This window comes from Pelobates fuscus, chromosome 5 (genome assembly GCF_036172605.1).
Source record: "Pelobates fuscus isolate aPelFus1 chromosome 5, aPelFus1.pri, whole genome shotgun sequence".
Taxonomy (NCBI): Eukaryota; Metazoa; Chordata; class Amphibia; order Anura; family Pelobatidae; genus Pelobates; species Pelobates fuscus.
This window is the reverse complement of record NC_086321.1, coordinates 150,610,665-150,671,469: the sequence shown is the minus strand read 5'-3', so window position 1 is coordinate 150,671,469 and position 60,805 is coordinate 150,610,665. Positions and strand designations below refer to the sequence as shown.

The following is a 60,805-nucleotide window of genomic DNA, read 5'->3' as shown; positions in this document are numbered from 1 at the left end:
CAGATAATTGCTCTATTAGTGTGAAGCAACCAATGTGCAGTCACAGAGCATAGAAAGAACCAAAGAAAATAATACATTTTTAATACCCCCATTAGGGGAACAAAGAAATGTAGTGGAGGTAATAGTGTATAGATAATAAAACTAGTAGTTAAAAGTAACGGCTAATTTGCAAAAAAGTAGTAAACTTGCTCAATGTCAAACTGCTATTTAGGGATAGTTAAGTATTAGTAGCATATTATAAAGTATCAATAGACTAGTGACAGAGAAATGATTACAAACCCAAGAAACAAAACTTGTTGTAAAAAAAGGAGATACAAAAGTATCTAATATGGATTAGGTATACAGATAGATACAACTCTGTAGTGATGCTTGGAGGGAATAGCTCCAGCATGTACCTATACTATATAGGGTTGGGAGACTCCCAGTTGCATAGAACAGAAATATGTTTTGAACTAGAAAGGTTAGACAAATAGATAGTTAACAGGAAACCCCATCGTAGTGTTTAGAATGTAGCCCTAGTTAGATACAGACTAGGGAAACAAAAAGTCCGGTCGGACAGAAAATAAAGAAAATAATAGAGATCCTATAAGTTACTAGATGTCAAAAACCTGCATATGACCTGCATATGGAATGGACTCCAGGCAGGAAAGCACACAGTGGTATGTTGACTTCTACGTGGCATCAAGTTTGCACGCCCACCAAGACCTAGAAATGCAGCCTTGTGGGATGTTGGCCTAGTTCTCCGACTTTTTGAAAATTGGCCAAAGAATGAAGACCTTTTGATCAAACAGCTCACGGCTAAATTGGTTACGCTGTTATGTCTAATCTCCAGTAAACATGTCTCGGATGTCCGAGCACTGGACCTCACGGCACGCTCATTTACACCAGAAGGCGTCTCCTTCGACATATCGAGACGTACAAAGACATCCATTACATCAGTCTTCTACCCAGCTTTTCCACATAACGTTAATCTATGTCCAGTACTCTGCCTCAAGGAATATGAAATAAGGACCGCCTCAATTCGTGATTCCCGGTATCCAGATCTGTTACTGGCACTCCGACAACCTTACCATACGGTTTCTACAGTTACCATATCTGGCTGGGTGAAATGGATCATGGAGTCGGCTGGCATTGATACCTCCACGTACGGAGCGCACTCTGTCAGGGGTGCTATGGCATCAAAAGCCTTTTCTCTGGGTTGTAGACTAGAAGACCTCCTCCGTGCAGCTGATTGGTCCAGCGAATCTACATTCCAGGAATTTTATTTCAGACCAATTTCTAATTTTTCCACTTCAGTGATCACGCAGCTTTGAACTAGCATAATAGGAGCCTCTGTGTCCTTTAATAAAATTACCAGATTTTACTAATTTCATGACGTAATGTCATGATTTTATAAAGGACACGGAGGCAAGTATTATCCCACCCAATCCAGGTAAATGGCGCCCTCCCTGTGAATAGCCTATCATATAATGGGCACGAGTCATGTAAAAATGTGATTTTGTTTTTCACCTGATGACTAGTACTGAACTGACAGATTACTGAACTGACAGATTGGTTTCTGGTAGCTAGGGTTGTAATATGATATGGAAACAATATCCAAGAACGTATTTTACAATTTTATTTCTTGTCTTAAAGCCTCCTAATTGGGTTGTCATTTTGGTCCATGCCTGCCCATGAAAGTTTCAATCAGAAGGCTGCCAGTTTTATTCGGAGCTCCGTTGCCTGAATTTCCCTGGGACTCCCGGTTCTGCACATCTATTGGTCACATCGTTTCTGTTTGAGGAAGTGTTCATCGACAACATCAAAAGAAAGAGGAGTGGCTTAAGGTCACATGGGACTCTATTATGCTGGGAACACTCTCATTGGTTAATAGGTTATATATGGTTAACCCTTTGGGGTAAATTGTTATTTTTAAAATTTTGTTGGATATTTACAGTATCTCTCTTTTGCTGCTGAGGAATAAAGAAAGAGAATAGCATAATACTCGCCTCCGTGTCCTTTATAAAATCATGACTTTACGTCATGAAATTAGTAAAATCTGGTAATTGTGTACCTTTGGTTTATGGCAGTATGCTTCAGACATATACAAGGACTGAAACAGGGAAGACCACAGCAACTAACTTTTGTTTTTCAAACACACAATTTTTCTTACAAGATGTAAATAGGGTTTGTTTGCAAAGCAGGTGTTATCCTTCTGCTATTTGAAGAACAGAGGGGGAGGGGGGGGAACCTGTGAGTGCTTTATGGTTTGTCAGAAAAATATATACATGCTGTTGTGGAACCAACCTCGCCACTGGACATTGGAGAAGCCTGTTTGCTCGCCTCCTGCCGCTGGACTATGGCCCCATGTTAAAAACTGGTATTCTCCCCTGCAGAAAGGCTTGTTCGTGCCTTTCTACCTGGGAGTTCGGTAGATTGAATCTACTGAACAAACAGACGAATGACCGACCACCTGGGAATGGAGTGTGCTGTCAATTGACCGCCCAGAAGCTGCGGTTAACCGCAGCTTAATGGACGAATGCTGGGTGGCCTTTGTTCGTTTGCCGAACACGTGGCAGCGGCCATTTTAAACTCCCGAATGGCCAGCGGTGTTCAGCTCCAAATCTATGGAACTCAAAACAGACACTATTTGCACAAACACCGCTGAGCCACCGACCTTCCTTCTCCTTCCATTCATGCGAACACCATCCGTTCGGTACTTTGACTTAGTGAACCATGCTACCCCAGATAGTTATGCCATGGAGCCCATTCATGTAACGAAAGACTTTGGCTCCATGGCAATTGGACTGTATGTATATGATCTGAGTGCCATTCGGTAATAATGTGCGCTCAGATCTAAGCTATCTGGGTATGTGTTGAATGTACAAGTTTTACGCAATGGCTGCACAGTTATATATTTTTGTGTAATTTTATGTATTTTTGTCACCATGTGGGTAATGGAGTTTTTCTACTCTCCTTGGAGATAATTGGATTACTTCCCAATTATCCCCAGGATAGAGAGTAGGAATTGTGATGTAATTGTGGGAGTGTTTAAAGGTGTATGTCCGTGATTGGTCAGTGTATATTTTGTGTCCCAGTCTTCCATCTGGTCCCCGAGGGGAGTGTCCACCAGGTGGGAGACCTGCATAAAAGCCGTGCAGGTAGCCCCAGTAAACCAGATTCTGCTTGACCCTTATCACGAAGTGTCGTGTCGTCTCGTTCTTGGGGGGAATTTGATTGTATGCTGTTACAGTTCGACTGCCAGGAGTGTAAGCTGTTCGTATGGTTTTTCCTGTTCGGCTGTTTACAGCATTCATGTGTTTCCTGTTCGGGAATTGGAGTATTCATGTGTTTGCAGTTCGGGAGATTGGTGCTTGCAGTAGCTGCTCATCTATCTGGAAGGGGAATATCACCTAAACGGATTTTACCCATTTTGTGCCTGGGGGATCCGTTACTCATGCATATTTAGAATTTTTACAAGACGATTTTAAGTACACAAAAGGACTACAAAGCGGAACAAAATTAGAATTTTAATGTTGGTCCTTATCCACATTCTTAAGACAGTCTGATATCCTGTTGCAAAATAGTTTACTTCCATATATACACACACACAAACATTATATTCTCTATCACAGTCACATTTTTAGTAAATTCCATCAACAAAACCAGATATATTCTTGTAGATCAAACATCTACATGAAGTCAAAATGCAGACAGTAAATATATAGTCAATTAAAGACTCAAGACACAATGCATCATAGACCAATCTTGATTAGTAGTCATAGGTAGTGTTGTAGCCAAGTATAGTACCTATTCTTGGTAGTGATATCCATGGGCTGCTCTGTATCCATTTTACTACTATTTGTGCAGTACTGGTCTTAACAATCATGGGCTCATCTACATCTAAATTATTGTTCCTGGTTCCATCAGTCTGTAGATGTGTTAAAGGGTTACTCCAAACACCATGATTACTTAACTGATATGAAGTAGTCATGGTGCCTGGACTCTATGTTGGTGTTAGACAGCCACCCCCATGGTGACTGGGAGAGACACCAGCACCAGAAGGTTGGGCTGCAGGAAGAAATCGTCCTCAGCACTGGAAAAGAGGTATGTTATAGCTATTTATGGTTTTGGTTTTGAAGGAGGAGGGGGTAGGGGATGACCGTTTAGAACGAATTACTTTAACCCCTTAAAGACATGACGTGTGACATGTCATGATTCCCTTTTATTCCAGAAGTTTGGTCCTTAAGGGGTTAAACAGTAATAATGTTTCCTTAAAACACTGTTTTGGTTAGAGTAACCATTTAAACAGAACTGAATACAGTATGTTTGCATAGCTTTGTCCAGCACCCTAATTCAATTTATTACTACTTTTTTCTCACGAACAGCAGAGCCAGCACTATTTACTGAAGCAGGTAAATGACTGCACACAGCAATATTTCAACATTACATAGTGATATATGATGTCGGGTACAAAACATGCTTTAAAATTAGTACACAGAGAGGGGCAAGGCTGCCTATAAATTTATTTTCCTGGCCTTTTCGATTTCCCAGATTCCTAAAAATAATGTATACATCCAATATGAAGAGTAAATCTAAACATTTCCTTCTTAATTGCCTTCCTAAATAAACAGAAAAGCAGTCAAGCAAGTCCTATTTTGTGGTGTCCGAAAGGCAAAATGATTTGTATTTTGAAGTTGAAGAATACAAGAAATGTACACTTGGTTTTGCTAATTAAAATGTAGATAAGCAAATATAAAAATATGTTGAAATTCTAAAACTGGTGAAGTATTCTAGACATTTGTTAAGGTTACTACGATATACTTTCCCCAAATATTTCTATAAAAATATATAAACTAAAAGCAAGCTTTTTATTTAGGCATTTTAGGTTATAAAAAATATATATGTACAATGTAAATAGATTACAACATAGAATTATGAAGATACAGAATGGGGAGTATTGAACGAACATTTGGTTTTGTGGGTCACTTTTTAATCTTCAAAAAGAATAGAACAAGTGAGAACTTGCATTGGCTCCATGCATGTTTTTTTTTTTTTTTAGCAAGTGCTAAAAGTGAGTATAGTTACATTTTGTTAGCTGGTCTGTGTACTAGTCTTCTGATTATATCTTTAGATTATTCTCTGTGAAAGATCCACTCAATTTCTGCACATTTTTTTCCCCCCATTTACAATTTTTTTCTCAGAAGAAGTCTGATGCTTTCCGTCGTTTCGGAAGATGTAGCAAATCATCTGTAATGGAGGTGGGATCAGGAACTACTGGGGTTTGGGAATCTGTTCTTGTGGTGGGTGTAATGTTTGGTGTGTTGCCAAGACCTCTAGGAGTTTTAAAGGATGGGGTGCCTGTGTGTGCAGGGGACGGTGTATAGCTGGCTCTCAGAGCCTTGTCAGTGTATATACTTGAAGTCCTGTTCACTAAGCGTTGCAATGCAGGTGATAATGATGGGTTGAGTCCTTTGGGTGTCAGGCTGTTAAAAAAAAAAAAAAAAAACATGAAATAAGGGAGTCATTCTGCACAAGATAACATTATCAAACTAAATTGTAAACACACTCTAATGAACCACTTTTAAGACAAATTAAATGACACAGTCTTACAAACCCTACACACCTTTTGCTAGTAATATTTATTTACACTTTAGACACTCACCACACCACAAACAGAGAGCAGAGAGCCATTTCAATCATCCAGGTTTCTAAAGCCCCATTAAGCATTCTGTACTGGCTTGCGCTTATTTTCAAATGATCAGAAATCTTGGTCCCTTCTTCTGACATACACATACAAAACATATAAACCAATAATTTGAAGAAAGAGATACACAATGCCAAGCACACAGTTGACATTATACACTGCTCCACCTAGATATACAGGGTTGTTCACTGCAGTGAGAATTGTTAAGAATCCAAAATGAGTGGCTACCTTGGTCTAGATATAAAAAAAGGCTTCGAAAAGAGGAACGATTATAACTGACATTTAACCTTGTGACACTAGTGCCAGATGACCAGAAGTAGTTGAGACATATATAGAAAGAAAGAAATATAATGAAACGTTTAACCCCTTAAGGACTGAGCCAAATGTACACGCGATCAAAACAAAACATAAACAGAACCTTGCGCTATATGTCTGTTCAGGTATAATTCATCTCTTTCATCTTATGTGCACCCACACTTATTAAGTGTTCTTGCATAGCAAGACCACTTAATGTTATCTCACATATATATTATTGTTATTATTATTATTATAGCCAAATTTTAAAATACAACCGTTTGAAGATGGCAACCGCAAAAATACTTTGACCTGTGCCAGGCTGCAGCAGCAATTGATGTCATAGACAGGGCCTTTTACACCTGCGAATGTTTTTATAACTGTATGTTTTAATGTAACTGTGAAGCACTTTGGGCAACAACGTTGCAATTAAATGTGCTATATAAATAATAACAGTTACTCCGCCCACTTCAGTTGTAGACTACTGGTGGAGGCAAGAACAATTCACACAATTTCCCCAGAAATTGTAGCTTTTCTAGTTCTTATTATTCTTATTATAGCCAAATTTGCCACCCTAACTCCTCCCACAGTTTTTATACTACATAGACAAAAATATACCAAAACGTGCAGATTGTTCCCGATCGGATTGCTATTACTTTGTGGAACGTTTTGGCGAATGGTTCTAGGAATATCATTGTTCTTGTGGCGAAATTTGTCCCATAGGAATGAATGGCAAAGCTACAGTGGGAGCTGGCAAAAGCTGAAAAATCAGGACATAATTTCTAAACTGCCATCACTCCCACATTTTCAGGCCCACCAACACAAATCTTATATCAAAACGTTCAGCTATCCCTGCTGCCACTAAAAATGTCCACAGCTAAGCCATAGTCCTGATAGTTTTCACAATATGACCATTTGTTTGCAACTTATGCCGTCCATTGACATTCATTGAAACTCCACTCTGCAAAGCTCACATTTGAAGGGCAATTTCTAAACTGCGATTGTGCCTTCATTGTTAATATTGCAGAGACATACTATGCATCAAAATGTAGGTCTGGGTATTGTGATTCTCACAATATAAAGCTCTTCGCTGTAGGATTTATAGTTTTTAAAATACGACTGTTTGAAGATGGCTACATCCAAAATACCCTGTGCCAGGCTGCAGCAGCAAGTGATGTCATAGACAGGGCCTTTTGTACACCTGCTAATGTTTTTATAAATGTATGTTTTAATGTAACTATGAAGGACTTTGGGCAACAACGTGGCAATTAAATGTGCTATATAAATAAATAATCACAGTTACTCCACCCACTCCAGTTGTAGACTACTGGTGGAGGCAAGAACACTTCACACAATTTCCCCAGAAATTGTAGCTTTTCTAGTTATATATCATTTTATTCAGGGGAAATAGGGCTTTCCTTTAACATCAAATATGAAACATAATTTAATATGATTAAAATATTTTTTTTAAATGGGAGAAAATAAGAATTTACATGTTTTCAAATTTTTTTTTAGTTCTATGTGACATTTTAACTGTAAATGTCGGTTTGCTTTTACTGCAATGAAAATTCACATATTTGTATTCAGCGATGTCTCACGTGTAAAACAGTACCCACTATGTACAGGTTTTATGGTGTTTTGGGATGTTACAGGGTCAAATATAGCATGTTACAGTTTTTCACATTGAAATTCGCCAGATTGGTTGCATTGCCTTTGAGACCGTATGATAGCCCAGGAATGAGAATTACCCCCATGATGGCATACCATTTGCAATCGTAGACAACCCAAGGAATTGCAAATGGAGTATGTCCAGTCTTTTTTAGTAGCCGCTTGGTCACAAACACTGGCCAAATTTAGTGTTAACATTTTTTTGTGTGTGAAAAATGCAAAAAACCTAATCTGAACCCGGCCCGGGGATGGAAGGTGGAAGTACCTCGCCCCCGGCGACCAGCCGCCTGTGTAACCACAACCAGAGCAACAAGCCGGGAACGGAACATAGAGCGAGAGGGCAGACTACGAGAAGCCCGCTATCAGATCACCTGGAGGACTGGTATCAGGCACCCTCATTGTACCTGGATTTTAAGTGGCATAGGTTGAACGCCATAAACGGACTCACACCAGACCCAGCATAACAAGGGTATCAGCCAGTTATATTTTCCATGATTTACCGTCTCTTTTTCTGTTTGTTATTATTTGCTTTAATATTAATTTATATATTGCCTATGTAGAAACTAGCAGTCTTACTAGGACCACCCTTAGGCGATTGAAATACTATCTTGATTATTAACGACGAACAGTAGAATCTTGTTTTACTAACTCCACATGAAGGCTATCATTTACTAGAGAGGGTGCAGCTTTTGAGTTCTAGGGGCAGAGGCTCAGACTTAATTGGAGGCTAAAAATCAGCTCCATGACTTCAGCTTGGATATTAGGAGAGTGGATTTATAGTTAGATGGGAGGCTTCTGCGTAGGATTCATTTTATTGCTCTCTTCGATGTTCTTGTTTCTGTTAGTTCCTTACATAATGTACAGACCTCTAAACTGCTATCATCTTACCCGCTTGCAGAATTTTTGACACAGTGGCCTACTATGCCTATCTAGCGCCTACCCATACCGCCTTTATGGCCTCGCATGTTTCGTACCAGAATGTTAATATCATATACATTGTTAAGCGTTTGATTTCCTTTATTAGTATTATAATAAGCCTGTCTCACAAGCCTGTTATTCATACAATTGCTATGCCTACTTGGCGCCTACCCATACCGCCTTTATGGCCTAGCATGTTTCGCACCAGAATGCTAATGTCACATATCTTGTTTAGCGTTTGATTTCCTTTATTAGTATTATAGTAAGCCTGTCTCACGAGCCTGTTATTCATAAGTATACAAGCAGATTTCTTATTTAGCTTGAACGTAACCGCCCTAGAATGTGCAGCAACTATTTTCTTCTACGGTCAAAGTTATCATTAAGCAAGCTTACTTTTCTAAGACAATTAACTATTTCATGCTAAAACTCAGATGCATGTCACACGATCTCCCTTTTGTCTCTCCTCTGATTCTCACTTTCTGACTTACAGGATATTCATTTAAGCGAGAATCTACTCTGTTATTAACCTTCATACATGTTCTACTTTTAAAAATGTGCAGTACCTCTTATGCCATGATATTGTATTCAACTGTTACTGTTATGAAGCTTGATATGGCTGTCGTGGCTACTCAAGTGTAATGTAATGCATGCACAACAAAAATAAAGAATTAAAAAAAAAAAAAAACTAATCTGAACGCCAATTTTGACTAAGTAGCTACTAAAAAAAAAAAATTAAATGTGAAAAAGCAAACGCAAGCTTTATATTTGACTGTAACTTTTGAAACCCCCCAAAAAACTGTACATGAGGGGTACTGTGATACTCGGGAGTCTTCGCTGAACACAAATATTAGTGTTTCAAAACAGTAAAACGTATCACAACAATTATATCGTCAGTGTAAGTGCCATTTGTGTGTGAAAAATGCAAAAAATTTCACTTTCACTGAGAATGTCATCGGTGTGATATGTTTTACTCTTTTGAAACACTAATATTTGTGTTCAGCGAAGTCTTCAGAGTAAAACAGTACCCCCCATGTACAGGTTTTATGGTGTCTTGGAAACTTACAGGGTTAAATATACTGCTAGCAAATTAAATTCCTTGGACTTTTGGCCTGGGTTGTCAGGCAGGTCCCGCAAAGTTTCTATATATATAATTTTGTATTGAGATTATATATATATATATATATATATATATATATATATATATATATATATAGAGAGAGAGAGAGAGAGAGAGAGAGAGAGAGAGAGAGAGAGAGAGAGAGATTATTTCGTTCTACGTGTATTTTGATATTAATATATATTAAAATACACTTAGATGGGGGCGGGGCCGGGTCCTGCCAAATACAAACAATTAAGCTAGAAATATAAGTTTTACAGCGATCATAGATACCTACCACTGCGACCCACGACGCACAAAGGCTACCAGATCCGAGGAGAGGCTGGCTCCTGTAGTTTCAGTCCCTCGGAGGTGAGATCTCCGCGATTCACAGCGGGAACTTAGCTGGCGGTGAGTGGGGTGGACGGCCGCCACCCCACTATCCTGCCTAACGGAGCTGGAACGGCGCTTCGTCTCACCGCGGACCCGGCCCTGGTACCTCCCCCCTCTGGACCGGGGGGGTGATCCCGGTCCTCGCCCCATAGCCGCACTCACAACGTGGCAGCGGAGATCCGGCAAAGACGCCCGGCCATCTCACAGGCTCAGGGCCCAAACCTAAGATGGCGGAGACCATGTGCGACATAGCTGATGCAGATGGAGACGGAGGAGGGGACACGCCAAATAAGCGGCGGCACCACAGTACCCATCACCAGCGACCAACCCAAAGTTGTCTGCCCGCACAATGGCCGCTGCGAACCAGCTCCAGCACCCACAGGGCCAACGATACTGCCCAACCCTGCACAGCAAACAGTGGTCTCAAGCACATGCCCGGAGAGGCAAACCTCCTTCTGAGCGGGGAGCCAGACAGGACCACAGCCAGTCCCACCGTCCACATACCTTGAGGGACTCCAAGAAACCGGAGCTCCAAAAGGCACACGGCCCCACCAAGCAGAGAGGAGCAACCCAAGGACCCGGGGCAGTGATCCCTGCACGAAGTGGGACAGGGGGATCTGATCGGTCATTGTACCACCGCAACAACCTTCCAAGATACCCGCTGGGGTTTGATCAACGACGGAACCCTGAACTGACAGGAGGATGCAGCGCGGAGACATCCCCAGCATGGCCCGCAAGAGGGGTCGGCTGACCGGCGCTGGAAGCAGCCGCTCGCAACGCGAGCAGAGTCCAGAGACACTCAGGACAAACACAAACCAAGACGCAGAGAGCAACCCCCAGAGAGATATGTACCTATGTTTGATTAATATGTGCCCATAATTGATATGTGCCAATGACTAATATGTGCCAATAATTACTAGGAGCCTACGATCGATATGAGCCTACAATTAACATGTTATCTACACCTGTTTTGGCACGATCCTAATGTTTAACTGTAAGGTTTCCCGTTCCAGTCTGCAATAGCTATCCTCTCCGTAAAAGTTAGCAACTCCTGTAAGCCAGACTCATGCAATACGCTCGCAGGAATATTAGCTGATGTTTATGTCTAGGCACCTCTCCCCACTAACAAGCTACCCACAACCTAAGGCTCAGATGTGCACGTACCTTTCATTCCAAGCAAAGGCAATACAAAGCTAAGCATTTGTTATTATTGACGGCAATTAATATCAGTGCCTAAGACATGAAATCGTTATAACAAAACTGGTTTCATTATCACTCCTACGCACTGTATAGTTTCCATCATTGTTTTTTCAAGCTATTTACAAAAAAGTGCTTTCATTATGCTAGTTATTTTAGCTAAATCCCACTGTGTCGGATTAAATGTTTAGCTAAGCTTAAAAAATGTAAAAATTGTGCGAATTATCACGCCACTGTCTAACCTATGTGAATCCTGAGATACGCTGTTGTGGCGTCTGTTGAAATGTCTGTAACCTCCCGCACAACAAAAATAAAGAATAAAAAAAAAATACACTTAGGCAGTGTATGTGTGTGTATATTATATTATATATATATATATATATATATATATATACACACACACACACACACACACATTTTTTATTATTTATTTTTTTACATATACTTAGATCATATATATAATAAATATATGATCTAAGTATTTATTTCATTTTAAACTGTGTTTTAACGTTTTATTTAACATTTTACAGGCAGCGGGGGGAGTACTGGCACTGCTGTGGATGGCTATGCCGTCCATGTGATCGTGAGGTCCTCGCGATTACATAGTTCAGTAGGGCCAGATCGGCAGCAGGTGGACTCCCTGGGATGCCAGGTGAGTCACCCCCACCGCAATCGTCGGCGTGGGATCGCAGGCGAGCGGGTAAGTAAATAGGATGGCGGGGAAGTGCTATGCCACCCGCCGGCATTTAGAGCAGGGTCCCCAAGTACGACATAGCCCACCCGCCGTCATTAAGGGGTTAATATTTTTTACGTTTGTTTTGTTCCTCTTCTTTTTTTTTTTTTTTGACAATCTTTATTTTTCTGTTTTTTCTTTTTCTTTTTCAAAGGGGGGGTACAGAAGAGATAAAAGGGAAGGCAGTCAAATCGGTGTTAAGAACATTCATTGGCAGTGCCTTTCACAGCAAATCTCCCCCCTGCTTTCGTGTCTCTGGGGCACCAGTGATTTGTGGTGGGCGTGTCAGTTGTGGGGCCCCTCAGTGGTCGGATGCCGCACTGTGTATAATAGTGGGTCGACCGCTGTCAGGGGGGTCTTGGGTGCAGGTGGTACGTCACCTCGTCTGCTAGGGCTTCTATCTACTGGTCGCCCCCAGGTCTACAGGGGCTGTGACATCTGTGTGTGACTATACGCATGGTATGTGGTCAGGTCCATTTCAAGGGGTGGGGCGGTCCGGTCTAGAGGGGATTGGGAGAAAGGAGAGGGGGACGGGGGGGGGAAGGGAGGGAGGGTCGGGCGTAGTTCAGATAGAGTGAGCGAGGTGGAGGGAAGTGTGGGGTGGGGGAGGAAGGGTGTAAAGGGTCTGGGTATGGTTCTTAGGGGACTGTTCTGTCCACCGCAATGCACATGAGCCAGGGAGTCCAGGTCTGGTTACATTTCTCTGTGCGGCCTTGAAGGGCTGCAGTCATAGTTTCCATGGCGTGAATTTTTCCCACTCTATCCACCCATTGTTGGAAAGGGGGGGTGGTCACCTTCTTCCACAGGGTGGGTTTCAGGGACTTCGCAGCTGTCAGCAGGTGCCTCGTCAGGGATTTCTTGTAGGTTTTAAGCGTCATGCTCGTATGGTGTAGCAACATAGGGAGGGGCTGGTGCGGGAGATCCGGGTCCGATATTTCACGGATTTTGGTATTTACCATCTCCCAGAAGGGGGTGATACCCGGGCACGTCCACTAAATGTGGAACATAGTGCCTCTCTCCTCCCAGCACGTCGCATCGTTGTCCGGGGGATATGCAGTGTAGCACGTCAGGTGTTCTGTACCAGGTTGTCAGCAACTTGTAGCTCGTCTCTTGGTACTTTGAACTAATAGAACTTTTGTGTGTGAGCAGGAATATTTTGTCCCATTCCTGGGCAGTCAAGATTTCACCGGTTTCTCTTTCCCATCTGGCGATGAATTTCGGCGGCGGTCTGTTTTCTCCGTCCATAAGAATTGCGTACAGCGTCGAGATCCCCCGTTCCAGGTGTCGCCTGGTCGAGCAGAGTTTCTCAAAGTGTGTGAGGTCTCGGTGGAATTGTAGTTTGGTCGTCGATGCGGCATAGTAGGACTTGACCTGTAGGTATCTAAATCCGTCATGGGCAGTTGGAGCGGTGTCAGGGAGTAGGTCCGTCAGGGTTTTGAGGGTTCCATTGTCGCACCACTGGCGTATGTAGATCCAGTCCGTCTGTGCGAAATTTATTAGGTCTGCCGGCGACAGTCCACCCCTGATGTCTTGGTTACATGTGAGGGGCGTAAGCAGGCTGGAGTGGGTAGTTAGCTGCTGCGGGTAGCGAAGGGCGCACCACGTCTTCAGAGTTGCGTCGATCAGGGTGTTACCTGTGCCGAGGGCGCTGAGTGGCGTTCCCGTCCTCCACAGTTGCAAGGGTATTATTCCCCCCCGTCCTCCACAGTTGCAAGGGTATTATTCCCCCTGCCTTTGTTATCTCTGCTCGCACCCATAGTTTTTCCGTCGGGCAGGCATGCCAGTCGGCGACCCTCAGCAGATGAGTTGCTCTGTAGTATCCTAGGATCGAGGTGAGCCCAGTTCCCCCGTGCTGTTTGGGTTACTCCAGTTGGTGTCTGCTGACCCTTAGTGATCCCCTCTTCCTCTTCTTGTTTATACATGGGTGGGTAACATATAATATGCACTTTGTGGGAGCTAAATTGATGAAAATTTTAAATGTAATATATGCAACCTAGTGCATGACTGTATGTCTTATTGGATATATATTGTATCTGCTGTTTTAACTGTTTTTGTATACAGAAGAAAATTACATTAAAAAGATATTAAATAAAAAAGAATCCAAAATGAATATCAAATGTAAGGCAAAACCCTCAGCTATACTTCTATTTTGCCCTAATTTGAAATTCACTTGGGATTCCAACAATTTCTCACTATAGTTATTAACCTCGACAGTTACACACTGCCAGTCTCACACATTCTGAATTAATATCCACCTTCCTGTTTGCCTCCATTTCTTCTGCAAGAAAGGTAATGTACTCACTTTGCCAGGTTTTCTGTCACTTTCCGTAAGGCTTCCTGCTTCTTTGCTCTGTTCTTCGCTGCTGCCTCAGTTGCCATTTTAAGTCCCAAACGTTCCCTTCGTCCTGGTTCAAGAATCTAAAACATATTTAAAAAGAACCAATATCAGCTTGGAAGGAACATAAAAATTTGCTCAGGAATAAAAATGCTAGGTAACATCAGTAATATAAGCAAAAGGTTTAAACTTATGCAAATTTAACAATTAAAAGAGAGTGAATAGATTTTTCCCACCACAGTAATTTGCTTTACAACTAGTCACCTTAAATGAAGGACCAGGTGTCTTCTCTAAATATGGGGTTTCTGACCCATCAAGCCTGAAGGGAGTACTCTCAACCTCTCCCCATGTCATTAGAGGGGAGTCATTCACTCCTGAAATGGAAAGGAAAAAAAGAGAGAGGGAAAAAAATAAAAAATAATCAGACGTTGTCCAAAAATCATAACAAATAGTTTTAAGTGGCACAATGTTACATTTTTGGAATATGTTCAAGTGTGATAAAAAGGAAAAACAGAATCTATTGGAAGCATATACATGTTTTACATTGACTGCTCATTTCTTAAGATGCATAATCATTAAGAAGGTTTTATTTTATTTCTGATTCCTCATTGCACAACACGTGTAAAAAAAACTCCAGAATGAGGATCACTATAGGGTCAGGAACACAAACATATTCCTGACCCTATAGTGCTAAACCCACCATTTAGGGGACTTGCCTTTTCACTTGCACTATTATTACAGGGATAGAAATGTGTAAAATAAATTATTATTAGGATGCAGGTTCAAGGCTTGCTCCTCTCAAGCCTAATGATGCACTGCATTAACAGTGCTTCACACCATGTCAACATTTATATAAATAAGAAACCCTAGTGTCCAACAGTTTGCAAAGTTGTAAGACTAGGAGATGTCCCTGCCAAATTACGACCCTATGAATAAGTGCTCATATGAGCAAATGGAATCTCCCCTCCATGCACTGTCACTTTCTATCTTTTGTGAACATGTAAAAATAAAGCCTAACGAAGCAGATGTTTGCCGTCCGATTCCCCCCACTACAGGCCATTAAGAGATTATATATTTAGCTTTTTTCTTTTTAAAGCTCCCAAATGCAAAGAGTATGAGTTTCTTTATTATAAATATAAATTGTCATATATACATACCTGGAACAGGGGAAGGTGTGGCAACAAATCCAAATCCATTAACTTTAGGAGATTCTTGAGGTATTAGCTCCTTCCCATCAGGACCAACTTTCCCCTGCTTGTACTAAATATAAAGATATATTATTGTCAATGTGATAATACTTTTGTTCCTGTATGGTGCTTTTCAAAATTGTTTATCATGCTCAAATTTTCTTTTCTTCATCATCATTTGTTTTACAGTGGGGTAGCTCCTATATCTCAGAATGAAACCCTAGATAGATACAGCACTCATCCAACCTTCAATGTCATGGTTAATGAATGCCATGCTGCCACTGTTAGTAACAAAAATGAACAATTTACCACTGTTTTGGTTAACAATGACAGCATTACCTCAAAGTCTGCAAGCCCAGGGACAAACTTTCTAATTCAAGTAGTTTGCCACATGCATATGGTCAGATGAAAATCTTTGAACACATTTTTCTCTCTTCTAATGGGTAGGCAATTAAATGTAGTGTTGTGCGTGTCTGAGAACCTACTTATGTATGTATACCCATGAAAGTGAGTAATAGAAAGGTGAGTGAGTGCCTTGATAAGTGTGTGTGAGTGAGAGGCAAGTTATGCATGTGTGTGTCTGTTTTGCTTATTCATTCACCCATATGTCACAATGACTAAAATCTGGAACGAAGTAGCAGCCTGCTCCATTGACAAATCTTAACAAAGACAATAAGATGTCGAAATATTGTCAAGTTAGCGTTGTTGGATACTTTAAAAAGCCTGCCAAATTGTTTTACAGCAAAATCTATAATGAATCCACCGTTGAAATTTCCCAATAGATTGCCTTTGAGAGAATTGAATACCTATACGATTACCCAAGTCTCACAAACAGGCTGTGAGTGATACATTATATAGTAAATACTCCTCCCATGGGGTACTCTTGATGTTTGCACACTCCAGCCACCAGAAACCAGGTAATTTGTTTATTTTGTCCCATTATATTTTTGTATTTGCAGTTAAATATTTTTTCATCATGTGGCAATACAAATGAACCCTGCAAATGGGATAGAGAAACACACACACCTGGCGACAACTCTCTTCTCTCTCTCAACAGCAAAACCTTTACGTTGAGCAAGCAGCGACCACCAGAATTAAAAAGTGATCTCTAGGGGGCGGGGCCTGACCACTGAGAGCACAGGACGCAAACTTGTGTAGCTCCTGCTCAGCAGCACTAATCAAGTGGATTTTGGCGGTCAAAACGGGACCTAACCGGCCCAAAAAGGCCATCAGATGGAAGGTGACAACCAGGGGCACGCAATGATGCCACACAAGCGACAACTCCGGCATAATGCACCTGCTCTTCCCATGAGGCCTACATACGTTGTCGGCGTGGGGGAGACGGCCGCTCCCCCACTGACACTTACGGCAGACAAGCGGAGACCAGACCCTCGTTCCCCCCACTGTGGACCGGCGGGGGTTATCCCGGTCCACTTGCGGGAGACCCCAGTGCGGCCCGGCAAGAATGCCGTGGCGGCACGGGGACCTGCACCAAGCGACGGCACTGCACCCAAAATGGCGAAAGCATCGCGCTCCTCCGGCACTCACAACGAGCAGCCAGAGGCTGAGCACCGGCTGGACAAGGCCTTCCAAACTTTCTGGGAGAAGCTAGAGGCTCTTCTGTTCCTGACGAACCCAGGGACTGTACCTAAGCCTCCCCGAACGAGAAAATACCGTCCTCCTATCAGCCGAAACTTACCTGAACCTCTGTCCACGCGGCTGGATGCGCCTGCACACATAGCTCAGCCTCGGAAAGTGAACACCCCACGGAGGCACCGGCTGCCGGCAAAAACCCTTCAGTGATCCAGCCCGGACCACCCACAGCACTTACACACGTGACACACAGCCGGCCTGGGCGCATGTCCGAAAGGGACGAAGCAACACTCCCGAAGCAGAAAGCGTTCACCACTGTCAAACCGACTATCGCACACTAAGGCACAGCTACGATCCACCACTGAGATCCCAGACCGGCTGGAGATATCGATGAACACCCTGACCATGGAGTATGGCCTGGCCCTCCAACTCACCTCAAGGTTCGAGGGCTTGCGTTATCTCTCCGGGTTGCAGGACAGTACCATAGCCACGGAAGGTATCGGCTGAACTGTGTGGCCATCCACCCCACCCTTTAACCATTGCAGTTGTAGGGGAAATAAGGGAAATCAATGCGTGCTGCCCCCCTTTTTACACAGTTACACATTTTCAGGGTACTCTACAGCATAGCACCTACCTTACTCTATTTAAATATAACCAGCAACTCTGAATATCTTGCAGGCATTGTATCCTACTGTGCTGTGTTTCCCATTGTTTGCACCAACGCACATTCCTGTTCCATTAATTTATCCTTTCTTTTACTTTCCTTTCCTCCTTAGTCACTCCCATTACCACTGCAGCCCAAAACCTGGAGAATAGATCCAGAAACCACTCGAGTACTATTACTAAATGTGTGTCCGCTAAACTTGCTAAATAATACGATGCATAAAAACACTGTATGGCTTACACTTAGGCTGTACCCTCTACTTAGCACTTAGCACCGAGGATCTACCCACTAGTACAGCCATAAATGATTTACCAGCCATATTTCCCACTCACCCACACCTGGCAATATCCCACAGTTAGATAGCCTCACAGCTTGAGTTCAATTAAATATGTCTTATAATATCATCAGTTAGAATAACCAGACCGCTGCTACATGACTCCATCTGGATATATTGACCATTCTGTTTATTGTTCAGCCTGATCTTACTTTTAAAAATTGTGCAGTTCCTTCATATACCATGTCAAAGCTATATCTAAACTTGCAATATCGCTTGCTAAATCTGTTGTGGTATTCACAAGTCTACATGTAACCACATGCACAACAAAAATAAAGAATTAAAAAAAAAAAAAAAGTGATCTCTACAAAGATATCCCTACAAAGAGCAGTGTAAGGAAGCACACCATTGCACGCTACGCAACTCACCAGGTGCCCCTACCTCCCTAAGGAGGCAACACATCTGTTTTACACCCTCAGATACCTTTGCCAGCGTTTCTGTTGCCAGATGATGTAGCTCCACCCCTTTCTAATCTTCATGAAACCACGCCCACTTTGTAACACCATGCACACAAAATTGCACCATTGCTGGCGTACATTCAAGTTTTAGGGGCATGGCTATCAAAGAAAAGGCACCGGCTTACAAATACTTGAGTTCAGTACCCTGTTTGTTTCCTTTTTGGCAATCTGAGAGCTTGTTCCTTTATTGATTGTTTATTGATCCCTGCTTGTCTCTACCATTCTGACTCTGGAATTCCTGACCATTGGCTTGTTTTGTTTTTCGATTGTGTTATCCCTGATATTTAGCTTTATTTTGGTATTTCTTATTCTATGTACTCTTTACATAATGTCCAAAGATCCAATAATACATATCTGTCTATTTTCCTTGTCCTGTGTGACTATTCTGCATGTCCTACTTGTCTTGACAAGTACTGATTGGAGCTCCAGGTGAGAAAGAAATCCACTAGGGAAAGAATATGCCTTGTGGGCCAAAACACCATTGCTCAATCAAAGTATAACAAAGTAAAAAGGTGGAAAGGGAGGAAAAAACAAATCAAAAAAGGTAAGGCAAGAAAATCTGTTCATCAGACTTCCACAGGAGTAAGAAACAGGACAGAGAGAGAGGTGGAGTCTAAGTACCTGTGCATTTAAAGCTGCTGCCTGCTGGAGCTGGGATTTACTAAGAGCTTGGCTGAAAGGGTCTTTCTGGAAACGTGTGTTTCTATGTAGAACTTCCCGTGGTTTTTTGAATATTGCATCATTATCAGGAACACCTAAAAAACAAAACAAAAGAGAACATGTAGGTTCTATGCATGTTTGAATAAACAAATATGGGGAAAATAGCATTTGGTAGGACAGGTAACAAAATCATGAAGAAAATGTGATTCTTCTCATAATTCATATGTTATTTTGCTTTGTTTTATTACTACAAAATCATCAGACATGACTAATGATGCAGAGGTATTATTTTTAATCGGTTATATTACCTCCTATTTTGTGTTCCTAGGGAGAGCATCTCTGCTAGGTTCCTAAATGGTTACTCGTACTATTTCTTTATTCGTTATAGTATTAGACTCAAAAAGGGCATTGTTTTGTCAGAAAAACAATGCTTTAATAAAAAAATAAATCACAAAATATTGCTGAATCGTTTTCTCCTCACATATTGATCAATTAATTGCTAGTGGTGAAGCCAATCTCATATATATATATATATATATATATATTGTTAATAAAAATATTAAATAAGCAGTATAAAAAGTTAATTTTTAAACACAGCTTTTATAGCTGTGAATCTTACCAGAGTGATACAAACACTTTCCAAAGCACCTCAGGCCAGGAATGTTGCAACAGTATCAACAAATGAAGCAGCGTGTTGCAACCTGGCGTGTGGAGCTGCGATGTATCTGATTGTATCAGATCAAATCAAGGAAATTGATTGATGGAATGCTAAAAACATACAATCACACAAACAAAAATGATGAAACAATATGACAGAGGATGCTTGAAAATAGAAACCAACACCTTAGTCATGTGTCTCCATAACTGAGACACGATGTTAAATTAAAGGAACCTGACACATGAAAAACGAAGGGAGAAAAAACCCAGTAGATCCTTCAGATGAAAGAGGCTGTTGTTGCTGCACATTCAACCGTCGAGGATCACCAGGAAACAGGTACTTGCAGGCTGGATCGCAAGTGTTGCTGAGCATGTAGCCGTCGAGGATCACTGGGAAACTTACAGATACTTGCAAACTGGAACGCTGCCAACATCGCGGTCGGAATCTTCGAAAAAGACAACGGCGAATGGTGACTCGCTATTAGGATGTCAGGTGGAAAACAGGAAGCAGTTGATACGTATGGAACGCCTACCCGTTTCGTTCCTCTCACAGAACTCTCTCAAGATTATAGTCACAATGCCTCAGCTGTCTTAAATACCTTGTACAGAGAATCTTAGGAACAAAAGAAATAAGACCCGAAATGGATCGAGAGACATAACCATCCATAAATACCAATCTTATACAGATAAATGAGTAATTACATAGTTAGTAAGATTACTTGACACAATAACACACATAGAAATAATATTATAATAAACACAATCTAACTGACTCTATAAAGGATAACAGTGGGGATTGGTATCGATTATGTATACATAAAACATTTACTGAAACTGAAGTCACATCACCAATATGGTCAGATCACGGATATGAACTGTATAGCTATAAAAGGCAGGGGGGGGAGGCGGATAAATACGATCTAATAGAAGATTTAATCAATTAAGAGGTCCCATCACACACTTTCTGATCACAAATCTTTCAGCAAAAGAAAGAGACACAACATAAGTATATTTTTATGTATAAGGATCAGGATGCGTTTTGCATTATACAGTGAAAAATTTAGAAGCCACAAAAGAAGCTTATAGTCGGGAGCTTTTTGCCATGACGGACTAGGGGAACCCACAAATTCCACCAAATGTATATAGTATTCTTATGTTTCAAAGGATAGGGGGGGGGGGGGCATTTCAGGGACAATATTGAACATTTAATACTGTTCCAGTTCCTCGTTGAGACCATTAGGGGCCAGTGTATTAAGTTTAAAAATCCATCTAGATTCAGGCCTTGTTAAATCCCTCTTCCTTTTTGCTAGGTCTCTTCTAACTGGTATAGAATCGCCATAACTTGGATGAAGGGTCACTATTGTGAAACATCTCGAAATCACGAGCAACTGGTGATCATTTGTCTTTATGAATGATGGCCAGTCTATATTCCCTGAATCTACATTTAACGGGTCTTGTGGTTTGACCCACGTACGGCATCCCACATGCACACATAAGAAGATAAACAACAAACACTGAATTTCAATTTTTCTCACCTCAGGTGGGGGCCAACACCAAGGTCAGGTTCCTTTAATTTAACATCGTGTCTCAGTTATGGAGACACATGAATAAGGTGTTGGTTTCTATTTTCAAGCATCCTCTGTCATATTGTTTCATCATTTTTGTTTGTGTGATTGTATGTTTTTAGCATTCCATCAATCAATTTCCTTGAGTTGATCTGATAAAATCCGATACATCGCAGCTCCACACGCCAGGTTGCAACACGCTGCTTCATTTGTTGATACTGTTGCAATATTCCTGGCCTGAGGTGCTTTTTCTAAGTGTTTGTATCACTCTGGTAAGATTCACAGCTATAGTAGCTGTGTTTGCAAATTAACTTTTTAGATTGCTTATTTAATATTTTTATTAAAAATGTATATACATATATATATATATATGAGATTGCAAACAAGGAACTGGACTGTCCAGTGACCACAAAGTATGATAAAAATTAACTTTTAATAAATACCAAATGTAAAAATAGCTGGAAAGATGCCTAGATCTGGACGAACACCACATAAAAGGAATCAGAGAGGGAAAGGAAAATAGAAAGTTATAAGTCACTATACACTTAGTAGTGTCCCTACTTAACTGATAAATTTCACCTTCCCTAGGTGCAAACAAGCCCAAAATTACTGAACTGTAAGATGGTACAAAATCTCAATGTGTCTGTAACAATAGGTCATCTAAACAGAGTATCCAAGTAGATGAAGGGAAAGGAGAAAAAAATATATCCGTACAAAGTATCAAAGATAATGATGGCGCCGAGCGAGGCCTACGCCACACAATCATCAGACGAAGATAGTCTACCTGAATCCGTTCACGCTCCCAGTAGGGCACAAATCAAATCCCTACAGCCACACGAGCTAGGGGACGCGGCACCTGCTACAAAAGCCGACATAAAGGCGCTGCTAAATATTAAAGCGATGTTCGATGCGAACATGGCGCAAGTCCGAGGCGAGCTCTCTACGCTCTCTGGCCGCGTGGAGTCAATTGAAGAGTCCCTCAAGAGCACCAGGGTGGCGCAAACGGCCACGGATGCAACATTGGGATCATGTCAAAAGCAGTGTGCAACGCTGACGGCCCAAATGGCCGGCATGGAGGACAAGGCTAAAGCTAGAAAGCAGCGGATCAGGGGTGTGCCCGAATCGGTCACCAACATGGAACTACAACATTATTGCAGGAGGCTCATAGCCACGTTGTTGGTCCCAAAGCAGGCTAAGCAAATAGGGATGGACTCCTGCTTTCGTCTCCCCAAAGCGACCAAGGCACCCCAGAAAGCACCACGGGACGTACTAATCAAATTTGTTCAGGACTCAGACCGAGGGGCCCTGATGGGAGCTGCAAAAGGCTCACCTACAGTTACCTTTGAGGGAGATACCTTAACGTTCTATAGAGACCTATCAAGACAGAACCTCACGTGGCGCAGATCCCTCCGTCACGTCACCCTGCAGCTACGGGAGAATTCCATCCCTTATAAATGGGGCCTGCATTGCCTTGTAATGGAACATGCCGGAAAGACGACCTACCTGTCCCATATATCTGAGGCGACTAACTTCCTCCAGTCATTGGAACTTTCGATGCCGGTAGCACCTACGGGCACCCGCCCGCTGTGGAACATGGAAGATATAATTCGGTTTGCGCCCAGAGAAATAGCACCGAGGGCGACAGGCTCCCTGACCTGAGACCAACACCTAGTGGACCTGTCACCTACAATTGGCCTAAGATGATCATCAATACAGGACTTAGAGTTGGACTTTCCATGCAAGCTCAAGTACCTGGTTTATACATCAGTATTATATGCAGCTGTTGTGTTTTAGTTTAATTTTTAGTTTAATTTCAAAGCTTACTTTCAAAGTTTCAGTTTCTATAAAATTTCGTATCTGGCTCCGTAAGCAGACAGCCTGGGATTCTGTTCACGATGACCCCCTCCCCCCCCCACTCAGCCGTTTAAGCGGCCACTGGCCATATACCCATGTATTCCCAAATCCCCAACCAAGTGCCCAAGCAAGTTTCCAGCCCCAACATCCTTAAGCAGGGCTCATCCAGCTGGCTACCTGCACCCTCCAAATACGCAGCATTCAATATATGTGCTTAGCAAGAGGAGTAATTGCTGTGACTTTCTAAATAAAAATGGGTGGCTTAGCATATGTGCAATTATAACCACTACATGATGTTTATCTTAAATGTATTGTATACATGAAACCTTATATGCACTTGATGTAAAGCAAGTTTAAATTCTGCATACCCGCAAAAATAAAGAATAGAAAAAAATAAAATACTTCAACTTAATAATTATAGAAGCCACTGTGCATTTGCGAACCTTCAATGCAGCCAAATGTTGTTGTTGCCGTCCCCAGTTCCTTTGTCCACATGGCTTCATATTTGCTCTGATGTACATTTGCACCAGAGAGACCCTATAAAGACATGTGTGTGCCTTTCCAAATCATGTCTAATCAATTGAATTTGCCACAAGTGAACCCTAATCAAATTGTAGAAACATCTCAAATATGATACAGAGAATTGGGATGCATTTAAGCTAAATTTCAAGTGAAGGGTCTGAAAACTCATGTGACGGTGATATTTCAGTTTTTTCTTTTTAGTAAATTTGAAAAGTCTTCAAAAAAAAAAAATATCATTATACGGTATTGATTGTACATTGATGGGAAAAAAAATAATTAAAAACCATTTACACAATTAAACCACAAGGCTGCAACATAAAAATGGTCTAAATACTTTCCAAATGCACTGGTTTGTTTATAAATGAAAAGTATGTAAAGTCATAGGCAGTTATGTGAAAATACCTGCAGGATAATACATCAAAGAGTTGTGGGTCTTGTATTCCCAAGTATCCAGTCCAGCCTTTCCACACTCAATGGCCTGTTTCTCCATGGACGGTAGTGCCAAGTTCTCTTGTTGCCGCTAACAAATGAAGCAGAATTACTGAAAAGTAATTATTATTATATTTGTATTAAAGAGACACTATAGATATCAAAACAACTTTATCCTAATAAAGCCGTTTTAGTGTGTAGACCACTGCTCAATTCTCTACCATTTAAGAATTAAATCACTTATGTTTCAATCCATGCAGCCATAGCCAAATATCCCCTGGCTGTGACTGGCACAGCAGCATGAAATTTAAAAAATGGTTTAATTTTCACCCAGATGTTAACTTGCTCTAGAAGTTTTTATCTCCTGATCTGTAAATTGAACTTTAAATCACACACAGGAGGCTTATGCAGCATCTAGAAGGCTTTTAACAGATCAAAAGAAAAAAAAACTATTCTAAATGAAACAGAATGTGATATAAAAGAAGTATAAACATTAGATATCTCTTTACAGGATGTATTTTGGAAAGCTGTGTAGGTCACATGCAAGGTGTCATTTTTTCATATTTGAAAATGGTTTGACATCTTATCTGTGGCTCGCCAGGTGCTGCTCTTCACTTTCACTACTAATGCTGCAAAGAGGGAACCTTCGTTAGCTATTCTGATCTACAACGCAGGACTTAATTTTTTGGCTGAGAGCATCAGCTGACCACTCAACTAATATGCATTAATAAATATTAAATACAAACTTTTAAATCTAATACACTGTCTGCATAAGAATATTTACCCTTAGAGACAGAAGCCGGCTTTATACTTTTGAAACCTGAACTGTTGCAATGCTAAAAAAAAAAGGGAGGGGGGGAGGGATTCTGGACAAAGCTGCTATATGGTATTTTGTGCAATAAATCTGTGAAGTGGATCGACTGTCTCTGTCATTTTTTATCCCAGGAGGAAGTGATATTTGGAGCTGTCACAGTTAGAGCAGGCGCATCTGCTCTACTTTTGTGAGTGTGCATTTTATCTATGATATATGCTTTTAGTTATATAGATTTACACTACTTGTAAAAAACAGATAAAATGCTTCAGACTTGAGAAAGGGAGGTTCTCCCGAAAATTTAAAAAATCTGTTAGTCCAATAAAAAAAAGGTATTACAAGATACAAATTGTATCTGTTTTTTACATCTACATCACTGGACTAATACGGCCACAATCTCTACTATATATATATATATATATATTTGTAGTCAGGGACAAAAGCCGTATACATGATAAGTTAGATATATGAGCAAGTCGGTTGTGGTGTGCCGAAACCGACGTATCGGGTAGGCCTGTAATAAAAGAGGGCAAAAGTTGAATAAGATACCTACCTTATTACACATCTTTACGTTGCAAGATTCGTAAAGGCTTGTCCTACTCAACTCTAGCTCTGGTTGTGGTATGTATCTAGTAATATACTGTGGATTTCCAGCGTCCTAATGTTTATGGTGTGAGCAGGGACATTTGTCTGGAAGCAGCTGATGCTGTCCTGATTCTGGAGGAATGTCCCGAAAAGGCATTGGGGTTGAGTCCCCGCCTAGTTAAGATGGTTCTGAGGTACATTATGAATTTAGCTGTAGTGAGTGGTTTGCCCTGCAGTTAAATAGGGGTACATTGAGATTTGGTCCAGTGAGTTATAACCTGTAAAGGTCTGACATTTTGACCGGCACCTTATTGTCTGTAGGATAGTCCTTATGTCCCTACGTATTACATATGGTAAGAGGATGTGAACTGTTTGGTTCTAGGATAGGCACTTAAGATATGGTGTTGTATTCCAGCCAAGTAAGTTTGTAGTGATAAGAGAGATTTTTTAAATTGTGTGGGCAAAAAGGAGAGGAGTGTCGCAATGGCTTTTAGTGAACGAATATCGGTATTATGATAATCGGTGGTAAACTTGTTGTAAAGGTGAAATCTCTATATTATGCTCGTGATGTATAATGAGAGAGGGCAGCTCAATCCAGAAATCTGCCATATGCCATGAGGCGAGTTAGTGCAGGAATGTGGGTATAGCCAGCTTTTTTTTTTTTTTTTTTTTTTTTTTTAAGAGTCTCAACTGGCCAGGCATCTCAGAACCAAAGTCACCAAATTGGCTGTGAAATCAGTGTGTGCGGAGGCATTGGTCCATGTAACTGGGAAATTATGAGAAATGGCGGGAATAATTTGGCCTCCTATTCCAGTGTGGTATGAACCTTAACCATATGTGTAGGTCTGCTTACAACTAGTGCCAGAATGCAACCGCCGGTGGTAAGAAGACTCAGCGGTCGGGAAATAAATGTGCAGAGTAATTCTCATGGCAAACTTCAATGTGCCCAGTAGGACTGTAGATCCATTCCCCTCCCCCCCCGCGTGTTCTTCAGAAGGAAAGGTTCCCAGGACTCCGATGCGCTGTAATGTCTCTGTAGGTGGACATGCTCTGTAGCATATTAGTGTCAAGATGAATGCCTTAGAAGGTCAGTTTGTGAAAGTGGAACCCATAGTGAGGAAAAGTGCCATCGTCTTGTGAATACTAACCAGAGTTGAGTGAGGGCGTTCTATCGCGAGGAAGTTATCTAAGATAATGGGTGACTGCAGGACATTTGCTAATATTGAGTGTTAGTCAACATAGTGTGTTAGCAAATAAGACAAACAGCTTGGGGTTACTCTTTGCTCTAAAAGTTACACGTGTGGGAAAGTCATGACAATCCCTCCATAAAATGCCACGAACATGCCCTCGGGATGGCTGAATAGGTAGAAGCTTGGAGGCATAAGAAATGTCTGTCTTGCCCACCAAAGCTCCGGTCAACCCCTTTGGCATAGTGCTGGGAGAATTCCTTAGAGGAAATAAATGAGTTGAGGCTAGGGGTGGGTAACTAATATGGTTGTCAAATACCTTAAGCAACGTGATTGTGTTGCGGGGTCTATTAATGCAGACTGAAGGATCTGACACTTGTGAATACTGGACAGGAGTGTGACCAGACCTGTGTGGAACTGGTGTGTGGAAACCTTGATGTAGAAGTCGACTGAGTGACGGAAAGGGTGTGCTTAGAGGTAAAACTCCAGGGTGTCGATGCAAACCTTCTCTATGCTGAGGAGAAGTAGAGCCACTTATGTCACGAAAGTCTGAAGGCTAGGATGAATTCTGGGATAGTGAGTTTCTGATTGAGTCTGGGATTCTGGTGTATAGAAAGACGTACAGATCATCGTAGTAGTAGTAATGATCTTGTACTCTAAGACATCGTGGGAGGCAATCAGTAAGGAGACTAAAATTAACCTTCCCAGATGTCTTTGCGTATGGTCAGGGACACAAAGTACGAGGGAGTAATAATGTAAACTGATGTGCTAGGGGCAGGATTTGAAAGGATAACATAACCATGAGAGGAATTTGGGAGCCCTGTGTCTGGGATGTGCGTCAGTGCCTGTGGAGATTCCAGTCTCTGTAGTCCATCGTTGACGTTATGTATGGAGGCAAGTAGAGTGGATATCAACTGTTTGACTTCATGTGATTTGGCCTTGTGGGCAGGGGCCACTGAAAGGTGTGGCAAGAACATTGGCCTCTCGTGGACTGTAAAAAGAGTCAATATAAGAGGCCCTAACTCGTAACCTGGAGAAGTTGATGTGAGGCGTTAGGTATGTGTTGGGCCGAGGGGATGAAGATGGATAAAGATGGGTGTTGGCCTCACGGAATTGATAATGATGAGGCTAGTTACTGACATAGCTGGGAACCAGGCCGCCGGTTGACATACCGGATCCGTGAATGGGACGGGTGATGGGTAAACATACCTTGCTTGGGGTAGAATGTGGTTTCCTTGCCAGTGGAATGAGATATTGGAGAACCTAAATGGAAATGATGGTGGGAGGCAAGCTGGAACTGGAATTGGGCTTGACTTACTGTGGACGAAATACGCCTGTATAATCGGGGTGGTTGTTCTTGAGGCTGGTCTATGAATAGGTAACCTGAGGACATAGTTGTTAGAATCCTGACCCTACGATGGTGGGTACAAGATTCATAGGACATAAATCAAATATCCTTATAAGGGAGTAGGGTGAGGATCCTAGGCCACTACCAGAGACCATGGGGAGTGATTAACCAATACTGCAACAATAATGGGGGATAGGCAGAGTCATGAGTTACCGCTAATTGGTCCTGTGATTTCTGTAGCTAAAATACATATAGGGGGATATGGAATACCAAGCTATGAGGGCAGTTTTGAGCTATCCCGGTAGGACTTAGAATATTTAATTATGGTCATGCCAGCATGGGAAGGGGGTGTATGTGTGGGGAATTAAGGATCTCCGGGCGTGGGACTGTGTACGGCCTGGCGGAGGAATTACATGCCAGCGTTGGCTGATGTAACATAGAACAGTTAGAGTGGAGTTGCTGTAAGTTTGGTGATACTATGCCTGAATAGCAAGGGTCGGTTAGGATGATGAACTTGCTTGAGTAGAATATATAGGCAGCAAAAATATCTAAAAATGAAAAATATAGGTGCAGACCTGGATTTAAGTGTTGTTCAATTTACTGTGTCAATAATTTCAAAATTCAAGAGATCGATTGAATTTTGAAATTATTGACACAGTAACTTGAACAACATTTAAATCCAGGTGTGCGCCTATATTTTTAAATTATATATTATATATATATATATATATATATATATATATATATATATATATATATATATATATATATACACACACACACACATACATACATACACACACATACATACATATACATACACACACATAATGTTGTGATACATGGAGATAACCAGCATATGAATTTTAGAGTGAGTGTTTTGTGTATTTTTAATCAGAGTTTTGCACCATTGTGCACAATATATGTGTTATGAAATATTATACACTATAATGCAAATTGCACATTAAATCACTTGCTGCATTTTAAAATAACTTTTTGTCTTAAAGACACATCGCACCTATATAGATTTCTTGTATTTATTGTGTGTTTTTATGAGCTGTTACACTGTTTAGGGTGCTGCTCTTTTACAAAAACTTTGTCACGTCCTATAAATTTTATTAGAGGACTGTTATTATAAGCGCATTTATATTCACTTGTTCGTTTTTCAGCAATTTCAAATATGGTTTGACTCTTTACAAGGAAGGGGAAAATTGACACTAGAGAACTCGTGACACCAAAACCACTATAATAAGCTGCAGTGGTTATGGTGCTTGGAGAGTTACATTAACCCCTTAAGGACCGAGGACGGTTCAGGACCGTCATCGGCATTTTTCCCTTGCCGACCGAGGACGGTCCTGAACCGTCCTAACGGTCCAATGTACTTACCCGATCGCCGTCGTTCCCCCGGCGGCGATCGGCGGTGCTCCCGTTGTGGGGAGACTGCCTGCAGCCCAGACAGTCTCCCCATGGCGGATTAGGACCCCTGTGGCCATGTGATCGCCCAACAGGGCGACCACATGGTCAAAATAGGTGTCCTAGTCTCTGCCTGCAGGGGGACTGTCTGTGCTGACAGGCAGTCTCCCTGCTTAGTGTAAAATCATAAAAAAAATAAAGTTTAAAGTTAATAAATAAAAATAATAATTATATATGTGTATATATATGATATATAGACGTATATTATATATATATAATATACGTCTAAATATCATATATATATATATAATGTCATACTAAGTGTATTTTTATATTAATATGTACATATATTAATATAAAAATACACTTATAATTAAATTACACACGTGTATATATATATAATATATATAATAACTATATATATTGTATATATATTATTATAAACTACAAATAATAAGTAATTTAAATTAAACTAAAAAAATTAAAAATAATAATAATAAAAATTTTAAAAAAAATTATATATCTATACGAAATTTTATTCTAACTGTATTTTGATATTAATATATATATATTTATATCAAAATACACTTAGAATGAAATTGTATATATATATCTATGTATATATAAATAAATAAAAAGAATACGAACTATTCATATGTCCATATACAAAATTGCATAAATAATTATATAAATATACACGTAGACTTCAAATATATAAATATGCATATATATTTAAATTCTACGTGCGTATTTATGTAATATTTTTACATAATTAAGTTATTTTATTGATTGCAATTTAAGGGACCTGCCTGCCAACCCAGGCCGAAAGTCCAGAGAATTTAATTTGCTATCACTGTATTTTACCCTGTAACGTTCTACGACACCCTAAAACCTGTACATGGGGGGTACTGTTTTACTCGGGAAACTTCGCTGAACACAAATATTAGTGATTCAAAACAGTAAAACATATCACAGTGATGATATTGTCAGTGAAAGTGACTTTTTTTGCATTTTTCACACACAAACAGCACTTTTACTGATGATATAATTGTTGTGATACATTTTCCAGTTTTGAAACACTAATATTTGTGTTCAGCAAAGTCTCCTGGGTATAACAGTACCCCCCATGTACAGGTTTTATAGCATTTTTGAAAGTTACAGGGTCAAATATATGGGTCATATTTTACATTGAAAATGGCCAGGTTGGTTACGTTGCCTTTGAGAGCGTATGGTAGCCCAGGAATGAGAATTACCCCCATGATGGCATACCATTTGCAAAAGTAGACAACCCAAGGTATTGCAAATGGGGTATGTCCAGTCTTTTTTTAGTAACCACTTAGTCACAAACACTGGCCAAAATTAGCGTTCAATTTAGTTTTTTACTTTTTTCACACACAAACAAATATGAACGCTAACTTTGGCCAGTGTTTGCGACTAAGTGGCTACTAAAAAAGTCTGGACATACCCCATATTGAATACCCTGGGTTGTCTACTTTAAAAAAAATATGTACATGTGGGGTGTTATTTAGCGATTTATGACAGATAATAGTGTTACAATGTCACTATTGATACATTTTAAAAATATAGGTTTTGAAACCGCAATATCCTACTTGTACCTATAGCCCTATAACATGCAAAAAAATAGCAAAAAGCATGTAAACACTGGGTATTTTTAAACTCAGGACAACATTTTGAATCTATTTAGCAGTTTTTTTCATTCGCTTTTGTAGACAAGTAAAAGATTTTTTACATAAAAGTCAAAAAACATGTATTTTTTTCAATTTTTCATCATATTTTTTCATTTTTAAAAAATTAAATTATATGAGATTATATAAATAATGGTATGTAAAGAAAGCCCCTTTTGTCCTGAAAAAAACAATATATAATTTGTATGGGAACAGTAAATGAGAGAGCGGAAAATTACAGCTAAACACAACCACCACAAAAGTGTCAAAAAGATGCCTAGTCGCAAATGTACAACATCGCAAAAAAAGTCCGGTCCTTAAGGGGTTAATTCCCTTGCCTGGGGAAGTTCAGAATTTCCAGATCATTTTAGATACCTTTTTGTATTCCTCCTCAGCTTCATAAAGCCATGCATTTCGACTTCGCTCCTTCTCCTTTGCCACCTCCATGATCTGCTCAAATGAAGCATTATCCTCACTTGTGTGTTTTGCCAGAAAGTTGTCTAGGCCAGGGAGCTCATTTCCATCTTCATCTGTTTTCTCACTAACTAGTTCAACAACAAAAAAACTGAAACTGATCAGCATAAGAGTAGTGGCCAATACAGATCATGTTTTGCATCATTGCAAACCTTTGAAGATATTTAAATATAAAGATATTTTAAGGCAGCTTAGTCACTTTGTAGATTTAGCTTTTACATGAATCGTTTTTTTTGTCCCTCTATTTCTATTTGTTTTTATGGAAGTTCACTACACTTTTTATAGTTGGACAAATTACAAAATACAATACAAATAACTAGAATACATGTTGATCTGCTATTTTGAGAGAGAGATGGAGAGCTATAGCAGCAAACAACTGTTCTGTCCTAAAAGTAGCTATATTTTCTGCTTTGTCTTAACAGGGTTCTCAAAGCAATCTCACAAGGAGGAATGGAATTAATGGATAGGAATATTATACAGTGCTCACAATCCAAGCCTTATTCACTTTACACAACATTTACAAAGGTAAACATATATTTTACTAAAAACAAAAACACACGTTCTTCAAATGTTTACCTATTTGGACAGAAGTATAAGAATATTAATGCAATGCAGCAAGTACTCATCTCAATTAAGCTGTGCATTACATACAAAATTATATAATTAAAGGAACACTATTGTCACCTAAACAACTTTAGCTTAATTAAGCAGTTTTAGTGTATAGATCATGCCTCTCAGGTTTTACTGCTCAATTCGCTGCCATTTAGGAGTTAAATCACTTTGGTTTTGTTTATGCAGCCCTTGCCACACCTCCCCTGGCTATGATTGTCACAGCATGCATTAAAATTGAGCAGAATTGAGCAGTGAGGCTGCAGGGGCATGTTCTATACACCAAAACTACCTCATTAATCTAAAGTGGTTTTGGTGACTATAGTGTTCCTGTGTCAGGACATACAATCCTGTAAATGGAAATGTGGATAAAATGAAACGTTAGATCTATAAAACATTAAGAATATCTCACCTTCATCTCCTAATCCACGTTTAGCAATTAAGGACGGTGTACCTGGGACTCCAGATGGTGTTTCAAATGTGGCTGGCGTAATATCTTAATTTGAAGAAAAAAAAAGTAGATAAATTTTTTGTAAAGATTCCGAAAATGTACAAGAAACAGTTGAAGGTGGAAAAAATCTAAAAAGACCAGATACTATTTATGGCAAAAGTGTATTTTATGCCACCTAGCCTGGTTGTCACCAATATCTTTAGCCTTCCCTGTTTGGTTTATAGAGTTCATGTAATACAAAACCTACAAATGGAAATTTCTACTCAATCATTAAATATGAATACTGGTCAGTGCAACCACAGGTGTCGTGCTTCATAAATATTTAGATTGGCATATAAATCTCCCCTGGAAAACATGCAATTAAAAGGACCACATCATCTCAAAGTGGCCCTGTAGTTTTAGCCTAAAGTGGCCCTGTAGTTTGAAAAAACTGCAGTTGTTTACATTGCAGGGTTAAACACACCTCTGGTAGCTGTCTTCCAGGCTGCCACTTGAGGTGCTTCCGCAGCAATAATTGAGTGGAATTCTGTCATGTGACCAATACTTTCAGAGAAAAGGCAGTTTTTACATTAATGCCTAGGGACACCTCTATTGGCAGTCACTTAGACGGCCACTAGAGATGCTTCCTGGGTCAGTGTCGGACGTTCAGCGTCTCCACGCTCTGCATGAAGAACATTCCCCATAGAGATGCATTGATTCAATGCATCTCTAAAAGGAAATGCTGATTTGCCATTGAATTATTTGGCTCCACCACCTTCTTGGCTGAGATCATCAGAATTGACAATCACAGCCAACCCAATGCTCTCCTATAGTAAAGCACTTTGGATGAGCTCATCAATTCTGTTGATGTTAATCAAGGAGGCAGAGCTAGAATATAAAAGTTAAATATTCGATTTATTTAATGGGGGAAAGAGGGCTAAATAGTTTTTTTAACACTATATGGTCAGGAATACACATTTGCATTCCTGAACCTATAGTGTTCCTTTAAGATCAAAGACATGTGTATTAACACATTAATTAATATTCCTTTAACAGCGAGATCCAAAGCACATCAACATCAGAATATAAAAATACAAAATACCTCTCAGAAAATAAGAGAGTACTTAAAAGGACATTCTAATATCACACACCGTGTTCCTGCAGGCTTGAGCAGGAGATAAAAAGTTCTAAATTAAAGGGTTACTCCAACCACCGTGACCACTTCTGTTTTTAATTGGTCATGGTGCTAGGAGTAGGGATGAGCAGTGTTTCAGCTTGAAACACTGCACATCCAGAGTAATTAGTAATTTTGTGTCAGAGGCAAGTCAGCACACGTGACACTGGAAGCCCAGAACCTAATGTCAATTCTGTGCACAGAATAAGCCTGTCGACAGACACATTGTGATTCTTGCTTGCAATCAGAGCCTGCACATGTACTCGGAAACAGTTAAATAGACCAACCCAAGGTTCTCCTTCTTTATGAGGAGAAGAAGAATACATACCTTTGATTGCACCACTTGTCAGCTTCGCCCAGTGCTGGATAAAGTAACTTTGTGTTTTTTTTTACAGCAATTGGGAGGGGGGACCTACAGAATAATGCCTAATAGGGAATTATACATTATTTTATTTTTATTTTTTTAATTCTTTATTTATTTGTGCATGGTAAAACCACGTTACAGGCAATGCCACAACAGCATATGTCTGCTTAATGAACAACATATAAGTACAGAGTTGGCATCTGTGAACAGTGCACATTTTATGTTTTTATGTTAGGATGTGCAGATGTGGTGTTTGACTCTTTAACCCCTTGTGGTAGTGCTCGTGATGTGTTCCTCGTGTGTGTTAAGCCACATAGGGGATCTCCCTTTGCCGGTTACCGACATAGAAGTACGGGGTGGTGGGTACATCTGGTGGCTGGCGGGGAGGAGGGGGGGTTGTTCCTCAGAGGTAGGGCATGTGGAAGTAGTAGCAGTCTAGCTGTGATCTCAGGGTACGGTACTACTAGCCGTGGGTCTGTGATACACCTTGTTGGCTGGTGTGAGAACCGAGGTGTGTGTGTGTGTAAATGTCTGTTAGGCGTTAGCGGTGCCTTGTTAGGAGGAAGTTAGTGTCAGCTAGAAGAGTGGGGTACAAGATTGGTGCACACAATGCGGCCTGCAGCGGAAACATAAAAATAAAAGCAATATAAAAAGCAATAAAAACAGTAAAAGAGTAAATTGTAGTTTCAAACTTTGCAATTTAAAGTCCATCTCGAGTTGTGGAGAAGGTTGTCCCCTGGAGCTGGTTGACTGCTGGTGCTTCAGGTGGTACCATTGGTGGGCGGTGTTCCGTGGTGCGCTCTGGGGGTAAACTCTCGGATGTTAGCAGGGTTTATCATGGACAGTCCTGGTTTGTTGGTCGGTGGCATTCGCAATATTCCTGTTGCGGACAAGATGGACTCCAGCTCCCTGTGGTCTTTAGCCTTATGGGTGGTCCCTGCGTGGGTGAAGGATACCGCACGTGGTGTTCCCCAGCGGTATGAAATCCCCTTATCACGGAGGTTCTGCAGGAGTGGTTGCATTGACTTTCGCCAGGTAAGTGTGTTCTTAGTGAGGTCTGGAAATATTTTCAGTTCGGTGTCTTCAAACATCAAAGGAGTTTTCCCCTTTAGTGCAGCCAGGAGGGAGGCCTTGTCAGCTAGCGTCTGGAACCTTACTATAAGGTCCGCCGTTGCGGATGCCGGGGCTCTAACTGGTTTCGGCAGTCGGAAGAGCCCGTCCAGTTTTATGGCTTTGACCTGTTTCGCAGGCAGCAGGGTTCCGAGGAGACGTCGAGCATAGTGGGGTAGTTCAGTGAGGTCGACCGTTTCCGGTATCCCTCGGATTTTGACATTGTACCGTCTCCTCTGGTCCTCTAAGGCATCCAGACGATCTGTGGTGGCGCCTTGCTGTGTCTCCAGGTCCGTCACCCGTGTTTCAAGCTTGGTGAGTCTGGAGTCATGGGTGTTCGTGCAAGCCTCTAAGTGGGTGATTTTGGCCGTTGCTCTCTCCATTGCCTCCTTATAGTAGGCCATGTCTGCCCCTAGATCCTTCCTCAGCTCAGCAAGCATTTTTTTTAATTGCTCTGCCGTGACCGGGTCACTTGTTTTCGTGGGTTCAGTGCTGCGGGTAGGTGTGTGCTGGAAGGAGGCTCCCTCCATGAGGTCCGTGGCGAAATCCTCGGAGGAGTAAGAGGAGAAGTCGTCCGTGAGCGCCATTTTAGACCATGCGGCCTGCTGCGTGTTACGCAACATGTCTCCTATGTCTCTGTTCTGGGGACCTCTGTCGGCCTTCACCTTCTTCGTTTTCCGGCCCATATTCTGCTGGTATACTGCAGCGTTCTTTGCCGGGACTTTTGGGTTCGGGTTAACCCACAAATAATTCTTTTAGGTCGGTATTTGGACGGAGCTCCAGGAGATGCGACTGCTCCGTTGCGCTGCTGGCTCCGCCCCCCCGGAATTATACATTATTTTAAAATAAAATTAATGAAGGTTAGAGTAACCCTTTAAAACACACTGTGCAATAAACAAAGTTACAAATTGATTTAAAACGCCATTGACACTGCCTGGGGACTTTGCATTATTTGCTAAGACCCCTGACCATGACATTGCCGCTAGGTGTCTGGTGGCAGGCAAATGTAAGTTTTACTTAAGTGAACCTGTCCCTCACAGGTGCTGCCTTCCTCTTCCAGCAGTTTCTCTTGTGCTCCTGGCGCTCCAAGAGCTGGTGTCACTGCTGTACTCTCGCGCATGCATGTAAGATCCCATGGTCTCCATAGATAGATACAATATTTCCTGCAGCCTTCACTGTTGGTGGCTGGGGGATTGATATTTCTTGATGGCGGTAGCTCTGCCTAGTGTCAAGGTGTTTCAGGCAGAGGAAAACACTGAAACAAAGTAGTCCCTAAATGAAGTGGTCTGGGTGCAGTGGCCCTGTATAAGCACCATTAATTGAGCAAATGAAGAGGAGGAAAATGTATCCACAACCTGGGTTACATGTCGACACAGAAAACCCTTGAAAAACGCTGTAGTTATTAGTTATTTAAAAATTATTTCCATATTGGAGACTAAAACAAAGATCAGTAGAATGAAACTTTACTTATATCTGCATCAAGCGTGTAGAAAATATGAACATCAGAATTGGTATGTCGTCGATATAAGCAACTTTGGAATATACATAATACTGAAAACTGCTTACATGGCAATGGTGTATCTTGGGAAGACTTGAAAGATGAAGTACCCAACTTGATGGCTATCTGCCTCATCTTCTCTAGGTCACCACACTCCTCTGCTTCAAGATATTCCTTCTGAGCTCGAAGTTTCTCCACATCTGGGAAGAAATCTCTTTGAATGATTTTCTGCAAGTTCTGTGAAGAAAAGCATATATATATGTGATCTAACTTATTCTGACATTAACCATCTATTTTAAAGAAAGGAAATTTAGATTTTTTTTATTCAGTCCTAACTTTTACAGTGAGGGGAAAAAGTATTTGATCCCCTGCTGATTTTGTACGTTTGTCCACTGGCAAAGAAATGATCAGTCTATAATTGTAATGGTAGGTGTATTTTAACAGTGAGAGACAGTTAACAACAACAACAACAAAAAATCCAGAAAACCGCATGTCAAAAAAGTTGTAAATTGTGCATGTCAATTGTCAATGAGTGAAATAAGTATTTGATCCCCTATAAATCAGCAAGATTTTTCCATTCCCAGGTGTCTTTTATACAGGTAACAAGTTGAGATTAGCAGCAATCTCTTAAAGGGAGTGCTCCTAATCGTAGCTCGTTACCTGTATAAAAGACACCTGTCTACCGAAGCAATCAATCAGATTCCAAACTCTCCACCATGGCCAAGACCAAAGAGCTGTCCAAGGATGCCAGGGACAAGACCATCAACCTACACAAGGCTGTAATGGGCTACAAGACCATCGACCTACACAAGGCTGTAATGGGCTACAAGACCATTGACCTACACAAGGCTGGAATGGGCTACAAGACCATTGACCTACACAAGGCTGGAATGGGCTACAAGACCATTGACCTACACAAGGCTGGAATGGGCTACAAGACCATTGACCTACACAAGGCTGGAATGGGCTACAAGACCATTGACCTACACAAGGCTGGAATGGGCTACAAGACCATTGACCTACACAAGGCTGGAATGGGCTACAAGACCATTGACCTACACAAGGCTGGAATGGGCTACAAGACCATCGCCAAGCAGCTTGGTAAGAAGGTGACAACAGTTGTTGCGATTATTCTAAAATGGAAAAACACAAAATAACGGTCAGTCTCCCTCGGTCTGGTGCTCCATGCAAGATCTCACCTCGTCGAGTTTCAATGATCATGAGAGGGGTGAGGAATCAGCCCAGAACAACACGGGAGGATCTTTTTAATGATCTCAAGGCAGCTGGGACCATAGTCACCAAGAAAACAATTGGTAACACACTACATCGTGAAGGACTGAATCCTGCAGTGCCCGCAAGGTCCCCCTGCTCTAAAAAAGCACATGTACAGGTCTGCATGATTTTAATATATCTATTTTGTATGTATTATTCTATTTTTATTTTGTATAATTAAAGTGGTATACTATTTTAACAAACCACATTCCTGGCCTTACATCCCATTTCCTTGTGTTGGATTAAAGGGTGAATTGCCACTCATCTGGCAATGTGTGCAAAAACATGGAGCCTGAATTAAATGGGCTCCAGGTTAAGGTGAGCAAGACTTTTATATACCCACACTTCCATTTATTATAATCATAAAGGTATTTTTCACTATCATATGGTCCATTTTTTGTTTTACTTTATTTATGCACCTGACTGGAGGATCCGGATTATCAGAAGAGGTACAGTTGCCACCAGAAAGCCACTAACATGTGTATGTTCAGAGCCATATCGTTCGAAAGGCTCAAAATATTGTAAGTATATATACACTACAAGCTTACATTTATGTGATTTTAAAAACTTTGTTGCACTATGTATTCTTATATTTCTGCTTCTCTTTCATGTCAATGAGAATATATTACCCTGTATTTATAGAGGGGTAAGTTTGAACAAGATATTTTAAGTGCTGCACTCGCTCTTCGATGTTTTTTTGTGGTGGTGGTCCATTTCTTAAGCATTGCAGTATTTGGTTTTAGATACATGTACAGGCCCATCTGAAGTTTGCCACTGAACAACTGAATGATTTAGAGGAGAACTGGGTGCAAGTTTTGTGGTCAGATAAGACCAAAATCAAGCTCTTTGGCATTAACTCAACTCGCCATGTGTGGAGGAGGAAGAATGCTGCCTATGACCCCAAGAACACCAGTCCCACTGTGGTAACATTATGCTATGCTTTGGGGGTGTTTTTCTGCTAAGGGGACAGGACAACTGCACCACATCAAATGGACGATGGATGGGGCCAAGTACTGTCAAATTTTGGATGAGAATCTCATTCTCTCACCCAGGGCATTGAAAATGTGTTGTGGATGGGTATTCCAGCATGACAATGACGCAAAACACACAGCCAAGGCAACAAAGGAGTGGCTCAAGAAGAACCACATTAAGGTCCTGGAGTGGCCTAGCCAGTCTCCAGACCTTAATCCCATAGAAAATCTGTTAAAATACACATACCATTAAAATTATAGACTGATGATTTCTTTGTCAGTGAGCAAACATTCATAATCAGCAGGAGATCAAATACTTTTTTCCCCTCACTGTATATTAACAAGCACAATTATAAAATCCTGAAGTTAGCTTCTTGTGTGTTCATTTATTTTAATTCCGGGTTAAACCAATTTAACAGAGGCAATCCAACCATTTCACCCTCACCACGCCAGTCTCCGTCTTCTAGGAAAAGGTCTCACCCTCACCGTGTCGGTCTCCGTCTTCTAGGAAAGGTCTCACCCTCACCGTGTCGGTCTCCGTCTTCTAGGAAAAGGTCTCACCCTCACCGTGTCGGTCTCCGTCTTCTAGGAAAAGGTCTCACCCTCACCGTGTCGGTCTCTGTCTTCTAGGAAAAGGTCTCACCCTCACCGTGTCGGTCTCTGTCTTCTAGGAAAAGGTCTCACCCTCACCGTGTCGGTCTCCGTCTTCTAGGAAAAGGTCTCACCCTCACCGTGTCGGTCTCCGTCTTCTAGGAAAAGGTCTCACCCTCACCGTGTCGGTCTCCGTCTTCTAGGAAAAGGTCTCACCCTCACCGTGTCGGTCTCCGTCTTCTAGGAAAAGGTCTCACCCTCACCGTGTCGGTCTCCGTCTTCTAGGAAAAGGTCTCACCCTCACCGTGTCGGTCTCCGTCTTCTAGGAAAAGGTCTCACCCTCACCGTGTCGGTCTCCGTCTTCTAGGAAAAGGTCTCACCCTCACCGTGTCGGTCTCCGTCTTCTAGGAAAAGGTCTCACCCTCACCGTGTCGGTCTTCTAGGAAAAGGTCTCACCCTCACCGTGTCGGTCTTCTAGGAAAAGGTCTCACCCTCACCGTGTCGGTCTCCGTCTTCTAGGAAAAGGTCTCACCCTCACCGTGTCGGTCTCCGTCTTCTAGGAAAAGGTCTCACCCTCACCGTGTCGGTCTCCGTCTTCTAGGAAAAGGTCTCACCCTCACCGTGTCGGTCTCCGTCTTCTAGGAAAAGGTCTCACCCTCACCGTGTCGGTCTCCGTCTTCTAGGAAAAGGTCTCACCCTCACCGTGTCGGTCTCCGTCTTCTAGGAAAAGGTCTCACCCTCACCGTGTCGGTCTCCGTCTTCTAGGAAAAGGTCTCACCCTCACCGTGTCGGTCTCCGTCTTCTAGGAAAAGGTCTCACCCTCACCGTGTCGGTCTCCGTCTTCTAGGAAAAGGTCTCACCCTCACCGTGTCGGTCTCCGTCTTCTAGGAAAAGGTCTCACCCTCACCGTGTCGGTCTCCGTCTTCTAGGAAAAGGTCTCACCCTCACCGTGTCGGTCTCCGTCTTCTAGGAAAAGGTCTCACCCTCACCGTGTCGGTCTCCGTCTTCTAGGAAAAGGTCTCACCCTCACCGTGTCGGTCTCCGTCTTCTAGGAAAAGGTCTCACCCTCACCGTGTCGGTCTCCGTCTTCTAGGAAAAGGTCTCACCCTCACCGTGTCGGTCTCCGTCTTCTAGGAAAAGGTCTCACCCTCACCGTGTCGGTCTCCGTCTTCTAGGAAAAGGTCTCACCCTCACCGTGTCGGTCTCCGTCTTCTAGGAAAAGGTCTCACCCTCACCGTGTCGGTCTCCGTCTTCTAGGAAAAGGTCTCACCCTCACCGTGTCGGTCTCCGTCTTCTAGGAAAAGGTCTCACCCTCACCGTGTCGGTCTCCGTCTTCTAGGAAAAGGTCTCACCCTCACCGTGTCGGTCTCCGTCTTCTAGGAAAAGGTCTCACCCTCACCGTGTCGGTCTCCGTCTTCTAGGAAAAGGTCTCACCCTCACCTAGTCTGTCTCTGTCTTCTAGGAAAAGGTCTCACCCTCACCTCGTCTGTCTCCGTCTTCTAGGAAAGGTTTCACCCTCACCTCGTCTGTCTCCGTCTTCTAGGAAAGGTTTCACCCTTACCGTGTCTGTCTCCGTCTTCTAGGAAAAGGTCTCAACCTCACCACGTCTGTCTCCGTCTTCTAGGGAAAGGTCTCACCCTCACCGCGTCTGTCTCCGTCTTCTAGGTAAAGGTCTCACCCTCACCCTACTCCTTTTGCCTCCATTTGAAAGAATAAGTCTCGCCCTCAACACATCGGTCCCAGTTTTCTAGGACAGTGTCTCTCTCCAACTAGGAAAGGACTCACACTCACTGCGTATTTCCCGTCCACTGCTTCTAGGAACAGTCTCTCTTCCATTATATATTTAACTACTTAATATAACTGCATCTTGGGGATCTCTCTCTCCTCTATACATTATATGTTTAAAGGGATTTTGGTGTCTTCTAAACTGATCTCTTTCCTGCCCTACAACCATGCCGTGTATTATATACTGCTCCTTTATTTCTTACCTGTATATATGCCTCCTCCGACAGCACCTGTTTTTTCGGCCTTTTTTCCTCTGTCTCTCCATTGGGTCCCTTGGGAACGGCTAACGCGACACTCCCGAGTTTGCTGGGGACCAGGGCCCTGGACACTGGGCTCCCTGGACCAGAAGCCGCCATCCCGCAGTCCAGACAAGGCACAGCTCGGGGGGCTGGTAGTCCAATACGGTATTCTATCAAAATCCCCTACCCTCGCCTCCAGACCAGACTCCAGACCGGAACTAGATCGTGACTGATCCCTGCCAGTCGCCGTACTGCCGCAAAGAATGTAGGGAAGTGTAGTTCTCTGCAAAGAAGTTAGACGAACTAATGGGCTTCTCGCTCCTTCGCTGAGAATTCTGGGTATTTGATGTTTGCTTGGATGATGTTTACATGTATTTTTGGGAGGCAGATAAAGGGAGCTGCAGCCTGGTTTAGGGGGGTCTTGTTTAGACTGAAGGGGATGCACATTATTTAGTTATTGTGATACAATAGTGTCATATTGTCAGTACATTGATAAACCGAGTGACTAGTGTAAACCATGACTGAGCAAACATCATAGAAGTACAACTCCCATCTTGTTTTTCCATTCTTAAAGCTTTATGGGAGTTGTAGTCCTACAAAAGCTGGGGATTGAGTTTAAAACACACATAATATATATATATATATATATATATATATATATATACACACACACACAAGTGAAGATATGTATATAGAAGGAAATCTCTAACAAACTAAAATACAACCTGTTCTAAATGAAATGAGGAAAAACAATCTAGGAGAGGAAAAACACAAAAAGTGTAATATTAGCTAGGAACAATATAAGAGGAAAGTGAAGGTAGAGCACTCACAATATGGAAGGCACATCTCCCCATGGGAGTATATCCTGAAATGATATCTTGTTGTTATTGACTTTTACCTACCCCTGTTTACATGGCAAATGTCATTAAAATCTACCAGTAGGCCTGTCCACAGACAAGCATTGGGGCTATATGCGAGGACTCCATTGGTAACATTTACCCCAAGCAGGGCTGCCATCAGAAATTTTGGGGCCCCTGACAAAGCACAAGGTCTGGGCCCCCCCCACCCGACCCCTCCCTCCCGGGCCCGCCCACGCCCTACCTAGTCCGCTGACAATGATGCGGGACTGAATGTGGTGTGTATAGTGTAAGTGAATTAGAATGTGTGTAATGGATGTAGTGTTTGTGTGTATTAGATACTGTTTGTGCAGTGAATGCAGAGTGTGTTAGTGTAGCAGATGCAGTGTGTATAGTGAACGCAGAGTGTGTTTGAGTAGTGGATGTAGTGTGTGTACAGTGATGTAGTGTGTGTTTGTGTAGTGGATGTAGTGTTTGTATGTACTAGATGAAATGTGTTTAGTGGATGCAGTGTCTGTAGTTGATGTAGTGTGTGTATTAGACGCAGTGTCTGTGTATAGTGAATGCAGAGTGTTTCAATTTGTGGTGGATGTAGTGTGTGTACTGTGAATACAGGATGTTTGTGTAGTGGATGCTGTGTGTACAGTTAATGCAGAGTGTGTGTCGTATAGTGAATGCAGAGTGTGTGCATAGTTTAGTGAATGCAGAGTGTGTGTTAGTGTGTAATGAATGCAGAGTGTGTGTTAGTGTGTAATGAATGCAGAGTGTGTGTTAGTGTGTAGTGAATGCAGAGTGTGTCAGTGTAATGAATGTAGTGTGTGTGTGTTAGTGCAGCGAATGCAGAGTGTTTGTAAATGTGTAGTGAATGCAGAGTGTGTGTTAATGTGTAGTGAATGCAGAGGGTGTGTTAGTGTGTAGCGGATGCAGAGTGTGTGTTAGTGTAGTGAATGCAGAGTGTTAATGTGTAGTGAATGCAGAGAGTGTTTGAGTAGTGGATGTAGTGTGTGTACAGTGATGTAGTGTGTGTTTGTGTAGTGGATGTAGTGTTTGTATGTACTAGATGAAATGTGTTTAGTGGATGCAGTGTATGTAGTGTATGTAGTGTGTGTATTAGACACAGTGTCTGTGTATAGTGAATGCAGAATGTTTCAATTTGTGGTGGATGTAGTGTGTGTACTGTGAATACAGGATGTTTGTGTAGTGGATGCTGTGTGTACAGGTGATGCAGAGTGTATGTTAGTGTAGTGAATGCAGAGTGTGTGTCAGTATAGTGAATCCAGAGTGTGTGCATAGTTTAGTGAATGCAGAGTGTGTGTTAGTGTGTAATAAATGCAGAGTGTGTGTTAGGGTGTAGTGAATGCAGAGTGTGTCAGTGTAATGAATGTAGTGTGTGTGTAAATTTGTAGTGAATGCAGAGTGTGTGTTAATGTGTAGTGAATGCAGAGAGTGTCTTAGTGTAGTGAATGCAGAGAGTGTGTTAGTGTAGTGAATGCAGAGAGTGTGTTAGTGTAGTGAATGCAGAGAGTGTTAGTGTAGTGAATGCAGAGAGTGTGTTAGTGTAGTGAATGCAGAGAGTGTGTTAGTGTAGTGAATGCAGAGAGTGTGTTAATATGTAGTGAATGCAGAGAGTGTGTTAATGTGTAGTGAATGCAGAGAGTGTGTTAGTGTAGTGAATGCAGAGAGTGTGTTAATGTGTAGTGAATGCAGAGAGTGTGTTAATGTGTAGTGAATGCAGAGAGTGTGTTAATGTGTAGTGAATGCAGAGAGTGTGTTAATGTGTAGTGAATGCAGAGAGTGTGTTAGTGTGTAGCGGATGCAGAGTCTGTGTTAGTGTAGTGAATGCAGAGAGTGTGTTAGTGTGTAGCGGATGCACAGTGTGTGTTAGTGTAGTGAATGCAGAGTGTGTTAGTGTGTAGCGGATGCAGAGTGTGTGTTAGTGTAGTGAATGCAGAGAGTGTGTTAATGTGTATTGAATGCAGAGAGTGTGTTAATGTGTAGTGAATGCAGAGAGTGTGTTAATGTGTAGTGAATGCAGAGAGTGTGTTAATGTGTAGTGAATGCAGAGAGTGTGTTAGTGTGTAGCGGATGCACAGTGTGTGTTAGTGTGTAGCGGATGCACAGTGTGTGTTAGTGTAGTGAATGCAGAGTGTGTTAGTGTGTAGCGGATGCAGAGTGTGTGTTAGTGTAGTGAATGCAGAGTGTGGTAATGTGTAGCGAATGCAGAGTGTGTGTCAGTATAGTGGATGCAGTGAGTGTGTTAGTGTGTAGTGTATGCAGAGTGCATGTTGTATTAGTGAATGCAGTGTGTGTATTGTATTAGTGTATGCAGTGTGTGTTGTATTAGTGTATGCAGTGTGTGTTGTCAGTGTATGCAGAGTGTGTTGTGTTAGTGTATGCAGTGTGTGTTGTGTTAGTGTATGCAGTGTGTTGTGTCAGTGTATGCAGAGTGTGTGTTGTGTCAGTGTATGCAGTGTGTGTGTGTGTTGTGTTAGTGTATGCGGTGTGTGTGTTGTGTTAGTGTATGCGGTGTGTGTGTTGTGTCAGTGTATGCGGTGTGTGTGTTGTGTTAGTGTATGCGGTGTGTGTGTTGTGTCAGTGTATGCAGAGTGTGTTGTGTTAGTGTATGCGGTGAGTGTGTTGTGTCAATGTATGCAAAGTGTGGGTTGTGTAAGTGTATGCAGTGTGTGTTGTGTCAGTGCATGCAGAGTGTGTTGTGTCAGTGCATGCAGTGTGTGTTGTGTTGGTATGTGCAGTGTGTGTGTTGTGTCAGTGTATGTAGTGTGTGTTAGTGTATGTAGTGTGTGTGTGTGTTGTGTCAGTGTATGTAGTGTGTGTGTGTAAATTTGCAATGAGGAGGGAGAGGGGGGGTCATTTTAACATTATTTAAAAAAAAAAAATGTAATTAATTAAATTGTTTCTCCCCCCTCCCTGCTTACCTGTGTCTAGGGAGGGGGGAGATTCCATCCCCGGTAGTCCGGTGGCATGGTGGGGCCCCCCGGCTCCCTGTTACCGCAGAGGGGGCCCAGGCCTCCAGCTTCTCCTCTTCTCTCCACCAATAACTCTCGCGAGACCCGCGGAGCGTTGCCATGGCAACCGGGTCTCGCGAGACTTATTAGCAGGGAGGAGAAGAGAAGAGGCTGGAGGCCTGGGCCCCCTCTGCGGTAACAGGGAGCCGGGGGCCCGCGGCAGCACACATAGATCGCGATATTCGCGATCTATGTGTGCAGGGAGGGAAAGTGGGGCCCAGGACTGCCAGAGCAGTCCGGGCCCCCCAGGGCCGCCGGACCCGTGACAACTGTCACGGTTGTCACCCCCTGATGGCGGCCCTGACCCCAAGCACTTTCAGCCAATCAGTGTTGTCCTGGTTGGGCAAGATTGACATTGCACAAGCGCTAACCCCTTAAAGGTTACTTACAGCAATATAATCACTATAGCCCAATGTAGTGGTTTATGATGCCAGGAGTACCCTGGCACAGTTCCCCAGTAACAGTGGCAAATCATTTAGTAACGGTTTACAATCTTGCCTGGCTCTGATGTTGCTGTGGTTATGCGCTTCGGCCAAAGCAGTCGCCATTCATTGGTTGAGAGGATTGGCTGACCTTCTCAGGCAATGAATGGCACATTGCCTGAGAAGGTGTCAATATAGGCACCAAAACAACTTTAGCTTAATGAAGCAGTATTGATGAATAGATCTTGTTCCTGCAGTCTAACTGCTTCATTCTCTGCCATTTAGGAGTTTAACCCCTTAAGGACCAAACTTCTGGAATAAAAGGGAATCATGACGGGGGCGGGGCCGACCGCCATGCTGGCAGGTCGCACAAAAGAACAGCTCCTGCGTCCTAGCCCAATTTTCACAAGAAAAATAGATTTAATACCTATCAAACGACTGGCAAAGGCGACCCTGTGTAAGCAGATACCCTGGTCCTGAGGTGAGGCTTGCTGCAGAGTTTTAGTCCCTCGGAGGGGCGCCTCTCCGTCCCTCGCGATGGGGAGCGCTCGGGCGGTGAGTGAGGTGGACGGCCGCTACCCTGCTATCCTGCCCACCAGTGGCACGAGCGGCACACAAGGCTGAGGAGGTCCGGCCCCGTTTCCCCCCCCACCTGGACCGGAGGGGGTGATCCCGGTCCCCACCCTGGGCTCGCCAGCAGCCAGAAAAGCTAACACTCCAGGAGCCCCAGAACTCGGAGGCCGCAGCCAAAATGGCGGAGACAACATGCAGAGTCCCCAAGCCAGCAAACGACAGACGCAACAAACTGATACGGGACGCATGGAAACCAACATGTACCTGCCAAGACCCACCCCGGGTTAAGCTGACCGGTAGCGAAGATACTGGAACCACGTCGCACCTCCATGCACGCAGCAGCACAATAGGCCGGCAGAGACCACGTGCGCTTATAGAGAGGACTCTCAAAGCAAGCACCGCGAGGCAGCAGACCCACACTGACCAAGAGCCCATAGCTGCGAAATCACGGTGAAAACAACGTGGCTGCAGAGATCTAACTCCTACCCGAGGTAGACACTGGACCGAACCGCAAGTACACCGTAGGAGAACTATTCTGCCAATTACCTGGACTGCACCTAATTTGGCTGTTCCCAAGCTTGAGCCCCTCTGCAGTCACTACACTTCAAAGGCAAGCCTCACGGCACATAGACACTGGCGGGTGGTTAAACTGGGGTGGTAAAATTCACGCATGTATGAAGCTTCTTTTTATTAATCTACTAAACTGATTTGCTTTAGTTAAACTGTTGACAACACTAACTATGCTAAGGCAATCTCATAAGACCTAGCTTGAATGTCATGATATATTTTAATAGCTCTAGCCTGTCTAAACCACTAGCGTAGCAACACAGAGTTAATTGCATCACCCATAGACTAGCTACTGCTCTGCTTAAGTATGTTCACTATGTACGCTTATTCTACTCTATACCTTATTATACAAAATGTGCCTATTAACACATTGCTCCTACTGTTAAGCATGTAAAACGCTCGAGGATTGCTATTGGGGCACCATGAGCATGCCTGTTTTTATCACAATGCACAATAAAAATAAAGAATTATAAAAAAAAAAAAAAGGGAATCATGACATGTCACACATGTCATGTGTCCTTAAGGGGTTAAATCACTTTGTTTATTACCATTGCAATCTTAGGGCGTGCTTTACCGTCCTACAAAAGGAGGGCTTTAAGAAGTTAGGGTAGCATAGCACCCTGTCCTGACTTGATAAATCTAAAATGCCCATTTGTAGCCAGTAGTGGATTCACATATTTATAGAATTTAATGCCATATTGTGACCACTTTGATTATTTAAAAAGCAGTTTACCAGTAGATTTCACAAAGGATTCGTCATAATTGTAACCAGACAAATAACAGGAACAGAGGGGTTGAGGGCCCTTCTCAATGAGCTTACATGCTAAAGGGAGTGGGGTAAAGTGACACAAAGGGTATAAGTAATGAAATAGGTTGCTAAAAAAGTATTCACTGGGAACTTAGTAGGTAATTTTTGACAGTTGCAATGGGGGGGGGGGGGGGCGGATGAAAATCCGCTAACAGTTTAACCCCTTAAGGACCAAACATCTGGAATAAAAGGGAATCATGACATGTCACACATGTCATGTATCCTTAAGGGGTTAAATTATATGCTTTCCTAAAGAAGTGTGTTGTCAAAGATTTTTTGAAGGAGTAGAGACTGGGTGAAAGTCTAACGGAGAAGGGACGGGAGTTCCACAGAAAAGGTGCAGCCCTGGAGAATCTTGGAGGCGAGCATCAGATGTGGGAGTATGGACAGAAGATAGGTCTTCGGCAGAGCGCAGGGGACTCGACGGAACATACTTGTGTATTAGGGAGGATAGGTAGATTGGAGCAGGATTATGTAGGGACTTGTAAGTAAGCACCAGAATCTTAAATTAAACCCTATATCTAACTGGAAGCCAATGTAGGGACTGACAGAGGGGGGAGGCGTGGGAGGTGCGGCCGGGCAGGAAAATTAGCCTTACCGCCGCATTCATAATAAATTGCAGCGGTGCAATCTGGGAACATGTAAGAAGGGGATTGCAGTAGTCAAGATGAGAAAGAACAACGGCATGGACCAGCACCTTAGCCGTGTCTGGTGTTAGATAGGAGTGGATGCGAGCTATGTTTTTGAGATGGAAGCGGCAGGATTTGGCAATCGACTGGACATGAGGTAGAGGTAGAGGTGATGGTGGCGCCGTTGACTTGGAGGGAGACAGATAGTAATTAAGGACTATGCACACAGAGCCTATGGAGATTTTTAGATCCTAGTACAGTTTATTTGTGCAAAGAAATTAACACCAGCCCAAGCATATAATTCACAAATATTACACCAGTGGAATGTCAGGAATGAAAATCATTTACAGTATCTCCCAAAAGTGAGTACACCCCTCACATTTCTATAAATATTTGACCACATCCCCTCATGTGACAACACTGAAGAAATGACACTTATTAACAACTAATTGGATCTCAGGGCAATCTGTCTCATTGGTCAGTATTGAGTTAAGGGAAATCCACTACATGTTACATAAGGCAGTTGTTTCTTTTTCTGGCTATTTAGCTATAACGTTTGATAGAATAAATATAGTTCAACACATTTGTTTCATTACATACCCCATGAAATTGTCTTTCTAGTGAAATGTAATCTTAAAGCATTTTTCTAAGAATGACTGATCTTAGGAGCCACCTAACGTTAGAAATATACATTTTCCAAAAGGTTTCTACTAGTTTGGCCACTGATGTATGTACTATAATATAAGGAGTCAGTGGTATAATAAATTCAGTAATTGGAGTCAAAGGTTTTATATTCCGACTACAGACTTCTAGCTGCATCAGTAAAAACGGATTTTAGAAACTGACTTTTGTTTTGTTTGGTTATATTTACACCTTTTATTTTTTTTCTGCAAGTTCTGTTCATGCAAGTTACTTTTAGGTCAAGTTATGTTACTTTTCTGTGCATGATTTGAGTGACTCCTACAGTGTCAACGGAATATCATAATCATGGAGCTATTGAGTCGATATCAACTGGATAATCTGTATTTATTTACAGTTGGACATGATTTTTTCTTACTTTTTTTTTTATCTGTGGATAACGCATAATACTGTAACATACCAGCTCAACGTCTCCCAGAAAAATATTTTTCACTAAATTTTGATACCACAAGGGGGCAGCATTATACATTTCATGTTTGATGGAACCAAACAGATTTTACATTTTCAACATTGTATACATTGTCTACTTATCTTGACACTGTATTTTAACTTCAAATGATTTGTTTAAAATATTTTATTGTTTAATACAAAAGCAGACAGTTAAAATAAGGGAATAATCCAACAAAATGACAAATGGTATACAGAAGTATGCCACCATTGTTGTAGATAATCTTTAACTTAGAGCGCAATGTTAATAAATCTGATCTTTTACAATTGGGTCTGTCAGCTGCACATCAGCGGCAACAAATGAGATCTGATTTTAAACTTTGCAAATGCCCCTTGAGTATTGTTTACAAAAAGGACACTCTGACTACCAAAACAACTCCATCTAAATGCAGTTATTTTGGTGCCAGGAGGCCCCTTGAGGTACTCTTACCTCTAGGGGGTTAAACTGTGATCAAACAATTCAATCCCAAAGTTGCCTCTATTGCTGGTCTCCACTTTTCCCCTGGCGGCGTCTGACTTCCAAGTTTTCAAATTCAGGAGGCTTGAAATGCCACCGTCAGGGGCACCGCTGATTGGCTGAGAGCACTCAGCCAAACAGTGACTCCCCATTCACAAAACTGCTTTGCAAAGAAACGTACCTTGTGAATGGGTAGTCACTGAAAGGCTGAGAGCGTAAATTAAAATTCAGAAGTCAGGTGCCACCAGGGAAGTATTGGAGACCAGCTTTGTAGGCAACTTTGGCGTTAAGCCGTTCAAGAACAGTTTAGCCTCTTGAGGTGCCTCCAGGGTTATTTAGATGATGTTGTTTTGGTGTCTGGAGTGTCCCTTTAAGTATAAGTATTTCAAATGTCTTACCCACCATTTTATGACCTCAGTCACTCTCTCCATTGATGAAAAAAGCAAATAATACTTTGTGACGGTTTCAAAATCTCCATATTTCCTGGCTGGGTCTCTGTCAAGATAAACTTCTTCCCCCACTTTTTATATCTTCCAGTTTGTTGTTCAAATCGGACCTCAGTATTCATCAGACCTACATAGATCAATATGTTTGGAAAGGATGCAGACCTAATGTACACAAGTCTAATTTGTACATTCAGTCCAATATTGAAGGCCTGAGTTTGACTCCTTTTGTTTGCTCTCATCCAGCAGCTCGGCTGTTTCAAGTACAGAGTGGCAGTGCACATACCCCCGCTTGTGAAGAGGTGGGTAGATCTCTAGATCATACAATTTTTGGCAACATCATCTTACGTGTGGCTCACTTCACAAAATCATTCAATACTTCCCCAAACCTCCCTTACTTTCATACATAAAGAATAGGCATAGCATATTAGCTTGATACCTCACTATCTTCCCCATAAAGGCTTTTCAAAATGTACATTGAGGCGACAGATCAGTTTTGGAAACTTTCTGTTGAACAGGTTTAATTTCCACATTGCTGGTGGGAATGTCCTAAGCAATCCACCTTATGGTGATCTATTTCCTCTGTCTGAATGGTGGGTGGGGGCCCTAGATAAGAATGGTGGGGGGGGCCTCCCGTCCTCCCCCGCCGGCCCCCACCACTGAGCAGTGGGTGGGGGCCCTAAATAAAGATAAGGGGGGGACCTACTGTCCTTCCCCCCAGCCCCCACCCGGAGCGGTGGGTGGGGGCCCTAGATAAGAATGGTGGGGGGGGAACATATCGTCCTCACCCCGGCCCCCACCCCTGAGCGGTGGGTGGGGGCCCTAAAAAAACAATAAGGGGGGGACCTACTGTCCTCTCCCCCTGGCCCCCACCCCTGAGCAGTGGGTGGGGGGCCTAAATAAAGATAAGGGGGGGACCTACTGTCCTTCCCCCCAGCCCCCACCCCTGAGCGGTGGGTGGGGGCCCTAGATAAGAATGGTGGGGGGGGAACATATCGTCCTCCCCCCGGCCCCCACCCCTGAGCGGTGGGTGGGGGCCCTAAAAAAACAATAAGGGGGGGACCTACTGTCCTCTCCCCCTGGCCCCCACCCCTGAGCAGTGGGTGGGGGCCCTAAATAAAGATGGGGGGGGAACCTACTGCTTACTAGACATGCCCCTACTCGCGGTATAGCGAGTAGGGGCATAATTTACTAATACTAAGTAATCTTTACTTAGTATTAGTAAATGTGGCTGAAAGACCAATTTAGGTCTTTCAGCCTTTTAGTAGATAACTCCCTGATACCGTGGGAATTAGGGAGTTATCTACTAAGCGGCTGCAAGATGCAGTCACAACACAAATAGGATCGGAGTTTCATTCATTAGAATGAAATTCCGATACGAACAAAGTGCCGAATTGCGTTCTAAAACAAACAAACATTCAGTTAGAACGCAATTCGGCAGTTTCGTCTAAAATGACAGGAAGCATCGCGGGAACACAGAGGAAAGGTAAGGATTGTGGGAAAATTGCTCTGACCAGCAGAAATGAAGCACACTTTGCTCCTCTGCTGGTCAGAGCTGGTCAAGCGGAGGAAACCTCCATAAGGCAAAGAGTCCCTACTTTGTCTTATGATTTTAAAGAAAACTAAAGAAGACAGGAAGAAAAGAAGAACAGATCCTGAGAGAGGGGGGGAAGAGGAAGAGATTGAGGAAAGGTAAGTTCAGCATGACAGTGCCGCTTTAAGGTAAAGCTGACTTTGCGCATTATGCAAATACTCTTTCTGCTTCAGTCTCTGTAACCTTGTGGCATGTTCCCTTTCTTCTACACTTACACCACATACACCTTACCTCTTTCCCAGACTGTAAAACAGGAGCTTCTGCCTGCTAACAAGAAGGTAAGGACAGGAGTGGACAAGTGAGTGCTAGGGGACAGTCCTTAGAAAGCGTAGAGCTAGCGCGTCATTAGACACATTTATGCCAAGCTCAGAGTGCCGTCTGCACTATATGCCCTTGGTTGGTCATCCTGCATGATTGGCAGCAGTGGCGTACTAAGGGGGGGGGGAGGTCCGCCCCGGGTGCCACTGGGTGGGGGGTGCCATGGCCGTGGTCTGGGAGCTGGAGGGAGCTGTGTGAGCTGTCGCCGCACAGTACACCCGCCTCCCCATGTTAGTTAGGGTGCCGGGCGGCCAGAACAGCTCACACAAGCAAATAGCAGCTGAACTGGCCGCACAGAGGTAAAGTGGGGGCGGAGCTAAGCAAAATCGGGGACGGAGCCAAACCGGCAGCGGGGGCGGGGCTTAATATGGCCCTTACCCGCTGCTGTTAGGAGGTGCAGCAAGATAGAATTTCTGCTTCTCCACAGGCTTCAGAGAAGAACTTTAGGGAATCCAGTCCTCCTCCAGCCCACTGTCTGTAAGTAAGAGTGTGTGTCTGTGTGTGTGACTGTGCGTCTGTGTGACTGTGTGTGTGTAAAACTGTCTGGCTGTAACTGTGTGTGTGGGTGTATGTGTGTGTGTGACTGTCTGCCTGTAACTATGTGTGTGTGTGTGTGTGTGTGTGTGTGTGTGTGTGTGTGTGTGTGTGTAACTGTCTGTAACTGTGTGTGTGTATTTGTGTGTGTGAGACTGTCTGTGTGTAACTGTCTGCCTGTAACTTTGTGTGTGTGTGTATGTGTGTGTGTAACTGTCTGCCTGTAACTTTGTGTGTATGTGTGTGTGTGTGTAACTGTGTGTGTGTGTGTGAGACTGTCTGTGTGTAACTATCTGCCTGTAACTTTGTGTGTGTGTGTGTGTGTGTAACTGTATGCCTGTAACTGTGTGTGTGTTTAAGTGTGTGTGTGAGACTGTCTGCCTGTAACTGTGTGTGTAACTGTCTGGCTAGGACTGTGTGTGACTACCTGTAACTGACTGTGTGTGTAACTGTCTGCTTGACTGTCTGCCTGTGACTGTTTGATGTTGCCTATCTGTTTGTGACTGTGTGCATGTGACTGTCTGCTGCTGTCGTGTGTGTGTGTCAATGTATATGTGACTGTCTGCCTGTAACTGTGTGCATGACTGTCTGTGACTGTATGTGTGACTGTCTGCATGTGACTGTGTGCCTGTAACTGTGTGTGTGTCTGCCTGTATGTGTGTGTGTAACTCTCTGCCTGTAACTGTGTGTGTGAGTGACTGTATATGTGACTGTCTGTCTGTAACTGTGTGCGTGACTGTCTGGCTATGACTGTGTGTGACTACCTATAAATGACTGTGTGTGTAGCTGTCTGCCCATAACTGTGTGTGACTGCATGTTACTATGTATGTGTGACTGTCTGCCTGTGACTGTTTGATGTTGCCTGTAACCGTGTGTGACTGTCTGTGACTGTGTGCATGTGACTGTCTGCTGCTGTTGTGTGTGTGTGTGTGTGTCAATGTATATGTGACTGTCTGCCTGTAACTGTGTGCATGACTGTCTGTGACTGCATGTGTGACTATGTGCATTGTGGGGATATTTATGGGATAAAAATAGTAAACAGTTGAGAATTGCCCACTATTTCAATTCTCAGATCAATTCTCAGATCCCAAAGATCGTTATCGTGTAAGTGAAATGTATTCCATATCAATAAAATCACAATTTGTTATAAAAATAGATACAATAGAATCGCAATTAGCGGATGAGACGAACTACCTACCTATAAGTCAGGATCCCACACATAACCTGAAGCACACATTAGAAAGACTTAACCAATGGGCCCTCTCTAAACATATCATCTCACAGGGAGAATACAAATATATGAATGAAAAATATCCACGTATTCCAGTATTCTATACCTTGCCCAAAATCCATAAAAATCCTCTCTACCCACCAGGTAGACCTATAGTTAGCGGCACTGGGTCCATATTTCAACACCCAGCAGAGATACTGGATAAATTTCTTATTAAATATGTCCCATCCCAGAAATCATACCTCAAGGATACAACCACGTTCCTTTCACTCTTGGCAGATATAGAGATTCCACCAGGTGACTTCTGGTTAGTGACCATGGATGTTCAATCTTTGTACACATCCATTGATCATGTAAGAGGGATTGAGGCAGTAGACTGGACACTAAGCAAAGATCCATTATTGACCCAACAAGGGGAGACAAGACAATATATCAGGGAACTACTGACCTTCATCCTAACAGAGAACTATTTTTTATTTGGTGACAAGTATTACAAGCAAATTAAAGGGACTGCTATGGGCTCGAATGTCGCTCCAACATATGCTAATATTTACATGAATCGTTTGGAGGAAACTTGCATCTATCCACATCCGTTATTTTCCAAATGTCTAGTCTGGAAAAGATATATAGACGACGTATTCATATGTTGGAGCGGCACGAGGGCCCACTTACAAGAATTCTTTGATTCACTAAACACACTGGATGCTAACATTAAATTCACCATGTATTGTGACATTACGACTGTTCCCTTCCTGGATGTCCAGGTCCAGAGGACTTGTAACCACCTGCAGAGTGACTTATATATAAAACCCACTGACCGCAATAATCTGCTGACATATTCCAGTTTCCATCCGACGCATTTAAAAAATGGGTTACCATATAGCCAATTACTAAGGGTAAAAAGAATAGTCTCTCAGGAGGATAAGGTGATCACGGGCTTAGACTATATGGCCAAAAAATTTATAGAGAGGGGATATCCTGCACATGTGGTTGATAACCAGCGACAGAGGGTTGATACCCTTTCCCGACAAGATACCCTATCGGGCATCAGGACTACAGAGAAAGTAGAAAGACTTACACTTGTCACACCATATACCCCACTCAATAGGGACATAAGACAAATTATATTAAAGCATTGGCAACTTTTCCAGGGAGATACCCAACTACCCCCGATATTTCACCAACCACCGCTCTTTGCCTACCAGAGGGCCTCCAATCTGAGGGACATGGTAGTGAAGTCTGACATTGGTTCCTCTAAGAAACAAACTAGGTTTTTTTCAGAACCCAAGAAGGGCACCTTTCCTTGTCTTAACTGTTCACATTGTAACAGTGTCATTAAGGGGGAATATTTTGTCCATCCTAGATCAGGTAAAACATTTTTTGTTAAGGATTATTACACATGCAACTCAGACTTTGTCGTGTATGCTCTAAAGTGTCCCTGTGGGCTCCTTTATGTGGGGGAGACCATCAGGCCAGTGAAAGAGCGGATAGGGGAGCACAAAAGGAGCATCAGGGCAGCATTATTACACAATAAAGTGGAAGCTCCGGTACCTAGACATTTTAAAATGCATAATCACAACGTGAACCAGTTGAGGTTTCAAATCCTAGACAGAATCCCACCCCTACGAAGGGGGGGAGACAGACAGAAACTCTTACTCCAGAGAGAAACTAAATGGATTAGTATCTTGGAGACTCTGTCACCACTAGGACTGAATGAGGATTATGATCTCAAACACTTTTTATGACATATATATTTCGGTCTCCTCACCATTGTCTGCTCTGTGATTTTGTGCTCCTTACAGATGCTCCCCGTGACCAATTGTGGTCCGTGGCTCTCTCCTGCCAACAATTTGACTCTTCTGGGTCCGCTACCTGTCGTCATTACAGGGTCCCTCACAGACAGGGTCTAGGGACACTAAGGGGTTACAGTAGACAGGTCAGTTGCATTGTATCTGTTACCTGCAATTTTTTCTTTTTCTTTTTCTTTTCCTTTTTTATAAAATTTCCCCCTGTTTTTTGAAAATAATTTTTTTGAAAATAATTTTTTTAAATGTATTTATAAAATATATTTTTCTCTTGGAGTATATAATAGTTGTTCTTTCTTTTTCACACAGCTGGTTACCCAACTAGCTTTCTTGCACCAAGATTACACTTTTCCCTCTTGATCTCCTGTTACAGGTGAGCATTAACAGTACACTGTTCTGTGTTTTAGGTGTATGCAAGACTGTTTAGATGATATGCATTAATTGAGGCAGTACATATGTATTACTGTCAATTCACTGTTAAGTATACAATTTAGGTCCTTTTTTGCATTATCTACTGTCAAGTATACATCTCATGTCCTTATTTGCATTATGTTTACAAGTATACAATTACATTGTATTTACAGGTATACATTCAAGTATACAATTCATGTGCCCTTTTGCATTGTGTTCACATTTCTATCTCAAAGTTTTATACATAATTGTTTCTGTAAATGTACTGTTTGATGCTAATAAGCTAGTGCTCTTTCTAGCTCAATAATCCGATCAAAATGTTCGTTTCCAATAAAGTTTGGTGAAAGACGCATGACGTAATGACGCACGTATGCGTTGGAATGCGGAAGTTGGACCGTGAATTGGATACGGCAGAGTTTGCCGCTTAAATTGAGGGTATTTAAACACAGATGTTTCTTTTTTCCTTGACAGCACGGACACTGGGGCCATCGAAGGGACGTATATGTCCCGAGCGCGCAGCCCATGCAGCCCATGCCCATTCACAAGGAAAGCCCTACGAGTGACTTCTATTTCGCTTCTAACAGAGCCTGATACAGCTGATTAACTTCATTCTCCAAAACAGGTTTTGACCAGCCACCAGCGGATACTAGGTGGCGATCACTCTTCCTACTATTAGGAATTCGTTCCATCCCTTCCATTCAGACCATCTCTCACAGACTTCAGCATCTTCCTACTGTATACTACATAAAGAAGTGGACGACACTGGTGAGACCAACCCACAGATAGTGGGCAAACATATAGTGCACTATATACTGGACTTGTATTTATCAGGACTTTAGCATTCTGTATAGTTTTCATTTTTTCCATTTCTCTCATTTTTTGAATTTTTTCATGTTTTTTCAGTTTTTCCTTTTTTCTTTTTTTCTTTTTTCTTTTTTCTTTTTCTCATTTTTTCAATATAGATTCTCTATATATTTTTTCAAATATATTTTTTCATTTTTTCTTTTTTTCATTCCGTAACATTATTTTCATTTTTCAAGCTTATTGTACTATTCATTACACATAGGAGGATACTGTGTCTAGATAGATATTTGTACATAGTTGGTGTATATAAGATGAATTATGTGCTACTTGGTTGAAATACCATTAACTTTATGAATTTACAAGCTTTTCAATAAATACTATGAATTTGAACATAGGTTTAATTATTACTTAATATCATTTATTGAGTGCGGTATTCATATTTTTGTATGATATTTATTGGAGGTTATTTGTGGGGTTATACCTCGAATACCGGCACCTAACACGTAATTGAGTGCCAGCACACATTGGTTTTTTTACAATTTATTTTTATATTCATAATAATATGTAACATGCGTGACAATAATCCATGAATATTTAGTATAACATGAATATGCAATACATATGGTAATATATTTTCCAACGGTTAACACAGCTTAGAATCTACAACATTAGCTTTCAAGAAGATTTATGATGGGCTTCACAGAGACAAAGAAAGTTTCACATAGAGACAGAGCTGCAGCGTAAAGCCATAAAAACTTTAGCTGACAGTTAGAATAACCCTTTCAATGCTGGCTAGACCTCCTAGGTAATTAAGATCTATTCTCATGTAATTTTAAATAAAATAACAATTAAACCAGTTCATTAGTCACTTCCTGGAACCATCCAATAAAAGAAATCTACATGTTCTATAAGCAGAATTTTTAACTTGCCTAAACAGATATTTTATCTTATTTTAGGGCAAATAAATACACCTGGATAAATATCACGATAAGCTAACATGTGATATGTCACATACATACATCATTATTCATTCTATCTGCAGAATAGAAAGTTTAATAATATATACTTCTTAGTTAACTAAGATTTCTAAATATCGAAATCTGATCGTGATTTATCCATTCATATATCATGCTATTAGAAAATTTTAATTAATTTATATTAATTAAATGAAATCAGTATAATTACCAGTTAAGTAGATATTTTCTCATCAGATATTCTCAGGTAGCTAAGTGTCAAGGAATGTTTCTTTCTCGCTCTGACTCTGCTTGCTTCTTACTGCTTCCTCTGCATCCCTTCTCTTGATTTGCATACCCCTGCTTTCTCTCTTGATTCCCCTCTCTTCCCTTTGTCTTAACTTTTAAAGGGAAAGATTCTCTGTTTGTCACTAGATAATAGACCAATAGAAACACTAGAGGTGTGCTTACCTTCCAAATAAAAATTTAGTATTTGGTCTATAGAGGGCAGTCTCATCCCACTAAACATACCTATCCAGGAAAGAGTTAACTTTTCCTGGTGGCTATTTTGACGTCATTTTGGTTTATCTTTATAGTTGCTATAATTTAAGTTTACTCGTCAGATCAAACAGTTTTCTTGAATTTTCTTCAGACTATGTGTCTCCAATTCCTACTGTAATTTCTAATATGACAGTTCGTAAACTAATTTTGACCCCTTCAATACAATGGGAATCTTGTACATATAGAAAGTAAAATTTAATTATTTAATCTTCTCTGTCACAAATGTCTGGGTTTAGAATTTATTCCATTCCATTAGCATTTTAGACAGCCTCTTATCACTTGGTTTGTTTATACTATACATTCCTTTAGCTCTGGAAAAGTGGTTAGTTTTACAGAAAGGATAGAAATTTTGTGTCTCTTTGTTAACTTTGAAAATAACAAAATGGAGTCTGGTCTGTTCAGATTGACTCAGAATATACACTTTAATTTCTATCATAGCACAAAATGTCTGCCGATATAAATACCCTGACAGCATGTGACTGTCTGCCTGTAACGGTGTGTGACTGTATGCCTGTAACTGAGTGTATGACTGTCTGTCTTTAACTGAGTGTGTGACTGTCTGCCTGTAAATGTGTGTGTGGGGCTGCAGGGATTTTGTAGAAGGGGGCAAGGGTTTTGTATTGGGACAGGAGTCTTTATAAGGGGGGATAAGCAGGGGATTTGTGGAAGGGGGTTACGGGGGTTTTGTAGACGGGGTTAGTACAGGATTTGTAGAAGGGGGCAGGACGGGGGTTTTGTAGGAGGGGGCGGGGCAGGACAAGGGTTTTGTAGGAGGGGCTGACAGCGGCTTTGCAAAGTTTACAGATTGTAATAAAAAAATAAATCATTTAAACATTTTTACAGGTTTTTTTTATTGGGGGGGGGGGAAGCAGGGGGGTGCCAAGCACAGGATCCGCCCCGGGTGCCAAATGCTCTAGGTACGCCCCTGATTGGCAGGCAGACTGACGTGCATTTAAACCAGGCTGATCATCCAATTCTTTGTGCAGACATGCCCCCTCTTTCTTCACCCTTTTGGGCCATTCTGGTTGCATGATTCATGTCAGTGGCCCATCCTTTTACCCCGCCCACCAAAATCCTGCTTCACCAGACTTGCTGTTAGGGGTTATGGATTTACTTAAAAGATGAAAGCGAGAGATTAGCATAGGGTATGTGTTTTCGTATAGCTATATCCTGTGAGTTTTCCTCCAGCCCCACCTCCACCAGATACATGATGTTAGGGAGGTATAACTGTTTTAATGTTTTCTGTCCATAGGATTCTGTATTTAGGCCCATCATAATTGTCAGTCCAAGGCGTGATGGGCTCTTAATCTGGCCCTGCATATCTATACCATTCTCCTCCCCTTTCATTCTTCCCTTCACTTTTCTCTCTTTCCTTTTATGTACCACTTTTTATTTATTTCCCTTCACACAAATTGGCCCATTCTTTTTTTTTTTTTCTATCTTCCTTCCATCTCTACTTGTACATTGTTGTACATGGTTAAATAGTTTTCCCATTTTATCCTCCACCCCTGGATCTAGCACCCTGCTCTGGGTATTATACACATGAAACCAAATATATCCATGCAATACTTTTCTACCCTTACCTTGTGGTACAATGTGTAGCTCAAGTAGGTTCACAGAAATAATTAAGTTAACATATTCAATTAAAACTTACTGTTGATTGTAGAATATAAAAACAATGTGAAATAGAAATATATATATATATAACCCCAACAGTGTAAACAATAGTGTAGAGACAACTCACCAACTGTAAGTTAGATAACAAAGCTTGTCCCATTTTTCACCATGCAGGGTGCTTAGTCATAAGCTATGACAAAACCCTCTCAGATTTGCTCAGATAAAAGAGATGAAACCACAACTGTGAAATTAAATGCAGT

General features: G+C 42.0%; 1 protein-coding gene across 1 annotated transcript; it reads right to left on the bottom strand.

The window, feature by feature from the left end:
• Positions 1-3,493: 3,493 nt before the first annotated feature.
• On the bottom strand, positions 3,494-42,031 carry ESS2 (ess-2 splicing factor homolog). The gene is made up of 10 exons (XM_063457047.1): positions 41,754-42,031; positions 37,000-37,168; positions 32,768-32,851; positions 31,648-31,817; positions 24,217-24,334; positions 19,178-19,311; positions 15,478-15,580; positions 14,585-14,694; positions 14,288-14,403; positions 3,494-5,465 (listed from the first exon to the last, which is right to left on the bottom strand). Exons 1-10 carry the CDS (start codon positions 41,904-41,906, stop codon positions 5,180-5,182), a joined length of 1,443 nt encoding a protein of 480 aa, XP_063313117.1. The 5' UTR covers positions 41,907-42,031; the 3' UTR covers positions 3,494-5,179.
• Between the last annotated feature and the right edge of the window lie 18,774 nt (positions 42,032-60,805).

What these genes read in the sequence shown, in the direction of transcription:
- ESS2 (XM_063457047.1), bottom strand. Translation starts at nt 41,906, where the DNA reads ATGGCGGCTTCTGGTCCAGGGAGCCCAGTGTCCAGGGCCCTGGTCCCC. An exon ending in CGGAGGAGGCATATATACAG is followed by an intron (nt 37,169 to 41,753) that starts GTAAGAAATAAA and finishes TTTTCTTCACAG; the next exon opens with AACTTGCAGAAAATCATTCA. An exon ending in CTGAGGAGGAATACAAAAAG is followed by an intron (nt 24,335 to 31,647) that starts GTATCTAAAATG and finishes TTCATTTGTTAG; the next exon opens with CGGCAACAAGAGAACTTGGC.